Raw genomic sequence first — 72089 nt, 5'->3', positions numbered from 1 at the left:
CCAAACCCAACTTTGCCTGTGATGAGTAGGCTGATACTGCAGTCTGCCCCAGAGTGTGGGGCTAGACAATGACTGGCAGTAGCCAAATACTGAGGCAAAGTAGGGATAGAGGGTGGGGGTTCCCTGAGAGAGAAAGGGAGACCCAGAGAGAAAGGGGTTGCTGCTAGGGGGCAGCACCCCATGTAAAAGGGCACCGGGTCCAGGGAGGGACACGGGGGGCCTAAGAACAGGTGGATCACCAGCCTGCAGAGGGTGCTCCAGGGCTGGACTGAGCTAACTTCACAGAGCAACCAGCAGGAGGCGCCGCAGGGGTGAGTCGACCCGTTTACAGCTCCCTACTCCCGAGAAGGATTTGACTGAGAGGTCCTGTTTATGCCTACAAGCTCTGGTTTGGACTGTGTTCCTGTTATCTAATAAACCTTCTGTTCTACTGCCTGGCTCAGAGTCATGGTAAATCGCGGGAAGCCGGGGGTCACAGGGCCTTGTCTTCCCCACAACTCCATGACACCTTAGACCTACTTATTCTCTCTATGCCTCAGTTATCCCTCTGTAAAATGGGGATAATAGTTCTGTCTTATCTCATAGGGCTGTTCCAAGGGTAAATGCATTAAAAGTTGCAATACTAAGATACCACAATAATGGCTAAGGACAAACGGTAGTTGCATTTTAACAATATTATTTATCCACCAGTATGACTCTTAAATATACAAAATATCCCCTCTTATCTTTCATATTTTGATGAGAACACCTGCAGCCAATCAAGGCAGGCTAATCAAGGCACCTGGGTTTAAAAAGGAGCTCACTCCAGTCAGGCCAGGGGGAGCCAGAGGAGAGGAAGTGCGTCTGAGGAGCTGGGAGCAAGAGGCACAAGGAGCTGAGAGTGAGAGGGTGTGCTGCTGGAGAACTAAGGAGTACAAGCGTTATCCGACACCAGGAGGAAGGTCCTATGGTGAGGATAAAGAAGGTGTTTGGAGGAGGCCATGGGGAAGTATCCCAGGGAGTTGTAGCTGTCATGCAGCTGTTACAGGAGGCACTATAGACCGCTGCAATCCACAGGGCCCTGGGCTGGAACCTGGAGTAGAGGGCAGGCCCGGGTTCCCCCCAAACCTCGCAACTCCTGATCAGACATAGGAGGAGTTGATTCAGACTGTGGGGAAGATCACTGAGGTGAGCAAATCTGCCAATAAGCGCAGGACCCACGAAGGTAGAGGAGGAACTTTGTCACATAGCCGAAACTTAATTTTTGGAAGTGCTTAACCATCTCTGTGATATCATCATATTTAACGTGAGTCTAGGGGCTTTTGAAAATATAAACCCACGTTTGCTTTCCAGTCAGGTTTTCCTCAAATTCCCCTAGCACTAATAAGCTGAATAGGTACAGTATAAGATCACAGATAGAGAAACTAACTGTTAAGTTGACAGCTCATGACAGTGAATATAAGAATAGGGAGAGCTGCTCTGAATGACTGACTAAAAACACCTGCTTTGAGTGAGTGATTCAACAAGGTATGTGATTCAACAAGGTATCCTGTTGACTTCAATGGGACTTGGGCCCTGATTCAGCAGAGCACTTAAATGATCACATCCAGTTACTCCTATAGTTCAGAAATAACTCTGTCTATTGCAGGGCCTTGATGTTCACAGGTAATATGTATCCTCCAAGCGTGGGCTGTTTAGCAGGTGGAACTCTGCATAAATAGGTCCCTGTAGACATATTATTGGATTTAAGTGGAAAGCAAAGCTAGTATTATTTTAATATTAATATGATCAATCCATTTGAGCTGGCAGCATTATCTTGCCACCCGAGGAATAAATTGCATACAAGAACGGACTACAGCATCAGGCACATAATCCAAAAGAAATCCTAATTTATATGCTAATTAGCACAGATGTAAGAATTACAGGGTTAATTAAGCATCATATCCTTCCCACAATTTTATCTGCCATAGACACAGAGAGGAGAAAATCAAGCCATTTCATCAAATTAACCACCATTTGTGCTGCTTCTGCGTTCCCTTTTTCTAAACCACCCCAATAAGTTATTCATGTTCAGTCCAAAGGAACATCAGGGGTGTGGGAAGTTCTGATAAAAAACATTTTTGGGAAGCACGTTAGATTATGTGTTCTAAATAGACTGAACTCTGCATTTAATTTAGATTGAATCAGTTTTAGTTATTGAACATGAAATAACTACCAATTGATTAAGAACTTAGCCACTGATGTTCAAAAGCTATGTCATAAGTGTATCTCTTATGGCATCATTGCGAAACCTCAATATATTTTTAATCTTCAATTTGTATTTAATTAGTGTACAAAATCCTGTCTCATTACATTTAAATTAAATCCTTATTTCAGGCTCAGGGAGTGTGACCACATTTTGGCAAAGTGAGCTTGTTTAAATGGCAACTGCCAAATATTTTTATTTTTTAACCAGGGCTTTTAGGGGCCATGTCCATTGTTTTTAAGACCTTTTTGGAAACTTCAAACTGTTTCTCTGTTTAAAAATGAGTTGGGAAGCTAACTTGACAGTGTTTTGAAGGAAAACTGAAAATGTGAGCCAGATTCTTAGCTTCACAGAGTTTATGCTCCGGGAATCAGGAAGCCCCTGTTAGAGAGCCAGCTATTCCTTCTCAGTTACCTACCTGGCCACTGGCTCAGTAAGAGCAGCCTATGGGCTGCTCTAACTTGTACCAGCTGGCAAAGGTCTCCAAGAGACCACTGCCATATATGACAGGCAGATCATCGCACCCTCCCCACCTCTGAACACCCCCACTACAGGCCAGCTGGAGATTCCATTTTCGGAGAATCCCCTCCTATGGAGAGGTGTCCACTCTATGTGCAGCAACTGAGCTGTACTAAGGCAGTGGAGATGGGCAGAGAGTCTTTCCCCAAGACTATTATAGTCTTCTGTGATTGAGGGCAACATTTATGGAGTGGAATAAGGGAAAACATGAGGGGGAAAGGAGTCCAGGAGAGCTGGCTGTATTTTAAAGAATCCTTATTGAGGTTGCAGGAAAAAAACATCTCGATGTGTAGAAAGAATAGTAAATATAGCAGGCGACCAGCTTGGCTTAACAGTGAAATCCTTGCTGAGCTTAAACACAAAAAAGAAGCTTACAAGAAGTGGAAGCTTGGACAAATGACCAGCGAGGAGTATAAAAATATTGCTCAGGTATGCAGGAGTGAAATCAGGAAGGCCAAATCACACTTGGAGTTTCAGCTAGCAAGGGATGTTAAGAGTAACAAGAAGGGTTTCTTCAGGTACATTAGCAACAAGAGGAAAGTCAAGGAAAGCGTGGGCCCCTTACTGAATGAGGGAGGCAACCTAGTGACAGAGGATGTGGAAAAAGCTAATGTATTCAATGCTTTTTTTGCCTCTGCCTTCACAAACAAGGTCAGCTCCCAGACTACTGCACTGGGCACCACAGTTTGGGGAGGAGGTGACCAGCCCTCTGTGGAGAAAGAAGTGATTCGGGACTATTTAGAAAAACTGGACGAGCACAAGTCCATGGGGCTGGATGCATTGCATCTGAGGGTGCTAAAGGAATTGGCGGATGTGATTGCAGAGCCATTGGCCATTATCTTTGAAAACTCATGGCGATCAGGGGAGGTCCTGGATAATGGGGAAAAAGGCTAATGTAGTGCCCATCTTTAAAAAACGGAAGAAAGAGGATCCAGGGAACTACAGGCCAGTCAGCCTCACCTCAGTCCCTGGAAAAATCATGGAGAAGGTCCTCAAGGAATCAATTCTGAAGCACTTAGAGGAGAGGAAAGTGATCAGGAACAGTCAGCATGGATTCACCAAGGGTAAGTCATGCCTGACTAACCTAATTGCCTTCTATGAGGAGATAACTGGCTCTGTGGATGAGGGGAAAGCAGTGGATGTGCTATTCCTTGACTTTAGCAAAGCTTTTGATACGGTCTCCCACAGTATTCTTGCCAGCAAGTTAAAGAAGTATGGGCTGGATGAATGGACTATAAGGTGGATAGAAAGCTGGCTAGATTGTCGGGCTCAACAGGTAGTGATCAATGGCTCCATGTCTAGTTGGCAGCTGGTATCAAGCGGAGTGCCCCAAGAGTCGGTCCTGGGGCCGGTTTTGTTCAATATCTTCATTAATGATCTGGAGGATGGTGTGGACTGCACTCTCAGCACGTTTGCAGATGACACTAAACTGGGAGGAGTGGTAGATACGCTGGAGGGTAGGGATAGGATACAGAGGGACCTAGACAAATTAGAGGATTGAGCCAAAAAAAACCTGATGAGGTTCAACAAGGACAAGTGCAGAGTCCTGTACTTAGGATGGAAGAATCTCACGCACTGCTACAGACTAGGGCCCGAATGGCTAGGAAGCAGTTCTGCAAAAAAGGACCTAGGGGTTACAGTGGACGAGAAGCTGGATATAAGTCAACAGTGTGCCCTTGTTGCAAAGAAGGATAATGGCATTTTGGGCTGTATAAGTAGGGGGCATTGCCAGCAGATCGAGGGATGTGATCATTCCCCTCTATTCGACATTGGAGAGGCCTCATCTGGAGTACTGTGTCCAGTACAAGAAGGATGTGAAAAAATTGGACAGAGTCCAGTGGATGGCAACACAAATGATTAGGGGGCTGGAGCACATGACTTATGAGGAGAGGCTGAGGGAATTGTGATTGTTTAGTCTGCAGAAGAGAAGGAGGAGGGGGGGATTTGATAGCTGCTTTCAACTACCTGAAAGGGGGTTCCAAAGAGGATGGATCTAGACTGTTCTCAGTGGTACCAGATGACAGAACAAGGAGTAATGGTCTCAAGTTGCAGTGGGGGAGGTTTAGGTTGGATATTAGGAAAAACTTTTTCACTAGGAGGGTGGTGAAGCACTGGAATGGGTTACCTAGGGAGGTGGTGGAATCTCCTTCCTTAGAGGTTTTTAAGGTCAGGCTTGACAAAGCCCTGGCTGGGATGATTTAGTTGGGAATTGGTCCTGCTTTGAGCAGGGGTTTGGACTAGATGACCTGCTGAGGTCCCTTCCAACCCTGATATTCTATAAATCTATGATTCTATGAAAACCATAACTAGAAGGAATAGTTGTACACTCCCCAAAATTTCTTTTGTTTTCAAGGTGATATTCCTGAGTTACAGTTGTGGCAAGAAAAAGTGGGCCAGTTGCCAAAGAGGGATAAGAATACAATAATCAGTGTTAGTAAGCAATGAAGTTCGTTAGTGTTTAGCTTCCCCTAGAAAACACACCCAATGTACTATTACATGTTAAGTGGGAATTGTAGGAGGATTCAAAAATTGCCAATTTTAAGTGATTGTCCCTGAAATTAGACCATTACCACCATATCCCAAGTGATACTGTCCCAAGCTCAGGCTGTGTCATGGGTTAAACCAGGGGTCTCAAACATGTGGCCGCCCGCGGAGGTCTTCCCTGCGGCCCGCGGAGCTCCCCAGGGCCGCCCGGGGGGGGGGGGGGCAAAGGCGTCAATTTGCCCCGGGCTCCGCAGGGGCCCCCAAGAGAAAAGCGGAGGCTCCCGCCTCCGCCCCTCTCCTGGAGCCTCGGCGCATAGAGCGCCGAGTCTCCGTCCGAGCGCCTGAGCCCCGCCCCGATCCCAGCCGCGTGGGGAGGGGGCGGGGCTGGGAGCTCTGGGCTGAGCGCTGCGCTCGGCGTGGAGCTCACAGCCCTGCCCCCTCACCACGCGGCTCTGAGCGGGACGAAGCTCAGGCCTCGCCGGAGACGCGCTCGGGTAAGGGGGTGAAGGGAAGCGGGAGCCGCCAGGGCCGGGGGTGGGGGGGAAGGGAAGCGAGACCCGCCGGGCCGGGATGGGGAAGGAAGCGAGACCCGCCGGGCCGGGGTGGGGAGAAGGGAAGCGAGACCCGTCGGGCCGGGCCGGGGGAAGGGAAGCGAGACCCGCCGGGGCCGGGCCGGGGGGTGGGGGTGGGAAGCGGGACTGGCCGGGGTGGGAAGCAGGACCGGCCGGGGTGGGGAAAAGAGGGACCCGCCGCCGCCGAAGCGCAGCCCGGTCTTCGGCGGTGGGGGGCCCCTTCTGTTCCGGGACCCGCCGCCTAAGTGCCCCGCCGCCAAGCCACCAAACAGCTGTTGGTGGCGCTTAGCACTTTCCAGGAGGGAGGGGGGAGGAGCGGGGAGCCGCGCGCTTAGGGGAGGAGGTGGAGAAGAGACAGGGCGGGGGCGGGGCCTCATGGAAGGGGTGGATTGGGGGTGGGGCCAGGGGCAGCAAGGGGGCGTGTCAGTGATGCGGCCCTCGGGCCAATGCACTAGTCCTCATGCGGCCCTCGGGGTCATTTGAGTTTGAGACCCCTGGGTTAAACTGTTGGGGAGGGAGGAAGTATTTGACCCATTATGCAGTTTGTCACAGGTATCTGAAAAATTATAAGGCACCAAACCTATACAACTCTGTCAGCACAGGAGTGAGCCTCAATAGCAAAGCGGTCAAGGAACTGCTAAAAGGAAATACTCAGAAGAGGTAACACTTAACAGTGTGAAGTGTCTCCTGCAAAAAGGGAAGAATTAGGCCCTCAATTCTGTTTAATACAAGAACCAGGGAAGGATATTTCTGGCCTCCTCCACCTCAGCATTACTGTCCTGCAGGGTTACCAAACGACTGGGTTTTCCTGGGCATGACCTTTTTTTTGGTCCTCTGATCTCCATACAGGCAGATTTTTGAAATATGAAGAAATGTCTGTGATTTTTCCTTACTTGTCCTTTTCCCAACATCGATTCTGGTAGAACTGCAATTCTCAGTGTGCCCTCATAGGAGCGTGCCTGTTCATTGGTTTGCCACCCTTACTTGTGCCCTGCTGGTGGCGGCGGCACTACCTTTAGAGCTGGGTGCTCCGTCAGCAGCTGTTGCTTTCTGGCTGCCCAGCTCTGAAAGCATCATCACCATCAGCAGCAGCACAGAAGTAAGGGTGGCATGGTATTGACTGTTGAGTCGCTGAAAGGGATCAGGCTTGTACAGTACAACTTCAGGCGCACATCTTGCAAAGACTTTCATAGCTACTTGATGAGCAGTCAACCACTGCTGAGAAAGATACACTCTACAGAGAAATATGCATGGGCACAACAGGAAGAAGTGAGGCAGGAAAAGACTGACTGCATGCAAAAAGGTACATTTAAATTTGATTTACATTTATTTTTGAGGCCACTACACTTGCTATTTACAAATGTTAGATATTCAAAGTAGAAAGAAACTTTACAATAGAAACTGCCCCTTTCCCCCCAACAGCTCCCCTTCCCACCCCCTGCAGTGTTCTTTATTTGGGCACTTGAACTATGATAATCCTAGGTATGTGGGAACTGAAAGCCTCCTGGATGAGATGGGAAAATAGAAGTTAGCACTCCTGAGACATTGGGGTGGGGAACTTACATTTCAGAATTCCCTTCTGACCTAGGAAGCACTTTTTCACATTAGTGTGTTTCAAATAAAAACATTCCCTTTTCATCTTTGTTAGTTTGACACATGATTAAGGCTAAGATTTTGTCAAGGATATTTTTAGTAAAAGTCACGGACAGGACACAGGCAAAAAAGAAAAATTCATGGAAGGAATGACCTGTCCGTGACTTTTACTAAAAATACCTGTGAGAAAATGGGGATCTGTGGGACCCCACACTGCCTGAAGCGGGGCAGCTGCACAGGGGCTAGAAGCCACCTGCAACAGCTGCGGGCTGCATGGTACCTCTGATGCCTGCAGCTCTGACTGTCCCCCACTGCCTGTGGGGGCCAGGAGCTGTGGGGTGCCCCCGCCTCCTGTGTCAGCCAAGAGCTGAGGTGTACCCCTGCTGCCCACAGCTCCAGGGGCCCCCAGTGTCCGGGAGCTGGGGGGTTCTCCCAACACCCCTGCCCAGGAGCTTGGAGGTTCACCCATGAGCTTGGGGGTTCCCTGCCACCTGGGGCGGATGGGAGTTCAGGGGTTCCCCTGCCACCCATTCCCGTGAGGTTGGGGGTTCCCCCGCCACCCACGAGGTTGGGAGTTCCACCACCTCCCCTGGCACCCGCAAGCTTGGGAGTTCCCCCGCTGCACATGGCAGCCCATGAGCTTGGAGATCCCCTGCCACCTGCGAGCTTGGGGGTCCCAACCGTTCAGGATCTTGGGGGTTCCTCACCTCCCACAGCAGATGGGAACTTGGGGGTTCTCCTGCTGCCCCCGGCTGCTAGGAGCTGTGGGGGTTTGCCCGCGGCAGCCGGGAGCTGCGCAGGAGATTAGGGATGGGAAGGGTGAGGATGGGCAAATGCCACCACATCTGGTGGCATTTTCTTCTATTTGAATGGGCTGCTGCTGTGTGGCAAAAGGCATCACATTTCTTTTGAATTCCCAGTGCCTAATGCAAAGCCCTGTTAAGTCAATGGGCATCTGTCCACTGACTTCAGTGAGCTTTGGATCAAGCTCCTAGGATGAGAGTAGAGGATTGGAGTTTGTAGGTGTGCCCAGTGCAGAAAGACAGCACATTAGTGCTCCATAATTGCCTGTGGCGGTGACTCGTAGGTCAGGAGATTTCCCCTTCTACAGTAAGCCTCATGAGATGGCCGTTGGTAATTTGAATTCTTCTCACACTTGAATTCCAGTTCATTAGAAACAAAGGTAAATGGGGAATTTGTATTAAATGGAGTGTATTTAAGAAATTTCTGCTTTTTAAAAGTTTTTACAAAATTTCATGTTAATGTACAGTATTTTGGAAATATCTAGTTCTGTAAGTTCTAAATAATTCACAGCACTTACTTTCAACAGCAGAACTAGGATTTCTTCTGCATAACTGCATTGGCAAGTGCTCTATAGTGTTCACACTAACAGGCACGTTTTTAAAAGAACTCAGCACCCAACAGCCCCCATTTAGGCACCTAAATGAAGTGGATACACTTTCAAAAGCATTCAGCGGCCCCTGTTGTTCTCAACGAGATTCTGGAGAGTGTTGAGTGTTTCTGAAAGTCTGGCCACTCCATTTAGCTGCTAAATGTGAGCTCTTCTCTTTAAAGAAGCTCCAGTTGTTGGGTGCTAGCAATCTCAAAAAGCAGTTCTGTATCAGTGTCTCCAGCTGTAGAACAGGGTGGAGCTGAGTTTATATTTTTTTGCGAGCAGAGCTTGAAATTCAGAGGGCAAACAGCAAGGGGAATGAAGGCTCGTGACATTTGAGAATGAGTGGGCTAACTTGACACAATGGAATGAACGTTCAGGATCCAATTATAGCAGGGGTCAGTTGGCTATGGAGAATGTGCCATAGAATAATATTTGTAGTCTTGCTGAAATAGGGTTGTAGGCCTTATATTTAACCAAAATTGAAACACAAATACATCTTAGTTTTTTTTTAAAAATGGGAATAACATAATTGAATGTATTAAAACAATAAGAGATAACAGCATATGGTGATGCTATTGTCATGACCTGGCTTGTCTGTCTGAATACCAGTACCTACTTCAGAAAGGAGTCAGAACTGCTTAGCTGTGTATCATAGGCCCCATAAAGCTAATAGCTGAAGGCGGATCTCCATTAGCAGAAATAGAGGTCTGTACTTTCAGAGCATGCTGAATTAGGTTCTGTACCCACCTCTGACATAAGGTTCTTAGGTGGCCACAGAATTGTTACACTAATAGATTAATCAATTAATAGATTGATCAAGTCACCTCTTAATCTTCTTTTGAATAAACTAAATAGATTCTGTTTCATTAGCCTCTCACTGTAAGGTTGACTTTCCAATCCTCTATTCTAAGGCTGAAATAAGGGTGTAATTTGATTGGCTAACAAAAGTTTCTGATCTTGATGAAAATTCTTGTGCCATTTTATAGTTTGGAACTTAACAAGCACCTTTCCAATTCATAGAGCCCAGCAGGGGTTAAAAGGAGATTCAAATAAGCCTAGGAGTTCCTGTGGATCAGGAAGCTGGGCCACTGTGGAGGGAGCATTTCTTACCTAAACCAGAAAAAGGAGGTGGAAACTCCCCTCTGCTTTTAACAAAGGAAGGGGAGCTGTGCTCCCTGCCCATCTTTAACTCTAGCAAATTGGAAAAAAATGTAGAGAATAAACATGAAGTGGGAATAGCATACAGGTAACTCCGGGGCTCCTACAGAGCTGATAAAGACAGGGTCATTCTACAGAGTGAAATAGGTCACATGATAAGCTGCCTCGCTTGTACATGTGTGTTTTAGTATAGCTAAAAGCAAGGTCATGTCTAGGAACCAAGAAGACAGGGCACCCTTATAGGATTGCAGCATGTATTCTGGAAAGCAGTGAATCAGAAATTAACTTGGGGTCCCTGTGGATAACGAACTAACATGCATCCCCAGAGCCATGTGATGGCTAAGAGCAAATGTAATCCTTGGATGTGTAAGCAGGGGAATATTAAGTAGAAGTAGAGGTGTTATTACCACTGTATATGGCACTAATGAGACCACTACCAATATACTGTGTCCAGTTCTGGTGTTTATACTTTAAAAAGGATGCTGGCAAAATTGAAAGGTTTCAGAAAGGAGCTACAAGAAAGATTAGCGAGCTGGAAAGCCAGCCTTACAGTGAGACTAATGGAACTGAATCTATTTAGTTTATTCAAGAGAAGGTTAAGAGGTGACTCGGTCAGTCTGTAAAGTACTATAAAAATCCCACCCAGAAGTTATTGGCATGATGCAGAAATGACTAGCTGACGTTCTAACCTGGGTCATGTAGCAGATCAGACTAGATGACCATCATGGTCCCTTATGACCTTAAAAATCTATGATCTATGCTATTCTTTTCTCTCCCCCAATACCTAAGTCAGAAATATTGAGGGGGTGGCCATGCTGGCTCCATGCTACTGAATACCCCTCTACGTGGGGAGTAACCCTTCTGTGGGGTGTTAGGGCTGCTTTGCGATGCTGAAGTGGCACAAAATGGCTGCAGTGCAGGACCTGGCCCACTGTGCTCAAGGGTCCTGTTCACAATGAACAAAGAGAAAAGCCGTGGTCAAGGTTATGACATTCAGAACTCCAGTCTCAGTACTTTTTCTAGCAGCAGCGGCTGTGTTTCCCAAAGCAGACACTGGGCTTGATGAGGCTATCTGGCAATGATTAGCCCTTTTAAGGAGAGTTTCATATCAGGAATTAATTTTAATAAGCTATTTCTTCATCAACTTTGACAGCTAGCTAGTGTGGGGAAACACTATATTGATAATAACAACTTTACAATAACTAGCTTGTGTAAATTCACCCACCACAACATAACCAAAACCACCCTAACCAGATAACAGGTACACAGCCTGCGGTTACCATTACCACAAAGAGCAGTTTTGCAATCTTAGGCCTGGTCTACACTGGGCGGTGGTGGTGGTGGGGAATCGATCTAAGATATGCAACTTCAGCTACGAGAATAGCGTAACTGAAGTCGACATATCTTAGATCGACTTACCTCCCGTCCTCACGGCGCGGGATCAATGGCCGCGGCTCCCCCCATCGACTCCGCTTCCACCTCTTGCCCTAGTGGAGTTCCGGAGACGGGGAGCACATTCGGGGCTGTGTCTTCCATGCAAGATCTCTCAGGAGATGCACCTTAGGCTTGACTGCACGGTGCATCTCCTGAGAGATGTTGCATGGAAGACCCAGCCCCGAGGGCAAATGATGACTTTAAGTTACAGCAGCTTTGCCCAGGCTACTTAAAGGGGCAAAGTCTCTGCAGCATTAAGCACTATTGGCCTCTCCACATCCCCTGGTACCATTGCCCTTATGTTGGGCCTGAGGGATGTAGAGTAGGGCTACTGAAATTGACCCTATGCTACTCCTGCACTGAGGAAGTCTCTCCTGGCCCTTAGTGGCTCCTTTTGCACACTGCAGAATCTGAGCCCTTATATTAGCACTGCTAGCAGACCTAGACATCCTGCGGCAAATCCTGGCCCTCCATGCCTGCAAGGGAAACTGTCTGCAGAGTAACTAATGTGGTCCCCTGGAACAGTGGATTGGATGTCTTGACAGCTTGCCAGGGATGTTGTGGGGTGTGGGGCCCATATCCATGGGGTTCTGCATCACCACCAGAGGGAGCAGGTCATGGGAGGATCGTGGGGTGGGCCTGGTGAATCTGCTGTTACATGAATTCAACCACTATTCTCCTTGTGGGGACAGGGGATGGGAGCCGGGGGTCCTGAGGCTGCAAAAGTGGTTGCTCTGTGGACCACTGCCATTCCCTGGCCTGTGAGATGGGGCTGGGGATGGAGGTGGGTGAGCAGAATTCCTTTCCATCCCCTCCCAGAAGAGCTCCCAACATGCAGTGTGGCTACTTGCACACAATTCTTTGTCTCTGCTTGCTCCTTGACTCCTTCCAGGGCTCTAAGCCTTACAGCTTCCACTGACCTGGGCAGGGACACACCCAGTTCATCAATCCACCATGTCTCTCTGTTGTTCTCAGCTAGCATAGCCAACTGACACGAGATTGGGAGTTTTATCCTGAGCTGCCAAAAGGCCCAGAGAAGCAATGAGTGAGAGAAACAATCAGCATTACACATGCTGCTGTACGATGGGACATGATGACCTTGAACATTTAGCTGGTGGTGAAATCCCAGATCAGTGCTGCCCCTGTAGAATAGTCCTAGGGTCTGTCTAATTACAACGCTACAGCAGTACAGCTGTGCCGCTGTAGCACTTCAGTGTAGACACTATCCACAGCAGTGGGGAGGGGTTCTCCCATTGCCAGAGTTAATCCATCTCCCCCAGAGGCGGTAGCTAGGTTGATGGAAGAATTCTTCTATCAACCTAGCACTGCCTCTGCCTGGGGTTAGGTCAAAATAGCTACATCTCTCCCCCGAGAGACGAGGCTATGCCGATGGAAGTTTTCGGTGGACACTAGTCCATATTTGAGAGAGAGAGTTCATTCTGCAGCTTCCAAAGTGACCTGTAGATTACTAAAATATCTTCAGAATCTACTGCTCAAACTCCCATAACTGTCACATGTGACAAATTCACTTTCTTCAAAAGAGTTAATGGCAGGGAGAAAAATACAGAATTGAAAATCCTTAGCCACTGGACAGAAAGGCAGGGTGGAGTAGATAGATAAGAGAATCACACCCTAGGGCAATAGGAGATTCAAGACACAGCAGATTAAATCTCACACAGTCTTTTCCATCAGCACTTTAGAGCTCACAAACATTTATCTACTCATTTTATAGTGTTCACAGTCACTTCTCATCAGAGCCCTCCCTTAATCCAGCCACTTTAATGTTAATCAAATATTGATCTCTGTTGAAGTCAATAAATACATTTATTGACTATGTTTTTTAGTCTACGAATAAACACAATTAGAGGAGTCTTTCATTATAAAAAAGTGGCAGAGTGGAAAGAGACTGGCAGGTAATTGTTTCATTTGGAATTAACATTAATAATAATCATATATCCTCTGGCATACTGTAAATAGCACACGTACTTCCCAGAACAGCCTTCAAAATAGGTGGCCAGTATATAATTTTATATTCAATGAAATTAGGCTTCTCAGGTATTAAAATGGATATAGGGCAAAAAATAGTTCGAAAGAGGCACCAGGTTTTCCTCTCTGTAAATCGTAGTGAACTGATTTTACCCTTTCACTGGCTCCTGCAAAACAACTCGCCATAATCTCTGGTTGTTTATTATTTATACTGCAGCCATGCTGAGGGGTCCCAGCAGCAATCAGGACTCCATCGTGCTAGGTGCTGCATGTACACATAGTGAGAGATGACCCCTGCCTCAAGAAGACAGAGTGTTACTCCATTGTTATAGTTAAGAAACTGAGGTACTAGGATTATGTGATTTCTCCAAGGTCAGACAGGAAGTCTGTGGCAGAACCAGGAAATAAACCCAGCACTGCCTTTATCACAGAGCCACCCTTTTTATGGTGGTCCAGAGAGAGAACAACAAAGAGAGAGCACAAACAAAAACTCCACCACCCTTATATTTGAAAGTATCTTCTTTCCTCATTGGTCCTTCTGGTCAGATGCTAACTAGGTTATTAGAACTACTTAACTCCTTACAGGTAAGGCGATTCAGTACAGCTACCAAGGAGGGATTTTATGCTACCCTTCCCTTTATATTTATGACAGCTTGTTTCCTCGCTAACCATTATTGCTCATCTGTGTAAATGTTAAGCTCTTTGGGAGTGAGAATAGCCTCTCACTCTGGACAGTGTGGCACTATGGAACCCTGATTTTGGTTGAGGCCTCTAGGAGCTACTGTAATATAAATATAAATAATAATTTGTGCCTTCCTTTGGTGGGTTCAACAAGGATGCAGTCACATCCTCATTGGGCCTTGCCATTAGAGTCCGAACCAAGGCTCCCCTCTGGCAGTACTGTATGCCCTACCACACAGCAGTGCACTATCATACTGTTATCATGAGGTTCTAAAATGGTGGTAGATACCAGAAGGCAGCAGGGTAACCTTGTTGTGTCCAGTGATGAAAGGGAAATGGGTAGAGAAGAGGAGGAAAGTCTGGAGATACCAGATGTTCTGGAGCACCAACCCACCAGAACAATCTTCTAATGAAGGCAAATGGATGAGGTTAGCACTTGCCAGCCTGTCATAGAATCATAGACTCATAGAATACCAGGGTTGGAAGGGTCCTCAGGAGGTCATCTAGTCCAACCCCCTGCTCAAAGCAGGACCAATCCCGAACTAAATCATCTCAGCCAGGGCTTTGTCAAGCCTGACCTTAAAAGCCTCTAAGGAAGAAGATTCCACCACCTCCCTAGGTAACCCATTCCAGTGCTTCACCACCCTCCTAGTGAAAAAGTTTTCCCTAATATCCAACTAAACCTCCCCCACTGCAACTTGAGACCATTACTCCTTGTTCTGTCATCTGGTACCACTGAGAACAGTCTAGATCCATCCTCTTTGGAACCCCCTTTCAGGCAGCTGAAAGTAGCTATCAAATCCCCCCTCCTGCTTTTCTTCTGCAGACTAAACAATCCCAGTTCCCTCAGCCTCTCCTCATAAGTCATGTGCTCCAGCCCCCTAATCATTTGTGTTGCCATCCACTGGACTCTTTCCAATTTTTTCACATCCTTCTTGTAGTGTGGGGCCCAAAACTGGACACAGTACTCCAGATGAGGCCTCACCAATGCCAAATAGAGGGGAATGATCACATCCCTCGATCTGCTGGCAATGCTCCTACTTATACAGCCCAAGATGCCATTAGCCTTCTTGGCAACAAGGGCACACTGTTGACTTATATCCAGCTTCTCGTCCACTGTAACCCCTAGGTCCTTTCCTGCAGAACTGCTGCCTAGCCACTCAGTCCCTAGTCTATAGCAGTGCATGGGATTCCTAAGTGCAGGACTTTGCACTTGTCCTTGTTGAACCTCGTCAGATTTCTTTTGGCTCAATCTTCTAATTTGTCTAGGTCCCTCTGTATCCTATCCCTACCCTCCAGCGTTATCTACCACTCCTCCCAGTTTAGTGTCATCTACAAACGTGCTGAGGGTGCAATCCACGCCATCCTCCAGATCATTAATGAAAATATTGAACAAAACTGGCCCCAGGACCGACCTTGGGGCACTCCGCTTGATACCGGCTGCCAACTAGACATGGAGCCATTGATCACTACCCGTTAAGCCTGATGATCTAGCTGACTTTCTATCCACCTTATAGTCCATTCATCCAGCCCATACTTCTTTAACTTGCTGGCAAGAATACTGTGGGAGACCATATCAAAAGCTTTACTAAAGTCAAGGAATAGCACATCCACTGCTTTCCCCTCATCCACAGAGCCAGTTATCTCCTCGTAGAAGGCAATTAGGTTAGTCAGGCATGACTTGCCCTTGGTGAATCCATGGTGACTGTTCCTGATCACTTTGCTCTCCTCTAAGTGCTTCAGAATTGATTCCTTGAGGACCTTCTCCATGATTTTTCCAGGGACTGAGGTGAGGCTGACTGGCTCAAGCCACATGTAACTGATTCCATTAAAGCAGATTCTTGGTTGTCTCCCCCACCCCCTGCCCCACAAAAGAACTTGAAGAAACCTGAGCACTCCAAAACTCAAACAGAATTGCCAAAGATAGTGATAATTCTCTTACAGCCTTTGAACGTTTTAGTCTAATCAGTACCATGTTGTTTGGAACTCATTGATTATCAATCATGCGGGCCACATACACTTCTACAGGAGTTCCATCTCCTTCTATATTTATAGTATCAGCTACACAAAGGGGTCGACTGCTCCCATTGAAGTCAGTGGGAGTTTTGCCATTCGGTTGACTGGCAGCAGGATCAGGCCCTTAGTGTAAATATTAGGTACAGTAATAGAGCAGTTAAAGCATACAGCAATATTTTAGCTAAAGTTTTCTGAGAAACGATACACTGTGCAGTTTAAAGAAAAAAGATTATGAAGTTTAAGGTGCTGATGGGGTGAGTTGAAGGTACGTAAGTAAATGAAATATTTAATTCCATCAGGCACCAACAGTACTGAGACAATGGAGCCACCATTAAGCTGATCCAGAGTACAATTATATGTTAAGTTTTTACTTGTACTTTTACAGTTAAAGTAAGGTCAGTTTTGCATTTCTTTCACACCTAAAACTCTGCATTGGCATTTATGGACGTTTGAGGTGCACAAGGAATTCAGGATCATTTGAGTACAGAGCATTTGAGCATAGCATAATCATTTAAACCTATTTCTTAGCTTATTTGAACCCAGGCTTTTCATAGCTGCTAGCAACTATCTAGTTAATTGTTAAGCTTTCATAGCTACAGGAATCAGGCTTCAAATTTCCTGTAATCTACTAAAATACCCTTTATTGCTACTTAGTTACATATTCACTCAACCCACTCTTACAGCTAGTTGAAACCAAACTTCACTGGTTACTATCCCTCATTTAGTCAAGATCTTCTACAGCTAAGCATGAAGCTTCAAACTTGTGTAACCTACACACCTTCTGGGTGTGGTGTTGTGTCCCATCTAGTGTCACTGAGACCTCTGAGAGAGAGTTAAATGAATCTGCCCTACAGCCTTAGCTACCAGCCAGTTGACTTTTAGCTCACGTGGTAGAATCTCATGCACTAAGTTCCAGAAGTCCCTGGTTCAATCCCGCCCGCTGACGACCAGAGTCTGTCAGCATTACACTTGCCTACACTCAGATTTTGTGAAGCATTACATTTATTTTTTCTAGTACTCAGTTACAGATGTCTACAGATATGGAGTTGCACTGGGTGTAAGTCAAGGCAAAATTTGGCCTGTAGTTATCTGTCTGACTTGTGTTGAGGTCAATGGGAATCTAGCCACTGATTTCTATGGGAGTAGGATCAGGCTCAGGAAACAAGACAAAGTTATCAGCGGTAACATGGTTCCAAGAGACACTATGCTAGGCTGGATTTTACCCGTTTGAACACTTTGCTGAGGAGTCAGGAGACATGGGTTTGATTCCTGGCTCTGCACAGGGTGGGCAAGTCACTTGGTCTTCCCAGTTCTTTGCTCGGAGCGAGTGGATGGAGAAAGTGCAGGAATCTGACACTCCCCAATCCCAACCCAGGCTTTAGTGTAAGAGAAGAAGTGGGTTGTTCTCTTCCCAGGCTGAACAAATAATTTGGTGGCGAGAAGGGGCAAAAGATAGGGTGGAAGGATCAATCACTTATAGGTTGCAGACCCTCTGTGGACACTATTCCAGCAGAAGGACTGGAGTAGCCTCCATTATTCTAGTGGTCTCTATCTCTCCAAACCCACTGAGCCCAATCCCCATACAGCATCATCAGGAGGACCTACCATCACAAGAAGAAAGGGGATGACCCTGTTGAGGTCATTCATCCCCTTCTGTGCCTCAGGTCAGATCCATGAGATCTGGGTCTTCTCCACTAACCCATATTATTTTATAACAGAGAAGAGATAAATCTTAAAAGATCTTCAGAAGTCTCTGCTCATAACCTGAAGCTATATTATGGTAAGTCTGAAAATCCACCCCCCTGAGCAATGTAGAAAGCCAACCTAACCCCTGGTGTAGACAGTGCTAGGTTGACGGAAGATTTCTTCTGTTGACCTGGCTACAACCTCTTGGGGAAGTGAATTACCTTCAGCGATGGAAGAACCCCTCCTGTTAGCATAGAAAGTGTCTACAGTGAAGCGCTACAGCAGTGCAGCTGCAGCTGTGTTGCTGTAGCATTTCTAGTGTAGACAAGCCCTTATAGTCTTCAAAAGCTGACACGCTCACATACGTACTATAGCTATGTACACCTACAAACCTCAGCTTATGAATATGTGTGGGCTGTTTAGGCTGGGTGTGCACAAATGTGTGCTCTGAGGACAGGATGTCTTCCCAAAAGAGGTGCTTTAGTTCAACCACATTAAGCTATTGGGCTTCATGCATGAATCACTAGGTGAGATACTACGGTTTGTGCTATACAGGAGTCCAGACTACGTGAACACAATGGTTCCTTCTGGCTTTAAGATCTACGTATTCCTGGCAGTTTGGCCCTGAATTTCCTGTAACAGTAACAGACTACTTCATCTGGAATGTTGTGATACAAATTGTATTTCACGAAAGTGTTCATTTAACAGGGCTCACTTAAGTTTATATTTTATTTCATGATGGAACAATGACATATAGAAGAATGACATCGGTAGCTTTGTTTTACTGATGCTTTAATATAAAAAGTGATCTTTAGAAATTGCATCAGAATACCACTCGGTCAGAAACCAAGGCACTAGAAATCTTTAATCATCATTATCAAAACCCTCTTTTCCTTGAAGAAAGAAGAGTCCACTTTTCACATCGCAAGTTCCTCTGATAGGGTTTCACATTCATTTTTCTTCAGACAGTGATTAGAATAAGCATTGTCAGTGGTTGGAGAGAACACATTAAGAATGGTTTTACTTGGTTAAGACAAAAAATATAAAATCAATATGCCATTCCTGGCATTTAGAACTCCTCTCAGCTGACCTTTGACTGGCCTCACCTGCCTCTCCTTTCTTCCCAGAAGAAGGCACTTCTCAGAAACATCTGCCTCAGCCCTAAGGCTATTTCCTTATGCTCTTAGACTAAAAAGGCAGAAATATTAATTTTCTGATGCAATATGCTACCCAGAGCTCCATCAGAATTTGCTCCCTTTGGAATAGTCAAGAACACTCAATATTGTTGCAAACAAGCCCCCTGCCCACCCACTTCTTAAACAGCATTTCCTCACTTTTAATGAGTGCTTTAAAACACACAAGGAGCTCTGTTTAAGATAAACTGCAAGGCTATTCAGTATGCTACAGACCCTGAAAAGTGTACAGAAAAGTTACGGTAAGTAAAATGGATTGGAGTTTACAGACTTGAACTTTTGCCCAAATCTCAAAGGGAGACAGCCAGATACTTTATTCTGAAATTAGAAGGAGTTCAGGTAATCCCATCCCTGTGATTTTTTTTGTCCATTTTTGCCTGGGTCTGTATTTCCTGGTTCTATCTTGAGCCAGAGGTGTAAGTACCAAATATGGTGAAGAGGGGTGTGCTCCTGGTATTTCTGGCCTGAAAGGAAGCAGGCTGTACAGGCTATTCCAGGAAAGAACCTGTGAATCCTTTTTGTTATTGATATTATAGTAGTGCCTAAGGACCCAGCTGAATCGTGGCCCAGTTGTGCTGGGCATAGTACAAACGTAGTATAAGAGTTCTAGTGCAAGGAGTTTATAGTGTTGCCCCTTTTTGACCCAACTAGCTCGTCAAAGTTCAGGGCCCCGGGGTTCCAGTTGAAAGTAGAAATTGATGGAGTCTGGTATTTTCTTTGATGCAATCTTGTTTATTTACCAGGAATGTATGAAGTCCCGCTTCTCTGAATGCAGGAGGAGCTAAGAACAAAAGGAACAGTTTTGTAGCTTGCAGTCCCTGAGCCTGTTTCGCCAACACTAGACCCAAAAGCATTCTCTCTAGCTTTTTCCAGGGTCACAGTGCACTCACAGGCTGCTCCATGGCTTTCTTGCTTTTTGCCTCTGTCTCTTCTCTGTTCTGTCTTGCTCAGTTTCTGTGTGTTCTGCCTTCCCTCTCCTCCTCCACTGCCCCCCAAACACTAACAATAGTCAGCAAAACCCTTCTGCCCACTCAGTCCAAACTCCCGGCAGCTTCACAATCCCCTTTGGACTTTAGTAGGGGCTTGTGATTAATTTATCTTTATAGTTATATTAATACTTTACAGAATATTATCCCCATTTTGCAGAGTTAGAAGTTGAACCTAGATCTCCTGCATCCCCATCTGTGCCTTAATCATAAAACAGTCCTTTCTTATATGGCCAAATCTGCACACTCCAGTGGGTCAGACAGTTCCAAGCTTCTGGGTGCTTCTTCCAAACAAGCCTCAGATCCATTTGTGGTTGAATAAAAAGAATCAAGTTGCCAGAACAGGAATCACTATGCTAATAAGATGTGTATGTTTATGGTAATGCTGATGAGCATGCACAGCATAGATTAGAAGCTTCCAGGAGCCTTCATGGAGTCAGACTGAGCTGAGTGCTCATGCAGCTAAGGAAAATGCTGTGCCTTCTCTCCAAACAGCCTGACTTCTCAGTGCTTATTAAACATTTCCGAGTGTACAGGGAATGTTAGATTCCTAAAATGGCCTGGGCAAGTCTCAGAAGTGCCCACCTGTAGCAGGCGATACCTTAGTCTGGGATTTCAGGGGGAGCTGCACGTGTTCAGCACCTCTTAAACTCAGGCCTAAATATGGCTCTAGGTGCCCAGCATCGGTGGGACTCAAGATTTAAAATGTTGGTCAATGCGTCCAGGAGCAAAGCTGAAGCATGGCAGATGATTTGGGCATAGGAAGTTGCCAGCGCATCTCTTTGTTTGCTTTGTTTTGGCTTCAGATACCCATTTGTGATTGAAAAACGAATGTGATTTTGCTAAGAGTGCACAGAATGATTTGCCCTGAATTCTGATCAGTGCCAAGTATTGGCTACTTTCTTGGATTTAAAGCAAGTTCACCCCAATTTAAATGCTCCATCTACCTAAATCTCCAGGCTTGCTGAAAACAGAATTAACCCTCCTTCCTGCCTCTAATCACTTATGAAAAATGATTATTAAACCCTATTAGAGTTGTACTTCCTAATCCTCTTCGGCTGGCACCAGTTCATGTCAATATGTAATAAGTCATCACTGTGGGGGTTTTAGGAATGGGACCAGTCCCCAAGATTAAATTACAGAGTACATATACCATCAGGAAACTGCTTCTCTCTATTTATAAAATCAACACAGTTGATGGAAAGCTGCTTTGGTTTGCAGTATTTGCTATGCGGTCTTGCTGGAGAGACTATTTACTGGTGCTGGGTGAACCTCAAATGGTTCAGCGCTTGAGTTTAGTTCTGGTAAGAACCCAAGTGGCACAGTTGCCAACTTTCATGCGGTAAACAAGCACCCTGACTTTCACAATAAGCCAAAAATCAAGCTAATCCCATTTCAAAACAAGGCCAAAACAAGCCAATCCCTAAGAACCCCAGCACTCTATGGGTACGCCTACACTACAAGACTATTTCGAATCAACTTAATTCGAATTTGTGGAATCGACCTTATGAAGTCGAATTTGTGTATCCACACTAAGGACACTAATTCGACTTTGTGAGTCCACACTAACGGGGCCAGCATCGACTTTGGAAGCGTTGCACTGTGGGAAGCTATCCCACAGTTCCCGCAGTCCCCGCTGCCCATTGGAATGCTGGGTAGAGCCCCCAATGCCTGCTGGGGAGAAAAATGTGTCGAGGGTGGTTTTGGGTAACTGTCGTCATTGAACCGTCAATCACGCCCTCCCTCCCTGAAAGCGCCAGCGGGAAATCTGTTCGCGCCCTTCACTGGTCGGTTACAGCGCGGACGCCACAGCACTGCGAGCATGGAGCCCGCTGCGATCATCGCTGCACTTATGGCCGTTGTCAACTCCTCGCACCTTATCGTCCACCTCTTCCACAGTCAGCTGCTGAGAAATCGGGCGAGGAGGCTCCGTCAGCGCGGTGAGGAGAGTGGCGCAGACCTCTCACAAAGCAGGGTACGCCGCGCAGTGGAGATCATGGTGGCAATGGGTCAAGTTCATGGTGTGGAACGGCGATTCTGGGCCCGGGAAACAAGCACGGACTGGTGGGACCGCATAGTGCTGCAGGTCTGGGATGAATCACAGTGGCTGCGAAACTTCAGGATGCGGAAGGGCACTTTCCTTGAACTCTGTGACTTGCTGGCCCCTGCCCTGAAGCGCCAGGACACCCGGATGCGAGCAGCCCTGACTGTGCAGAAGCGAGTTGGCCATAGCCCTCTGGAAACTTGCAACGCCAGACAGCTACCGGTCAGTAGCGAACCACTTTGGCGTTGGCAAATCTACTGTAGGGCTTGCTGTGATTCAAGTAGCCCACGCAATCGTTGAGCAACTGCTCTCAAAGGTAGTGACTCTAGGAAACGTCGAGGTCGTCAGAGATGGCTTCGCCGCGATGGGATTCCCAAACTGCGGTGGGGCTATAGATGGGACTCACATCCCTATCCTGGGACCAGCCCACCAGGCCAGCCACTACATTAACCGAAAGGGCTACTTTTCTATGGTGCTGCAAGCACTGGTGGACCATAGGGGACGTTTTACCAACATCTACGTCGGGTGGCCGGGCAAGGTTCATGACGCGCGTGTGTTCAGGAACTCTGGTCTGTTTAGACGCCTCCAGGCAGGTAGTTTCTTCCCAGACCACAAAATAACGGTTGGGGATGTGCAGATGCCTACAGTGATCCTCGGGGACCCAGCCTACCCGCTAATGCCCTGGCTCATGAAGCCCTATACAGGCGCCTTGGACAGTGAGAAGGAACTCTTCAACTACCGGCTGAGCAAGTGCAGAATGGTGGTGGAGTGTGCTTTCGGACGTCTCAAGGGGAGATGGCGGAGCTTACTCACTCGCTCGGACCTTAGCGAAAAAAATATCCCCGTTGTTATTGCAGCTTGCTGTGTGCTCCACAATCTCTGTGAGAGCAAGGGGGAGACCTTTATGGCGGGATGGGAGGTTGAGGCAAATCGCCTGGCTGCTGATTACGCTCAGCCAGACAGCTGTGCCGATAGAAGATCCCAGCGGGAAGCGCTGTGCATCCGGGAGGCTTTGAAAGCTAGGTTCCTCGGAGAGCAGGGTAACCTATGACTGTCCACTTGACTTACAGAGAAGCTGAACCTGAGCCTGTTTCAGTGACTGTTGACTTCGATCTGCGGTTACATACCCCGTTCTCCAGGTTTCCCCCCTTCTAACACACGTTTTAAAATAAAGTTAATTGAACACTGATTATTAACAAAGTTTTCTTTAATTATGAATTCCTGTTCTAGGGTTGAAACATGGACGCAGACTGTGGTGGGTACGGTGTGCACTGATGTACAGACCGCTTCTACACTAGAGGAATGACAGGCTCCTGCTCCTACAGTGGTCTCTGGGGGGAGGACGGTTACTGGTGGGTGTGCAGGAAGGGGTGGGTTTGCAGGAAGAGGTGAGGGGTGCCATCTTTGGGACGGAGTTTGGATGCAGGCTCTGGGCTGGGGGTTGGGGCGTAGTAAGGGGTGAGGGGTGTGTGGGAAGGGTGAGTATGTGTCCGTGGATGAGGGCTCTTGCTGGGGCTCAGGGCATCGGAGAGGCTCGTGGCTAGGGTGGAAGGGCATGGTAAGGGCAGCCTGCCTTGCCATTTGTGGATGGCAGGCGCTAGGACCCTGGGGCAGCATACACCTCACAGACTGACCCGGGGCAGCATACACCTCCCAGACTGACCCTGGTGCCTAGTGACTGCAGTCTGTGTGTGTCCTGCTGTTGATCCTGCCCCCAAGTCTGTACCCTGGTAATGGAGGCTGTCCTATGCAATTAAAAAACCCCTCCCCCCCCTTCACACAAAGTCTTCTGACAAGAAAAACAGGACGGAAACAGTGAATAACAACAAACTACTTTTAATACTCAACTACACAGTGGGGGGATGAAACTTGGATTTGGGACTGGGTGATCCAGGAAGGGAAGCACTTCTCAAAGTTTATGGCATCAGAGCTGTGTGGTACATGAGCGCTCTGCTGGGGTGCAGTGACAGTTTTCACGGCCCCTAGCGCCCCTCCTTCTTGTTATTTTGGGTGAGGGGGGGACAGGACTTTGTGGCGGGGGATTGCGGTTGCAGATACAGTGCAGGGGGGCTCTCTCCTCCTGCCTGCGGTCCTGCAGAACATCTACAAGGCGCCGGAGCGTGTCCGTTTGCTCCCTCATTAGCCCAAGCAGCGTTTGAGTCGCCTGCTGGTCTTCCTGCCGCCACCTGTCCTCCCGTTCGATGTGTGAGCGCTGGTGCTGACATAGGGTCTCCCTCCACTGTCTCTGCTCGGCCGCCTCGGCTCTGGAGCAGGCCATCAGTTCTGAGAACATGTCGTCCCTAGTCTTTTTCTTTCGCTGCCTAATCTGCGCCAGCCTCTGTGAGGGGGATGGCGGGGCAGTTTGTGAAAGAGCCGCAGCTGTGTGATGGGGAAAAAGGAAGTGATTTCCTTGAAAAGATACATGTTTGCGAACAGTGAACACAGTCTACTCAGTTTCTGTGAACAAGACCATACAGGGAACCTAGTCTCACGAGCTCTCAGGACAAGTTCGAGATTTCGGAATACGCTTTTAGTGGCTGTGGTCTTGCACCGGAGATCGGACAAGCGGGGCGGTACAGCTGAATCCGTTTATCAGCCAGGCCTGGTAAGCCCTACACTATAGGCTGCTTAACAGTTAATGAGTAGCTGTGCCCTCCCGCAGAAGGCAATCTGGAAAGCATAAAGTCCGACCCTGTTCCAGCCCCTCGTGGCTGTGCCCAGGAAAGATCACTGTATGCTTTTCCTCTGCGGCCTCCAACACGTGCCTGTTGAACAACGGTCTTTGCTATGCAAAGTAAAAGTCAAGCAGTCACAATAGTAACAGTACACTAATTGCCCTACTTAGATGCAGCAGTCGCCGAACGACATTACCCTGAGGCGGGTCACTCGGAGAGAGAGAGAGAGGATGCTGCGGGAATCCCTGCACAGACCAGGACCGTATGCAGCCATGCTGGTGGAGGCAGTGATTCCGCTTTACGTGAGGATGGCCTGGCGCGGAAGAGTGTGCTTCCACGGAGCACCAAATAAGGCACCTCTCCCCAGGAACCTCCTGTGGAGGCTTTTCGAGCACTTCTACGAGAGCTTCGTGGAAGTGTCCGAAGAGGATTTCTCTTCCGTCCCTATATGTGTGGACCTTCTTTTTATATAGTTTTATATGGACAACTTTTTAGCTAGTTTTTATATAGTATATATTCCTGTTTTTTAAGAAATAAATGTTTCCATGTTTATAACACTTACCGACTGATCCTTCCCCTGATTCTGAGTCCATGTTAACGGCCGGGGAGGGTTGGTAGGGGATCTCTGTGAGGGTGATGAAGAGATCCTGGCTGTCGGGGAAAGCGGTATTGTAAGCGCTGTCGCCTGCGTCGTCCTCCACAAACCCTTCCTCATCTTCCCCATCGGCGAACATCGCCGAGGAACTGCCCCTCGACACTATCCCATCCTCAGAGTCCACGGTCACTGGTGGGGCAGTGGTGGCAGACCCACCTAGAATAGCATGCAGTGCCTCGTAGAAGCGGCATGTCTGGGGCTGGGCTCCGGAGCGTCCGTTTGCCGCTCTGACTTTTTGGTAGCCTTGTCTCAGGTCCTTGATTTTCACGCGGCACTGCGTAGTATCCCGGCTGTATCCTCTGAGTGCCATGGCTTTGGAGACCTTCTCGTAGGTCTTTCCATTCCGTTTGTTGGAGCGCAGCTCCGAAAGCACAGACTCATCGCCCCACACAGCGATCAGATCCAGGACTTCCCGGTCTGTCCATGCTGGGGACCTCTTTCTATTCTGGGATTGCATGGACTCCTCTGCTGGAGAGTTCTGCATCGTTGTAGGTGCTGCTGAGCTCACCCTGATGTCCAACCAGGACATCAGATTCAAAGTGCCCAGACAGGAAAAGGAATTCAAATTTTCCCGGGTCGTTTCCTGTGTGGCTGGTCAGAGAATCCAAACTTGGACTGCTGTCCAGAGCGTCAACAGAGTGGTGCACTGTGGGATAGCTCCCGGAGCTACTAAGTTCGATTTGCATCCACACCTAGCCTAATTCGAGATAGCCATGTCGAATTTAGCCGTACTCCCCTCGTCGGGGTGGAGTACCGAATTCGAACTAAAGGGCCCTCTAGGTCGAATTAAATGGCTTCCTGGTGTGGACGGTTGAGCGGTTAATTCGAATTAACGCTGCTAAATTCGATTTAAAGTCCTAGTGTAGACCAGGCCTATGTGAGTAGATCCCTCTGGCGTGCAGTCTGGGACTGTGGTGGGCCCACTGTGCACCCCTGACTTTCCCCTCCTTGCCCCTGCTTGCCCCTTGCCCCTGCTTGCTGGGAGCCGATTTAAAAAAAAAAAAGCAACAAGCTATAAGCCAAACAAACAACGAGCTACAAGCCAAAAACTAGCCAACAAGCAACTCACAAGCCAATTAAGCCAAAACAAGCCCCATTTCTGCGGGTTTTTTTGCGGGTTTGGCATGTCTGCCAAGTGGTTGGTGCTTAGCAGAAGTGTATCCATTATCCAAACCTTGTCTACCTAGGTACCTTCCCTTTACTTGTGTGATAACTGACAGCCTGACAAGAATAAAGGGAGGGACTGGGATTTCACAGTACTGTGGTGTACCATAGTGCATTTTAATATTTAAAGTGGCAGATGACTGGGAGGCACAGCATGTGTTACTTGGCATTAGTGCATTGCTGCAGTGAAATAGCCCACATGTATGCTTAGAGGATGAGATCTGTGTTGTGTGATCAGGATGTCACGAGATTCTCTGAAGAAAACTGATATCAAAGCAGAGTGCAATAGGAGGCCACTGGCTTACATCCTCTAAACAACCCCAAACTCAGTCTGACAAGCAAGGATACAGGTAGGCAAGGGTAACGGTACGAGCCAACCCAGAAGATTACAGTAGGGTTGGCTGATGTAAGTGGCAGGTAGTGATAAAGCATAGAGGCCATATTTTCCTCCCTGGGAGGGAAGCGGAGGGCTGGCATTTCTAAACATCAGAAAGAATTTGATGCAGTTTGAAGAATGGGTGAAGGTTTGGGATCTTACTTTGATTTAACTTATTCCTACTTTTTGCAGGGCAAGTGATGTGATAAAGAGAAATGCCAAGAGCTACAGGTTGACAAACAAGACTATGCTAGAAAAGTGTCAAACTGTTTTTAAAACTACTTCAGCTGCCGATACCATGGCTTTGTCCCAGCTCAGACAGGGCATAGGACTAGACTACAGTTATTGGACAGTTTAGAAAGTGACAGTTAAATAACTGTTTATACCAGCTGATTGTGCAGTGAGGATATTGTTACCCGATAGCCATTCTCAAGACTTTGGTCACTGTTTAGTCATGAGAATGGTTTTCGCTAATTTAACCACACGGTGTGACTCACGTGTGCCAAGAAGAAAGTCATACTAACCGAAACTGCTTTAATGTACATTTTCAAAAACAGTTTCCTAGAATGATCTGTTCTGTATGGGCCTAAAAGGAAAGTGAGCCCTACAATTATCTGTGAAATTAGGGTATTTTAAAGATGCATCACATTTATGCAGTGGCTCGTACCTGGATAGCAGATGCTTTGGAAGATTCCCTTCTGTAGGAGGGAGATCCAAACACTTAAGATGCAGCAAAAACCATCATCCAGGCTCTCATTTCACGTCTTGCCTGTTGCAATTTCCTCCCTACTGGCCTTGGCTCCTGCAACCTTACTCCTCTCAAGTCTATTCAGAATATTGCTGCTACGATCTTACTTGCATGTTGCTCTGACCACAGCCCCTTCTTTCAGCCCCTCCACATAGACAAAACTAGTTTTTAACCTTTCAGCCCTTTCACAATTTAGCCCTACCCTACCTTTATGTTTCAATAACTTCAATAGCAACATCGACCCCCCCATGCTTTGCCAACACTCTCCCAAGCACCAGTCAGCATCACCTTTAAACACCTACAGACTTTCTTCCTAAGCATGTGGGGAAGCCTGGGAAAGTCACACTCCAATCCAGTGTTCATACAGCACCCAGCACAATAGGGCCCACAGCCTATTGGGAGCTATCAGAATGCAAATATTTAGTTGAATGTATACTAACCATTCTCCCTACTGAGCCAATGGATGTGTGCAACTGGACACAGTAAGACTAGGAGATTAGAAAGGCATTTAAAGATCTCTCTTTATTCCACAGGATTTCAGAAATTGACTCTTGGGAGTACAAAAAGAGAGAAGCTTCCCACGGCTGCAAGCATCTTAGCTCTCTGATCTGGAGAAAGAAAAGGAATTCTCCAGGATTATTGCATTGTTATAAGAAACTGACATGATTTCCTCCTAATCTTTGAGCAGTTTGGGCCCATGGACTTTTTGCAGCCTCATGTCCCCATTAACTGTAACACACAGTTACAAACTACAGGACAGAGTTGAGAAGTAATTTGAGACAGAGTTTACATCACTCTTGTAGACAGTTAATTCATGACCTATTTTCTTATAACTAGCCGATGTTGTGCAATGTGCTTCATACTGAGTGTTAATCCCAGGGTGGATAAAAATCAGTGATTTACAACAAAAAATAAAAAGAATTGATTTGATACAGGTTTATATATAAAAATAACCTATTTTAAAGTAAACGTGAAATTATTACAACCTACGTTAAAACCTAAATTGACTGCAATCTATTGAAATAATTTAATTTAAATAAAAATAATATTAAGCAGGACATGTTTGCTGCCAAGTTTTAAAGAGAGTCAAGCTACTGAAGTGGTTTAAATCACTAGCTAAGCCACTGGAACGAGAGTTTGTTGAAGTGCTAAACCAGCTTTTGACAGCACTAGCCTCTTCTGTAAGTGCAGAGAAAATATTTCTTCATTTCAGTTTATTCAGCCAGTTCAATTTAATATCTAGTTCATTCAAAGTTAAGAAACACACAGGGAGTTGAAAAAGAAGGAAACCAATCTATGAATTAAAACTTAGTGTGAGAAGATGACATCTACTAGTTCTAAAATCTTGAAGGACATGGTGATCAGAAACCATCAGTTCAATTCACTAACCACAGATCTTCCTTTGTTTAATAAATCCATTAGTTTTAAATGCAAAACATGGTTTGATATTTTTTTTCCTATGTATCCAGCACACTTAAGGTAGTTGTATTGAATTAATACAAAAACAATTTAAAAATGGTGGGTTTGTTTGTTTTTAATTCAATTTGAATTTCCATCCAAGTAGAGCTTGATACAAATCACAAGTAAAAAATTAATCATCTAATAAATGAGATATCCATCATTCCCCATCTTCTAACAGAATAAAAATGTAAAAATTAAGAATTTGAATAAATGTAAGTTAAGCTATATGATTGTTTAAATAAATGTGTATAGATAAGCGTTAGCAAAAAGAAGCACCAAATTTAGTATTTAGCTGTATTTAACTGCAAATCAACATGTTTTAATGGTTACCAACCATGAGAATCAACTATTATTTAGGAGAATAACTATAAGTACAAATGCAACACAAGATTTAAAATCAGTGATTTACATAATGATTAAAATCAGTAATTTAAATCAATTCACTCTGGTTAATCCAGTAAATGAAGGGATTTCTTTTTTTGAATTTTGTTACAGGATATGTACACATGCAAAGAGGTTATCTATGTAAAATACCTGCAAATACCCAGACAGTGATGTCCAGCCAGCATATGTTGTTACATTAAGGAACTGTTGGATTTGATTTCAAGTTGATAAAGAATGCTTTACAAGCAGTTTCAGCCCCAAGTTTCCCTTCTAATCTGCCCCAAAGTCCCATTGCAGTTTTTGTGCGTTTACCATCATATTCTCCCATTCTTAAAATGTTCTCCCCTGCTGCTGTGTGAAAGCACTATATAAACAGAGACAAATGAACAAAATAGAGCCCCAGTCCTGCAAACACTTAATCACATGCTTATTCAGGATCACAGCCTAAATATATACAAAAGAAACAATGAAAATGACTATACATAAAGCCACATCAAAAGCACAAAATAATCACATAGTAAAGAAATATTTTCTCTCCAGCCTTGGGTGTTACTTGTCACAGTAGATAAACAATGTAGACAGAAACATGATTTTGTAGCTGGTGTCACTAATTAGCCCAGAGGTTGCACTATGCTTGAAAACTTTTGGGAGTTAAGAAACTGGATTTTTTGGAAGTTGGTTAGAGGCCCTTGATTTCTTTCCCACTCCTTGGAATTCCTTTTCTTAGGGAAATATGATTTAGTCTTAAGGAAATCCAAATGGGGTGTATTCTTCAACAACAAAAGACAAATGCCTCCTGAAAGCAAAGAAGTCTTTTCCAGTGAACTTTTATCAAGAAATCTTGGGCTTTCCCCCTACCTGTCTCCATTTCACCTCTGTCAGAACCTCTCAAAAGATGGCAAACACCACACAGACGTGGTCCTTTCTTTCTCATCGTCCATCCATTTCGGAAAACCAAATGGAGGTGTAACCGGGAGATACGTCTATAGAATTTGAATATTTCAGTTATGATCCTAGTATTTATCTGTTTTCTAATTTTAAACAAATAGCTCAAGTGATCCCTTTTGATTAATCATATCTATACAGAATTGCACATGTAGATCATACCATGACATGTATGAACTACAACTGCTTCAATTATGGAATTTTAGAGTCGATGGGCCAATACCAACTCCCAGGGGACAGGACTTTATAATCTATTATATTATAACTGACCCCCGTTTTGGCACTCCCAGTTAAAAGGCCAATGAGTGAACAGGCACTGGGACCTACTTTCTTAGCCCTAGAAGTTAGGACTGAGGCAAACTGAGGGACATAGTCAGGGTCCTGCATCGTCAGACCTGTGAGTTTGTTACGTATTTTGGGTTAAGGACTTCAGTCTGCTGGAATCGTTCACCAGTATGAAATCAACTTAGAAAAAAGAGGGAGGGGTTCTGAAGAGCAGGTAGAGATGAAGTCAGAAAAGTAATCAAGATATTAAAAGAGCACTGGTGTTCAGACTGCTCCTTAGATAGAGACAGGTCACTTAGGGACTTTAATCCCTCAAGACCAAATAAATCCCTAAAGATTTTTTAAGAGTTCTATATCAACTCATTTTCCCAGTAGGAGTCTTCACTATCTTGGCCTTAACCACGATGTCGCTTTCAGTTGCACCTTTAATATTAAATGATAAAAGCAAGTGCCTTAGGGCCCAGTTCTGAGCCTGTGAGCAGAGGAGGACGGATACAAGTCAGGATTTTTTTGAAATCATTTGTAAAAGTTTACATCTCATATTTTTTACATCTTGCTAGTTCTTTACTTTCTTCCCATTTTGTAGTCTTTATTTGCTAAAGTGGATGCTTTGTTCTTGTTTCTTTAACTAGTTTCCTCAATTGTTAGTATAATTTAAGATTTTACATAGAAATTCTTCCTCCTTAGAAGTTTCACACCTAAAGTGATAGCGAGACCTTGGACTTCACCTGTTCTGTGACTATCACAAATCCAAAACACATATGTAAAGAAAATAGCCTGTGTTATATCTGCAATCACCATCACCTTCATATACTGAGTTTCCACAAGTTTAGGAAGCTGAAATGTTGCAGCCAGATTATACTTCACCAGAGTTTGCAGTCTGAAATCAGTGGGATTTGTGCTGCTAAATTGTTTAGGATCCTAACTTTAGATTCTTATTTTTGAAAGTTTCAGCCTGTATGTAAAACAGTTTATTCTAACTTTGTTAATATATTGAAATTCTAAAGAACTTTTCTTTAACACTGAAGCAATTTTGTTTTAAAGTAATAGATTTTATGCCACTAAACACAATTTTAGCTTCTGGTATTACAGACACTTATGCGCATGCTTAATTCTAAACAGAATAGTCCCACAATGGGACTGTTAATGTGTTGAAAGTTATATGTCTGTTTGCAAGATCAGGGCCTTAATTTTTGATATTTTGTTTTTTTTCTATCTGAAATTTACAAAACTGCTATAAAACTGCTCATGCCTGGGGCCCAAATTTGTCCAAACTTTTTATGCCGATGCGGATTTATGCACAGACTGAAAGAACTTCACTCCCTTAAATGAGTGAGTGGCATTGTGACTTGGTACATGGGGTCACAACGCCACCCAGATCTGGCCCACTTGCTCCTCCATCATGGGGTAGCCAGGCCAAATTTGAATGAGTGTCTTTGTGACCTGCTGCACAGGGTCACTCAGTGGCATAGCGACCCAGTGCACCAGCTCACACCACTCACTCGAATGAAGTTTTTTCAGTTCACCCATAAGTCCAGACCAGGATGGACGGAGATAGTCTTCATGCCCAGCTGAGACTTACTTTGCCCTCTGGTCTGATCCAGAGGTGGTGGTGAACAAGACCCAGGCCCAAGATAATGATATGAATTATGACTTCTAAATGAAGATGAGCAAGTGGAAGTCTCAAAATATCAGGTAGGAGCGGCAGCAACAAAGTTGGCCTTTGCGGTACTAGAGCACCACAGTGTTTCAGAGAGTAAAGCAAGTTTTAAGTGCAGACTATAGACCTGCTCTTGCAATAATTCATGTGGAGCTCACTGCAGGATCAAAGCCCACATTTCCAATGTGGTGGCCACCATTAAGAAATCATCATTTTCCTAACCATTACCACACAGCGGTATCTGAACACACCATAATTCCTCTCCCACCCCTTCACGCCCACGTGTAGAATAGGAGATCTATGGTAACATTTGACAACTGTTAACTTTTAATAGGATCTACTGTATATTATTAAAGTCATGAAAATCAGTACTCGTGTACAGCTACAGAAAAGCCAGTTATGAGGAGAGGAAATCTGGTTTATTTCTGCAGGAGTAAAGGATACGCCACATGGTGTTTCTCCTGCTCATTTCTGACTCCCAATCAGAAATAGTGCTCTTCAGTCAACGACAAAACTCCCACTGAGTTCAGTGGGAGCCGAGTCTGGCTCAAAATATACTGGCTGTGTCTTGTGAGTGAGTTGGCATTGCCAGAGCAACTTTAACTTCTGGAATTTCTTGAATCACAATACTTGATCTTACAATCCAAATTGTAAGTATATTTAACTTTGCTTTTTTATGGAATAGTGTTTTTATGGGTAAGCAGTATAGCATCAATATAAAAGCAGTGCTTAATTTCACAGAATATAAATACAGTAGCTCTGTCTAGGGTGATCAGAGGTCCCGATTTTATAGGGACAGTTCTGATATTCGGGGCTTTGTCTTATATAGGTGCCTACTACTCCCCACCCCGTCCCAATTTTTCACACTTGCTGTCTGGTCACCCTAATTCTATCGGAGTGTAATAGTTTTGCCTTTGCCGTCAAAGTGAAGCCAGTACAGCTGTCTAAGTTTTTGGCAGCACTGAAAAGATCTAGTACTGGTGGATTACTTTTAGGTTGGACATTAGGAAAAACTTTTTCACTACTAGGGTGGTGAAGAACTGGAATGGGTTACCTAGGGAGGTGGTGGAATCTCCTTCCTTACAGGTTTTTAAGGTCAGGCTTGACAAAGCCCTGGTTGGGATGATTTAGTTGGGTTTGGTCCTGCTTTGAGCAGGGGGTTGGACTAGATGACCTCCTGAGGTCCCTTCCAACCCTGAGATTCTATGATTCTATGATACTCACTTGGGACCATATTGTCCCATATGCCCTTCACATAGGGGACAAGAAGATAAGGTTTCTCTTATGGTGTTTCTCTTTATATTCTGCAAGGGGTGAGGGGAGGATTTTACCCAGCCAGAAGCAGTGTTCTGCCTCTAAAATCAATAGATCCACTGTGATCTATGTAGAGGATGCAGTCCCAGTCACATGAATGGAAGGATGGTCCAGTGGTTAGGGCTTTAGCCTGGCATATCAGAGGCTCAGTTTCAGTTCCTGACTCCACCATGTGCTTCCTGTGTGACCTTGGGCTCTCTGTGTATGAATCCTATCTGTAAAATGAGGATAATCATGCTTCCTATCTCAGTGGGGTGTTGTGAGGATATATACATTAGAGACTGTGAGGAGCTCAGATACCGTGGTAGTGAGAGCCATGTCACAGGACATACTATCAGCATGTCCTAAAGTTAAGGTTGTTAACACTCCCCATTATGAGACCTTGTTTACAGACTTCATCACTTCGCCAAACTTACACAGTTTAGACTGGCATTTTCTTGACTGTCTCTGCCTCCATGTGAAATGTTTTTGAAGTTTTCCCAAATAATTTTTTTTTATAATAGTCTATTAAGCCTATTTACTTGATAGTACCTAACGAGCAACCCACTAGCAATATGTGGGCCCTCCCTAGCTAGTGGTAGAGTGGATGATGCTCAGGGAAAGAATCAGGGGTCTGTAGTGAATGAGTCTGTTGTCTGCAAGACCCCTTGCCTCATTTGCTGCAGAATTTGGAGGGTGTGTAGTGAACAGGTCAGAGAACTGCGGGAAGAGGCAATGTGGTCTCATGGTTAAGGCAGTTGAATGCTATCTTGGAGAACTGGATTTTAGCTCTTCCACAGAGTTCTTGTGTAATGCTGATGGCCTAGGTGGCCACAAATTGTGTGTTCCTCGTATTATAGGTGCCCACCTTGAGACACCTGGGGCCTGATTTGCAGAAGTGCTGAGCCCCCAGTTACAAGAGAATGGGAGCTGTGTTTTGAACATATTAAGGGCTATAAAAAGGCTAAATATTCTGAACAGTTAGGCCCTTGGCATCTCAAGCTGGGGACCCGAAGTTATTGGGGAATTTTGGCCTTAATCTGTGCCTCAATTCCCCATCTCTAAAATGGGAATAATATCTTGCAGGTGTGTTGTAAATATAACAATTAACGTGTGTTCAGGACTCAGGTACTACACTGATGAGCACCATAGAATAGCCAATAAGAAAATTCTGTATTCACAGCAGGCTCAGAATGATGTGTGCTAAATCAGGCATGGGGTTATACATTGAACTATGAGGGTGAAGCAAAATCTTGAATAGAATGCGCAAGGGGACACCTTTAATACTGGCATTTCCTAGCTTGAGCCCTTAACTCTGCAACCTCAGTGTTTAAATTGCTTTAGTGTAACAAGTACCATGCAGAGGCATCATGCCTCAGAGGCATCATCCCAGATCCTGACCTGCTCCCTCCAGCCCCATCCTTGAAGGACATCTAGGAAGCCCATCATTATGACAAGCGTTCCCCCAATGGCTGCTGGACCTACAGCCCCCCCAAAAGGCCCTTCCCATTGCAGGATAAAGACTCGCGGCTTTGCTAGTGTAATATACACACATTTTCAATTTCCATTTCCTGCTCTTGGCCATGCTGATCCAATCTGCCTTATGAAAAACAAGCTGTCATGTTTTTGTTTTTATACATCATCCCCAACAGCTGCCACATGGCCAGATGTTCATTATTGCTGTGTTTGGTGTGGTTGTTAAACGATTTTGAAGCAGACAGAATCTAAGTAGATTTTCAAAAGTTATGGAGATTGTTTGAGCCTGTAACTACTCTCCGCTAAGCACATACACAGCACGTATGGGGCTTTCATTAGTCTTAGGTCAGAGAGAGTTCCCAAATGCCCTCTGTGCAGAACTGCCCGTGAAAGAGGGGAGTGAAGGATGAAAGATCCTGGAGGAACTTTAATTCAGAACGTTCTTAGAAGTAGGAGTCACCTTTAGCCGGATTGTGTGTCATTCCTCTTAGGAGGAAATAGAATCCCCACTTCACCCCCGTGATTCTGGACCTGAGGGCTGGTGTGGCCCCCTGCATCAGTTTGAACAATCTCGGGCTGCTCTAGCTTATCTATGTCTCTCGTGAAACATCTCTCACTAGTAGTATTCACCCAATGAACATCTTTCATCCAGCAGTGTGCATTCAGCTATAGAAAAGTCATATGAGGGGGGTGTTTTATGACGTTAGATGGATTTTGCTTCCGTAATTTCTAAGTGCTTTTCCCTCACTGTAGGAGTAAATACATTTTTTCACAGAATTGCAGTTCTATATAGTACCTTTCATCTTGAAGCATTTTTACAATCAAGTAAGCCTCACCACTCATATGAGGTGGGTAAATATCTGTTGTAGTTTATTTATTCCCATTTTATAGATGAGTAAGGTGAGGCTTAGAGATGTGTATATTTTCTGATAATGTTTTTGTTCTCATCTCTGCCACTGATTCTTTGAGTGCCCTTTGGCAAGCCACTATGTTTCAGTGTACTCTTCTAAAATGGAAGACAGAACAATAATGGGTGTGATACGTGGCTAGTGTCTTTCATAAGGATAATAGATTCTGACTAACAATCCCATGGCTAGGGGCCTAGCCTACAATTTAGGGAGACCTGAGCTCACTTCCCTTCTCCACAAACTTCCTGGGCAGCTTAGTCTGTGGCTTACGAAAATGGGAGTAATAGTACTTCCCTATCTCGTGGAGTCTTGTGAAAATATATTAATCTTTGTGAAGTGCTCAGATACTCTGGTTATGGGGACATAATTACCTAAGATATAAATAGACAGATAACTGTGTTTCATGATTAAAACAGGTGTTGGTTTGCCCTCTGATTTGCAACACAGTGTGGGTTGCAATGTAACCCCTTCTCATAATGTTAAGTTTCTCTGGCTTATTCTGATTTCTGTTTTAAAGAGTGGAATTCTGAAGCAAAAATGTAGTCTATAATTTTCAGTAATTTTGTCCCTAGCCTATCATCATGTCACCATTTGATATTCATTGGGATGATTGTGAATTTAGGAACTGTTTATGCAATATTTTTTTTCTGTTTTTGCCATTACAAATTTAGAAGGAATAGTTAGAGCCACCTCAGGAGCATTCCATAGACCAGTATCTGAAAGGTCCCCTGCTTCTTTTCATCTATCAGCACTACACATAGAGATTCAAGCCAATAACCAGACACCAGTCTGAATACTTGGTCACCCTCTTGCCCTCCAAACACAACTATTATCCAAATATATCCAGGAAAAATGGGTTTCAGCCTCCACTGCTGCACAGCTTTACTACCAACTAAACTAATGGAACAGATACATTGAGAGCTGAAAGTGAGAATGAATGGGAGTGCAGTTTCCCTTGTTTAAATGGGAGAACTCTTGCTGTAGGGCCAAACTGAGTTACCCTTACGTATATGGAGTAATACCCTACTCAGAAGTAGCCATGTTGACTTAATGCTCATGGTGTAGAGCTATATGTAAGGGTATCTTGGTCTGGCCCATAATTTCAGTCCAAGAACATACTAGTCGTCATCAATAGCATCGTTCTATTTATATGACTTTGGAACAACGACGCTGCATGAGTGGGGTGTGTGAAGGAGGGCATCTTCCCTCCATAGTTCATGTTGTAACCAAGTTTTGGGGTAGAAGCCGTGTTAGTCTGTATCTGCAAAAAGAACAGGAATACTTGTGGCACCTTAGAGACTAACAAATTTATTTGAGCATAAGCCCACAAAAGCTTATGCTCAAATAAATGTGTTAGTCTCTAAGAGCAGCAAAGAGTCTTGTGGCACCTTATAGACTAACAGACATTTTGGAGCATGAGCTTTCGTGGGTGAATGCCCACTTCGTCGGATGCATGTCACCTTAGTCTCTAAGGTGCCACAAGTATGCCTGTTCTTTTTGTTGTAACCAAGGTTCATTCATCAGCTCAGTTCTCACACATACCCATTCATTTTAGAACAGAAAAGATTCAGTTTTGTGGTTACTTATAGGGTGGAGAAGAATTATGCTCCTTGATTTACAAATAATTTCATTGCAATGGTCCTTGTCAGGTATTCTGCCTTTCTGACATCAGGATGCAGTTGTGCTTCAGTCGTCCTACCTTGGTCTTGAGTAATTTGATGTAGCTTAGCTCTCAACCCTAAGCGTAGGGTCCTCCCCTTCCCGGGGGCGATGAGCAATGAAACAGAACAGTCCTTTGCTCTCCTTGGGCCACCAGCCTCTCTGGGGCCACCTGGATCTCAGACTCCTAAAGAAGGAGGTAAGTACATGCCTGGACTTTAGGTTCACAGCACTTCTCTCATCTCAAGCCAGACAGTCTCTCTCTTGCTTTCACTATAGCTCTTACATCTTCATCCCTCATTGCAGGGCTCACAGTATTAACTTACTGCAACATAGCCCTGCCAGGGTCCCCTCCTCTTCCTTAGCACTTTACAGTCCTCTTCCGAAGCCACTCCAGATCTAGCCCCTCCTTCCTCTGCAGAGGGACTCACAGCAAGCCCCACTTCTCCCTGCTGAGATAAGACTGAGGCGTTTCTGGCACTCCTCAGCATGCCTTGCAGCAGCCTGTAATTCCCAGGGTCCCTCTGGGAGTGACACCTCCCAGAATTCCCTTGTTCCAAAGTGAACACAGAATGGGGCCACGGGGCCTGGAATTGCCTTTTTAAAAGACCAGCCTCCAATATACTTCTAAAGTTGCAACTAGTTGAAATTTGACCCTTTCTAGTTTTGAGGAAATAGTCTCCTGTTTTTTATTCCCCTCTCCCTCCCCCCTGCAATGCAGCAAGCCATGGAGTCAAGGGAGTCCTGAGCTGATTTTCAGCTCTTATCTCAAGACTTCATACTCGTTAGTGGAAACTTTCATGTTACTTGTTCTTTGTAATGCAAAAATAATTAGATTAAAAAAATGTTGGGTTTTTATTTTCCTTCCAGTTTGAAGCTTTACAGTTTATATTTTCAAGCTTTTCTTTAAAACCAGGAGGCTAGAAGCTTTCAGTCTTTATTTTTCCCTAAAAAAAAGATTCTCATGTGTTCACCTGACTCCAGAAGCTGGGGCTTTAAGAAAAACAAGTCAGACTCACAATAAAATTGGGACATTTTGCAACGCTGATAAATGTTTTCATCTTAATTTTTGATCCCTTATCCATAAATATGCATCTTTTCATCTTCTTGAAGTTATAGCAATGCTTATAGTTTTTTGATATATGTAAAATACTATAACTGGTAATTAGGATACATTCCTATCAAAAACATATTGCTTGTGCCCATTTAAAGATTGCAGAAACTATACTGACAGAGTGTGGGATGAGGTAAATTTGCCTTTTTGCTTTTCATAAGGCCCTAATCCTACAATGACTTGCACAAGCTTAATGTCATGTCTGATCTGCCCCATTGATTTCAGTGGGACTATTTGTGTCTGAAGTTAAGTTGTTTTTAACTGGGGCTCCAAAACCCTACCTATGAACATAACATAAGAACATAAGAACATAAGAAAGGCCGTACCGGGTCAGACCAAAGGTCCATCTAGCCCAGTATCTGTCTACCGACAGTGGCCAATGCCAGGTGCCCCCGAGGGAGTGAACCTAACAGGCAATGATCAAGTGATCTCTCTCCTGCCATCCATCTCCATCCTCTGACGAACAGAGGCTAGGGACACCATTCTTTCCCATCCTGGCTAATAGCCATTTATGGACTTAGCCACCATGAATTTATCCAGTCCCCTTTTAAACATTGATGACCTATGACCTATGTATGTCTCTTCTGGCAGTATGTAACAGATGCAGTTTTTGTAATCAACCTTCTAGTAGAGTATAATTGTGATAAGAGCCGTACATTCAGTTTTACACTTAATAAGGGAAAGAAAATTCAGCAGTAAGCAAGATGTTTATTAGTAGGAATTTGGGTGTATGCCTTTGGTATGAGGTAAGGAAATAGGGTAATACAGGCGAGGCGGTTCCTTGTTCTTTTCTATTGTCACTGTATGATATGCCTCATTCAAATGTGAGAATTAATGGCAACCCGGTTACATAGATATAATGGCCTAATCATTAATTTCTTTGGTAGTTACTCTAATATTATTAATTCTAATGCACTCATTTGTTATTAATGTGGGTGCGATGAGAGTTTCTATAAAAATTCCGCTTAATTCATGTTAATTGGCTCATTATTTAAAGAGTTACTTACAATATTAGTGGCTGCTGCAGTCACCATTCTAATTCTGGGATGGTGTTTCATAGCATCAGGCAAAGGCTCTCTGCAAGCTATAGCCTCATAACCTGGGTCCTCCTACAGTAAATCAGTTTAAGGTGGTCACCACAGTATGAGAGTAGTGGCTTGTGTTCCTTTCAGAGAAGCTAACCACCCTCAGTCCTTCCCCACCTTGCTTTAGTTTTTAATTGTGTTTGTGAGCTGCTGATGGCTCATTACAAGTGCGGCCCATGTCAGTTTTCCACAAGCTTTTGCTGTTTGTGGCCTCTCCCGAGTTTGTGTCTGGTTTGTTGAAAGAAGCCATGCAAACGGAGTTATGCTGGGCTCAATCCTGCAAGGTGCTTTGCACTCTGGTCCTGAACTAGCATATGCTCTAAAACTCTAATGCATATGCTTAACTCTAAGCATGCAAGTGGTCCCGTTGAAGTCAGTGGATGGATATATGCTTTAGTCCCTTGCTGGATTGAGGCTGGAGTACTCAGCACCTTGTAGTACTGAGCTTTTCTGAGGTCAGTTTTTTAAGTGCTCAGCATCCACAACTACACAAAGTTTTCAAGAGTGATCAGAACCCAGCAGCTCCTCTTGTCACACTTATGCCCAGTTTTTCAAGAGAACTCAGCACCCAATGTAATGACCCCTTTTGAAAATCTGGCCACTTACTTTGGTACTTGACTGGGAGCTGAGATTATCCGAAAATCTGGCTGTCCAATTACTGGAGATTGAGCGATAGCAGCCACACTGAAATAACATTTGAGCTGCTGTGTCCACACTGCTGCTGCACTCCATCATGCCTGGCACTAAGACTTCTGGGGCCATATCTCATGGTTCTCTGCATGAATTCTTTCCCAGTCAATTGTGGGAGAACTTGTCTGTCCTTTCTGAGCACACGGGGAATTGCTGCTAGGCATTGGAGGACTTGAGTGGAGCTAGCCTGCATGTACACTATTGGGGGTGCATTAGCAATTGTCTAATTGCAGTAACTCAAGGATTCATCTATACTCCCTTGATGGGCCAGCCAACTAGACTTAAAAGCATCACCACACTCAAGTTAGGGGTTTGTGTATGTGGACAGGACTTTAGTTAGGGGCGACACTAGAGTAGGGTTGCCAACTTTCTGACTGCAGAAAACCAAACACCCTTGTCCCACCCCTGCCCCATCCCTTCTCCGATGCCCCGTGCTCTGTGCACTCCATCCCCCTCCCGCTGTCACTTGCTCTCCCCCACTCTTACTCACTCGCTCATTTTCACTGGGCTGGGGCAGGGGGTTGGGGTGTGGGACGGGGTGAGGGCTCTGACTGGGGGTGCGGGATCTGGAGTGGGGCTGGAGATGAGGGGTTTTGGGTGTAGGAGGGGGCTCTGGGCTGTGGGTTGGGGTTGAGGGGTTTGAAGTATGGGAGGAGGCTCTGGCTGGGGGTGAGAGATCTGGGATGGGGCCAGAAATTAGGGGCTCAGGGTGCAGGAGGAGTCTCTGGGCTGGGACAGGGGGGTGAGGGCTCTGGCTGGGGGTGCGGGCTCTGGGGTGGGGCCAGGGATCAGGGGTTTGGAGTGCAGGAGGGGGCTCCGGGCTGGGGCCAAGGGGTTCAGAGTGCAGGAGCGGGCTCAGGACTGGGGCACGGGGGTGGAGTGCAGGAGGGGGTGTGGGATTCAGGGTCTGGGAGGGAGTTTGGGGGTAAGAGGGGGTTCTGAGCTGGGGCAGGGGGTTGGGGCACAGGAAGGGGTGTGAGATCCGGGCTCCAAGAGCAAGTTTGGGTGTGGGAGGGAGACCAGGGCTGGGGCAGGGGCTTGGGATGCAGGAGGAGGTTCAGGATGTGGGCTATGGGTGGTGTTTACCTCAGGCACCTCCCGGAAATGGCCGGCATGTCCCTCCGGATCCTAGGCATAGAGGCAGCCAGGGCCAGAGGGCTCTACATGTTACCCTCATCTGTAGTTGACATCCCCACAGCTCCCATTGGTCATGGTTCCCGGCCAATGGGAGCTGCAGAGCCGGTGCTCAGGGTGGCACCTGTGCCATGGGCAGGGGTAGGGCATGGAGGCCCCCCAGTCACCTCTGCACCTAGGAGCTGGAGGGATATGCCGTCCGCTTCTGGGAGCTGTGCGGAGCCAGCCACTGTGGCCAGCTGGACTTTGCTGACCAGAACTGCCAGGGTCCCTTTTTAAGTGGACATTCCAGTCAAAAACCGGACGCTTGGCAACCCTATGCTAGAGTTATAACTCAAGTTAATGCTGCAGTAAAGACAAGCCTCTAGTGACCAATGTTTTCTATATCATCTGCCTCCTGCATTTTGCACAATATATCTCAAAGAAGTCTAAGAAGGAATGTGGAATACAGGCAGAGGGACTGCCCTCCCCTTTTGAACAGCTAAGGTGTGCAAGTAGCTAGAGGTGAGCCAATTAATGAAACATGAATAGCATCATCTATGATGGAGGTCAAGGTATTCAACGCCTCAGTAACTTCCAGTGTTGCCAAATCTTGCAATATAATCACAAGCTTTGTGATATTTGAGTCTTGTAAAGCTTCAGCACCTAGAGTCAAGTGACCAGGTGAGAATTGCTATTTTCATTTTTAAGTTTCTAACCCTTGTGGCTATGGAGAACAGCTAGAAAATGTGACTGAAGCGTACCCTGGCTCTGCACTGGGAGACAGGTCCTTGTGCTTTCCCTGCACACCTGTTTAAGGGCCAGGTAGAATCTCGCCTCTTATAAATTAAAAATACTTGTTTATATATTTAACACCATTATAAATGCTGGCGGCAAAGCGGGGTTTGGGGTGGAGGCTGACAGCTCACGATCCCCCCATGTAATAACCTTGTGACCCCCGAAGTAGTCTCGACCCCCAGTTTGAGAACCTCTGCCCTAAGTGGTGAGTGAAAGAGAAGGATTTCAAGGTAGGGGAAGGGGCTGCAGAAAAAGTTAGTCAAAAATAAGACCACGAAAATCAGGCAACAAGTTCCAGAAGCTCAAGGGTGTTTTCTTCATAGACTGGAGCTGCTCTCATTTTCCATCTGTGAGTGAATGGGATTCAAAATGTTAGTGGAATATTTACTAATAATCATAAATAATTAACAGAGTAACATACGCTTGGCAAGGCCATTTTTAATAAGGAATCCATTAGTATCTAAGTTAATGTTGTCCATGGCATGCTCAATCCCCACATGAGTTTTTGCTGTTTGTTTCAGATGTTTCCAGCACCTGTGAGTCAAGCTATTGCCCTGAAGAGGGAATAGTGTATTAAGAAAGCAACATTAATTAAGTGAAGGCAACTAGATAAAGGAAAAAATGGAGGGAAAATGAGAGAAACTAATGAATTGATAAAGCAAACCTGGGAGGATTAAGGGTCCCAACCCTCAGCTGGTGAAATCAGTGTCTGATTTCAGTATTGATTTACATCAGCTGGAGATCTAAAAGGAACTTAAATATATGGAGATATACCTGTCTCCTAGAATTGGAAGGGACCTTGAAAGGTCATTTAGTCCAGCAGGGGCGGCTCCAGGCACCAGCATGCCAAGCGCGTGCCTGGGGTGGCAAGCCATGGCGGGGGGGCTCTCTGCCGGTTGCCGTGAAGGCGGCAGGCAGGTTGCCTTCGGCGGCATGCCTGCGGAGGGTCTGCTGGTCCCACGGCTTCGGCGGACCTCCCGCAGGCGTGCCGCCAAATCCATGGGACTGGGGACCTCCCACAGGCAAGCCGCCAAAGGCAGCCTGCCTGCTGTGCTTGAAGCAGCAAAATACCTAGAGCTGCCCCTGGAGTCCAGCCCCCTGCCTTCACTAGCAGGACAAAGTACTGATTTTGCCCCAGATCCCTAAGTGGCCCCCTCAAGGACTGAACTTACAATGCTGGACTTTAGCAGGCCAGTGCTCAAACCACTGAACTATCCCTCCCCTCCCAAAAAGGAATTCCAGTTTTCATCAAAAAAAGTCCCAGAAATGATACATTTACAGGTGCTTAATAACAGCATATAACCATATCCAGGAAGGTAGGCAGCCTTCTCCGCATGGGAACGCTCTGCACTGGTGAGGGGGCAGAGGAGATAGTTTGCACTGAGGGGCAGGAGCAGTAAAGGCAATGTCAGCCTCACTTACTCTGGGCATCAGCAACCACCGCTTCAAACAGGTGCAATTATTGATGATGGCTTGAATACATGCATGGATGTAGTGCATGGTGGCCTAGCAACAACGGGGGAATTCTATCCCTCTGCCTTGTGTGCTGGGCAGATTCCTGCAAGTTTGAAGAGGGCTCCCTGTTGCTGGGTTCCCATCCTATACCAGTTGGACAGTAGCAAAGTTAACAATGCAGTTTGATACCATTGTGTTCTAAGTGGATCTAAACCAGAATACTCGCACTGCTTTGCATAATGCTGTATTTTGGTATAATATCTATAAGGGATTGTTATCTCAAGGTTTTGAACATGGGCTGTCTTTCCTTGCTGATCATCTAAGAAAAGGCAAGGTTGTTGCCACTAATGATATACCCTGCACCCCTGTTTAAGGGCCAAGTCAAATTTGGTCTGAAATTTAGATAGCTTTTGCAAAAATCCTTCTAGTCTAAAAAAAAAATCAAAGGTCAATAGTTTCCCCACACTAGTTTAAAATTCAAACAAACAATTCTATTTTAATAAATAAACATTCCTCTACAGTGTTTGCAAGGCAAACATTAGTAGCATCCTGTTAAGCTAGGAGAAACAAAGTGACACTGACTAGTCTGTTTATATTGTGTATTTCACAAAGCTTGGAAAATGAACACTTGGCTTGTGAGCAGTTTGGGGCAGGGCTGTCACTTACTATGGTTGCACAGTGACTTGCTAATTAGTGACCCTACATTGCATGTGTTTCTGAAACATACACTAACATTCCTTTGTTATGCAGGGGATCAGACTATATGATCACAATGGTCCCCCCCGCTTTAAAATCTACGGAAGAAAAGCTAGTCCAAACTTTTGTCCAAAACCTAAACTAATCCCAGACTTTACCTCTAAAAGAGTTTGCCCAGTCTATTCATTCTGCTCTTTATAGTTGCAGCTTTTGGTTCTCCTGCTTGTACCTTTCCATTATGAATCTGCAGATAGCAGTGACGTCTTATAACGACTCTTTCCGTCTGTGGCTGGGCTGAGGAGGGTGTTGAGACCTTTTCTCATGCGGACCTCCCCACTGTTCCCCATGCTCTTGTATTTATCTGTAGCTACCATTTCTGTAATGGGGCAGCTCTAGAGAGCTTCGGAAACATCAACCATTGTGCAGAAAGCAGGCTAGCCTTCACGACGGTGCGTGTGAGTGTATACTCTGGCTACAGTTCAAGGCATTAGTGACATTTAATTTGGGTGACTTTGCTGGCAGAACTTGGTTATCGGCTGGGTGTTCAGTTAAGGACCCCCATCCTTGTAACTTTCCATCTTACGCGGTCTCAGATCCTGAATTTGGAGGGCACAAGATCATGTTGCAAAGATTTTTTTGTTTGATTTGTAGATCTATAATCAGTCTGTCCAGACATCTGGGTGCATGACCAGAAAAAGTCTGGTAAACCAGATAGTTTTGCTAGTTTGGAAGTGGTAATGAGGACATCCATCACTACATAAATTTCATGTTCTTCAGCATTTTTTTCTGCTACTGCTGATCTTCTACTGGCCTGGTAAAAATATATGTTTTGTGTAGTTCCTTATCAAATTTATAATGTCTGTATCTTTGGCATTGTACATTGGATTCCGGGTGATGCATTCATTGGTGATTTATTTTTTTAAAGGTGAATTGCCCATTGACGTCTGTCTTCCGAATGCCAGGTAGTTTTCCAGCTATGCTTTCAGAGCCTTATTGACTAGATTTGGAATGAGTTTTGCCTCAGTTCATCAGCCTCATATGCCTCTGTAGATTGTTTTTTTCAATGTGGAATGAGCATGGACTTTTCAGAGTCACTCCCATGCTAGCATTACATCATCTCCTTTAACTAGCTACTCCCTATGATGATCCTAACGGTATGTCTACACTACGGGATTATTCCGATTTTACATAAACCGTTTTTTTAAAACAGATTGTATAAAGTCGAGTGCACGCGGCCACATTAAGCACATTATTTCAGCCGTGTGCGTCCATGTACCGAGGCTAGCGTCGATTTCCGGAGCGTTGCTCTGTGGGTAGCTATCCCGTAGCCAGTGATGAGCTGCCAAAATCTTAACAACGGGTTCCCTATAAAAAGTTCTGATTTAAGGGATGTGCGACAGCATGTATTTTTTGTACCAATAGGGTTACCATACGTCCATATTTTCCCAGGAGGTGATTAAGAACCGAAAAGCCTGACATGTCCAGGAAAATACAGATGTATTTTAACCCTACCTAAAGTTCTTTTTTAAAAAGATGGGGCTGAACTAGAAATGAGCTCCGTTTCACATGTGTGGGTGGTGATCAGGGACAGTCTCAATTTTTGGGTCTTTTTCTTATATAGGCTCCTATTACCCCTCACCCCCATCCCGATTTTTCACACTTGCTGTCTGGTCACTCTAGGGTGTGCACATGTGTGGGTCCCAGCTGCTCCCTGCCCCCCCCTCATTGAAGCAGGTGTGCAGGGTTACTGCCCTGGGAACTGCAGGGCACCAGTGGATTTGGGGCTGGCTGCAGATAGGGGCGTGGGGCAGGGCTAGCTGGAGGCAGGGAGTGACACGGGCTGGCTGTGGGCAGGTGATGCAGTCGGGCTGGCTGCGGGTGGCTGTGGGCAGGGGGTGGCTGCGGGCAGGGGGTGGCTGCAGGCAGGGGGTGGCTGTGGCAGGGGCTGCAGGCAGAGGCTGGCTGCAGGCAGAGGGTGGCTGTGGCAAGGGCTGGCTGCGGCTGTGGGCAGGGGCTGGCTGCGGGTGGCTGTGGGCAGGGGGTGGGGCAGAGGGCAGCTGTGGGCAGGGGCTGGCTGCGGGTGGCTGGGGGCAGGGTCTGGCTGTGGGCAGAGGGCGGCTGTGGGCAGGGGCTGGCTGCGGGTGGCTGGGGGCAGGGGGCGGCTGTGGGCAGGGGCTGGCTGCAGGCAGGGGGCTGGCTGTGGGTGGCTGGGGGCAGGGGCTGGCTGCGGGCAGAGGGCGGCTGTGGGCAGAGGGCTGTCTGCGGGTGGCTGTGGGCAGGGGGTGGGGCAGGGGGTGGCTGCGGGCAGGGGTGGCTGCGGGCAGGGGGTGGCTGGGGCTGGCAGGGGGCAGGGCTGGTGGCTGCGGGCAGGGGGGGGCTGGGGGAGGGGCTGGCTGGGGTGGCTGGGGCAGGGGCTGCTGGCTGGGGGCAGGGGTGGGGCAGGGGCGGCTGGGGGCAGGGGCTGCTGGCGGGGGGGAGGGGTGGGGCAGGGGCGGCTGTGGGCAGGGGCTGGCTGCGGCTGGCTGCGGGCAGGGGCTGGCTGCGGGCAGGGGCTGGCTGCGGGTGGCTGGGGGCAGGGGCTGGCTGCGGGCGGCTGCGGGCAGGGGCTGGCTGCGGGTGGCTGTGGGCAGGGGGTGGCTGCGGGTGGCTGGGGGCAGGGGCAGGCAGGGGCCCACTGTGGCAGGGAAGGCGGGGGAGGGGCGCAGACACTCACACGGGGGGGGCGGGGACTGGGAGCAGCAGGACGCAGCCAGGGACTCACCAGGCAGCAGCAGGAGTCCCAGGGCCAGAGGTCCAAAGAGCAGGAGCAGCAACAGGGCCAGGAGGCAGCTCACATGGCTCTCGCAGCACAGCGCAGCGCCCCCCGGCGGCCGGGAGGAGGAATTACAGGCTTCCCAGGCAGAGCCCATCAAAGCTTCCCTCGCAGGGAAGCTAGTTAACAAGCGGTTCTAAAACCGCTTCTAAATTTAACAACGGGTTCGCGCGAACCGGTGCGAACCGGCTCCAGCTCACCCCTGCCCGTAGCTATCCCAAAGTTCCCGCAGTCTCCCTCGCCCATTGGAATTCTGGGTTGAGATCCCAATGCAAAAACAGTGTCGCGGGTGACTCTGGGTAAATGTCAAGTATCAGAGGGGTAGCCGTGTTAGTCTGGATCTGTAAAATGGATCTGGGTAAATGTCGTCACTCCATCCTTCCTCTGTGAAAGCAATGACAGACAATCATTTTGTGCCTTTTTTCCCTGGATTGCCCTGGCAGATGCCAGAGCATGGCAACCATGCAGCCCATTTAGCCTTTTGTCACTGTCAACGTATGTGTACTGGATGCTGCTGACAGACGCGATACTGCAGTGCTACACAGCAGCATTCATTTGCCTTTGCAAGGTTAAAGAGACGGTTACCAGCTATAGCACCATCTGCAATTGGAAATTGGTGATGATGTTTATCAGTCATTTTGCACCGTTTGCAATTGGAAATGGGCAATGACGGTTATCAGTCCTTTTGTACCGTCTGCTGCTGTCATGGGTGCTCCTGGCTGGCTTCACTGAGGTCGGCTGGGGGCGCATGGACAAAAATGGGAATGACTCCCCAGGTCATTCCCTTCTTTATGTTTTGCCTAAAAATAGAGTCAGGCCTGCCTAGAATATGGGGCAAGTGTACTAGAGAACCAGAGAGCACAGCCGCTCCAGGTCAGATTCCCAGATATCCCGCAGAAATGATGAGCTGCATGCCATTCTAGGGGGTGCCCCTGCAACAACCCCACCCGTTCCTTCCCTCCTCCCCCAACCCTCCTGGGCTACCGTGGCAGTTATCCCCCCATTTGTGTGATGAAGTAATAAAGAATGCAGGAATAAGAAACACTGACTTTTTAGTGAGATAAAATGAGGGGGAGGCAGCCTCCCGCTGCTATGATAGTCCATGTAGTACAGAATCTTCATTAGACATGAAGGGGTGGGGGCTGATGGAGCTCAGCCCCCAGTTGCTATGATGAGGATGGTTTTCAATCCTTTGGCATCATCTGCCGGGAATGACCAGGAGTCATTCCCATTGTTGCCCAGCCGACCTCACCGAGGCCAGCCAGGAGCACTCACGGGATGATGAAGATGGTTTTCCACCATTTTGTACCATCTGCCATCAGGAAAGGAAGGGGAGGGGATGCTGCTGTTCAGCGCCGCAGCACCGCGTCTACCAGCAGCATGCAGTAGACATATGGTGACATTGAAAAAAGGCCAGAAACGATTTTTTTCCCTTTTCTTTCACGGGGGGGGGAGGGGGTAAATTGATGACATATACCCTGAATCACCCGGGACAATGTTTTTAACTCTTCAGGTATTGAGAGCTCAGCCAAGAATGCAAATGCTTTTCGGAGACTGCGGGGACTGTGGGATAGCTGGAGTCCGCAGTCCCCACTCCCTCCCTCCATGACCATCCATTTGATTCTTTGGCTTTCCGTTACGCTTGTCACGCAGCACTGTGTTGAGTCCCTGCTGTGGCCTCTGTCTGGAGATTTTTTCAAATGCTTTGGTATTTCATCTTCTGGAACAGAGCTCTGATAGAACAGATTTGTCTTCCCACAAAGTGATCCGATCCAGTATCTCCCGTACAGTCCGTGCTGATCAGAGCTTCACGCTGGGCAAGCAGGAAATGAAATTCAAAAGTTCGCGGGGCTTTTCCTGTCTACCTGGCCAGTGCATCCGACTCCAGATTGCTGTCCAGAGCGGTCACAATGGTGCACTGTGGGATAGCTCCCGGAGACCAATACAGTCGAATTGTGGCCACACTAACCCTATTCCGAAATGGCAATACCGATTTGAGCGCTACTCCCCTCGTCGGGGAGGAGTACAGATATCGATATTAAGAGCCCTTTATATTGATATAAAGGGCTTCGTTGTGTGGACGGGTGCAGGGTTAATTCGGTTTAACGCTGCTAAATTCTATATAAACCCGTAGTGTAGACCAGGCCTTAGAATCTAGGGGCCAGCTCAAAAAGCACAGTGGCTTCCAGTTGGTTTCTAGGTGATGATTTTACATCAAACACAACTACTTAGAGTCCAAATTGGTTTGAGACCTGGCTATTTTAGAGGCTGATTCTCTTCCCTTCAGATGCTACAGCAGTTGCAACCAGTTTGGGTGTATGAGCTGTCAGCCACTTGTGTTAATTCGGAGGGAGTTGGTGACGGAGTTGGTGGAGAGTCCTCAACTCTCCAACTCTCTCCACCTTTAGTCCATCTGGATTTACGAGTCTTCAGGGCACACCCAGCAAAGCCTGTTTTTTCTCTTCGACTGTTTCTGATGGTTGTAGGTGTTGTAGTTATTTGTGTTATGATGCTGACTCAGCTAAAATTGTGGCCCAATGTACTGATCCTTGTACAACACAGAGGCTGTCCTGTCCCAAAGACCTTACAATCAAGATAGTACTCCTGAGGGAATTCTGCACCAAAAAATTAAATATTCTGCACACAATATTTTAAAATTCTGCATATTTTGTCAAAATAACACAGTATAACCACACAATTTTAAATTATTTTCTGACAAATATTTTGAAATAAATTACCAAAATAATTGAAAATGGTGTGATTATATTGTTATTGTATTTCTGGGTTATTTTAACAATTAAAAGATGTAGAACTTTGCAGAATTTTAATTTTTTAAAAATTTTTGGTCAAAATTCCCTCAAGAGTACCAGTGTTCTGTGTGTGGGTGCGGGCAGCTCGGTGTGAGTTCTGGGTGCAGGGGGAGTGGGACTCTGCAGGGGAGTCCAAGTGAAGGTGGTTAGGGCTCAGGGTTGTGGTGGGGCTGGGGGAATGGGGCTTGGTGGGGTAGGGGGTCAGGATGCAGCTGGTTGGGGCTTAGTGGGGTAGGGGTATGGGTGTGGGGGACTCCTGATTCAGGGGGTAAGACTCAATGGGGTGGAGGTTTCAGGGCTTGGTGGGGTGGGGTTCTTTGTGCAGGGGGCTCCTGATGCGGAGGGGACTTGGTGGGGGCAGGGTTCTGGGAGCATGGGTGGAGGGAGAGGTCAATGTACAGGGAGCTGCTCCCCCTGTCTGCCCAACCCCCATTCATCCAGACCCTCCCCGCACCTAACCCCCCTCACAATCCTAACCACCCCACCCCAGTGCAGAGCTTCCTGCAGCCAGGGGAAGTTTCTGGGACTTGATCTGATCCAGCCCCAGCTGCTCTGTGCAGGGAAGGGGGAGGGGGAACTCAATCTCCATCCTTCTTCCCCCCTGCCCCAACCCAGCTGAGACTAACATACCTGGGTGGCCAGGGCATCCACAGACCCCACTCCCCCCGGTGATTTGCGTCTCTCCCTGGCAGCACAAACAGATGTGTCTGAGCTGCCCAGCTGCCGGGAAGGGGTGAGTGAGCACTGCTGCAGCTTCTCTCCCCCGCATACCTCCAGAAACCATTTTCTGCAAGGAAGCAAAGGGAATCTGTGGAGGGGAGGGGCATTTTTCTGCTGCACTGCAGTTGCGCAGAATTTCTCCAGGAGTAAAATAGACAAGACAAAGAGTGGGAGGGGAAAGAGGTAAAGAGACGTGAAGCGACTTGCCCAAGATCCATGGCAGAGTCTGGAGTGGAACCCAGGTCTCCCGATTGTCCGCTGCCTTAGCCACTATACCATGCTGCCTACCCACTTGTAACTGGAGCATGAGTGGGCTGAGAATGGTTGAAATTGATAGTGGTTTGGGAATTTAGTGGATTTTGATCTGTTTGCATTTTATATATTTAAAAAGAAAAATTAGCATCTCATGTACAAGTGCCTAACCTATGGGATAAGCACTTTTAATACAATAGAGAACCTAAATACCGCAAAAAGGCTGTTCCATTGCCATTCTGGGGCCAGCTCAAATCAGAAAGTATTGGACAGTTTGCAAAACCAGAACTCAAGGTTTTAGGACAAAATAGGTTCAGATAAGTTTGGAGAAACTTCAAATCTGAACCAAACCTCTGAGTTTGTCCATCTCCATACCTGTTTTTTCCATTTCCTTTAGGCATATGTTCATTTGAAGGAGTTCCATATGCCAAGTCTGACCCAGTTCCCATAAGTATTAAGAAGGCATGACTGGAACTACTGTACCTGTTCACTCAGCTACAAGAAGAGCTTGAGTATTTTACTTGTGCCAGCTGCAAAACTGCATCATCTGTCTCAAGTCACAGAAGCAATGGCTTTTACCAAGAGCAAAAGAGCTGGTTAGGACACTAATTAAAAACAATTGTTGGAGTTGCAGGAAAAGAAACAGGAGCTGTGCAGCAAATGGGGAAGTTTGGACACTGTCAAGGAAGAAAGAGCAATATTGCTATACATAGAAAGACCTTGAGACTTGTGAACCAAGTCACATGATAATAAAAATATTCCTCCCAGAATATGTGATCCTTGGTGTGGCTATCAATATTGGCAGCATCTGACATTGGCGCATAGTCTGTGTGTGATGGAGAATTGTTGAAACATCTTTGGGACAGAGCACAGGGAGTGAATAGGCGAGTCTGCACACTGACCACTTAGAGGCCAATAATGATCTAATCAGGCTGATGGGCTGGGTGAAGTAAAAGTTCAGTTGGCCCCATCAGCCCAGGGCTGATAAAAAGAGGCACAGGGAGGAATTGCAGAGAGATGGGGAGAGAGGGGAACAGAGCTAGCTGGGGCTAATCACACAGAGGGCTCAGAGTAGGGAGACCTCTGCTCCCCTCAGGCCCTGGTGAGAGGGCCAAAAGCTCAGTTAACCTTGTAAACAGACTGCTGCCTGGGGACTGTGGCGATATTGGTGGAGGGGACTAGAAAGAAAAAGTCACGGAGTGCACACCTGGTGGAGCTTGTGTAATTTCTGCAGGGAAAAAGACAGGGTGTGGAGCAGGCCCCTGTTACAATCTTGCACAAGAAAAACTGATTTACCTGCTTGTTCATCTGCCCTTGAAGGCAAAATAAGGATCCAACCCATTTGACAGAGAGCTATGTTCATCTTGCTCTGAATTGTGCTTATTGTGCGCTATGCATGTTAAAAACTAATGCTGTCAGCAGACCCAGCCAGCCATTAACCTTAGCACTTCCTATTTAAATGTAGCACCTACAGTCACTTCATCCAATTGTATAAGATAGAGTCCTTAGGTCACTTGCTGATGATGGCAAAGAGATCGGACATTGAAAGGGCATGTCACCCATACCCCCCGGCTCTCTTAGGAAGAAGTACATCTGCCTATTTGTGGAGTCTAACTACTTTGGTCAGTAACTAACTACTTGTTCTTGGAGTTGAAGTGTTATTTTCCATGATAGCAGCTTTCTTGCACAATGCAGAAAGGAAGAATGGTCTTGTGAGTAAGGCGCTGCAGTAGGACATGGTGGTTATGGATTAGATTTCTGGCTTCATCACAGATTTTCTGTCCTTCCTTGGGCAAACTCTCTACCTCAGTTACCCAGCTGTAAAATGGGGACAATACTTTTATTCTCCACTCGCCACATTCCTCTTTTTTTCTTGCCTGTTTAGAATGTAAGTGCTTTGGGACAGGGATTGTCTGAATGACTGTGCAGTGTTTAGCACCATGGGCCCCTGATATCAGGGCTCTCTAGCTGCTACTGAAATAAAAATTGTAACAGGACAAATAGATTGACATGTACTATACCTCTCCAGACAGCATTTACATAGCCAAGTTAAACATGAAGTTTGTGGGTGTCACCAGAAATAATGCTGTTTATGGTACTGGAAGTAGAAGGATTGGTGGATGCTCTGTCTTATGGTGTTTTCAGTGAGGATACTACTGGGAAAGCATAAAAACCATGTCAGCACCTATGGCTTTGAATACCTTCAGGTAGATCAGATATTTATATGTACTGCTCAGCAGTTGGAGGCAACTCTGGTCCATCTCTGAACATTCCTTTGAGTTTCCATCCCCTCTCCCTCCCCCAGGGATCTATATGCCAGTGGTGGATTTAAGTAATTCCCTGTACCGGGAGTTTCACCTTGGAATTTGAGCCAGGTCAGAAGGGATCAGGAGTTCTCATCCAACTGGTGAGGGTATTGTCTTTAAATTGCAAACACTATTAGCTCCCAGGTGGTCATTAGGTATTCTGTCCCATAGTGACCCACAGTGAAACTGAGCCTTTAAGATACCAAGCTGAAACGTGAATAGTGCACTTTGACTACATTTGTGTTTGACAGAGTTACTCATTACCCAGCAAAGTAACCATGTGTTTGCTTTTGGTGCTGGCTTGGCATCCTGCCTGGGAGAAGTGTGAGGTCAAGGGCCCAGTCTTACAAACCCTTGGATTGGCCCAATCTTGTTCTCCTGAGTAGCGCCACTGAAATCCCTGCCACCTCCCTCATCTAATTAAAATTCCTCTGAAAAATTCACCTGGGTCATCTTGCCTATATAAGAGAGGGAGAAAAGGCAATAAAAAGTGACAAATCTATTTTTTTTCAGTTCATATGGAGCACCCAAGGGTGCTTAGAGCTCAGCTTAATACAACCGTGTTAATACCCAAATGTAACTGAAGTGCAACAATTCAGTATAACCCACAACCAGCAAGCCAGGTGACTCAAAAGCTCAGAACTCCTTCCCTCACTTCATAATTACCCAGCTCCCCTCCCCCTTTACAAGTGCCTAGGAAACCAGATGAGTTTGCCGCTTGTGACTTCTTATATCATGTCAACTTCCCATGTTGGGGCAGGAACTGTATTTTCCCTATTTTTGACAGGTATTTTGTGTGCTCTAAAAATAATACTAACTATTTTATAAGGGTTTGCAGGCTTTACCCTGGCCTTTGGGATCTGGGGCATTAAGTCAAAAAGATGGAGGTTACCGGGGAATGATACTCCAAGCAACCACAGGAGTCCTCTGTTGCCAGGCATCATCGCCTGATGCTAGTGGCCAGTGTCAAACCATGGTTAGCCTTGGAAGGGAGTCTGTGCTGTCTTGGGTAAGATTTTTCAGAAGCACCCAGGTGACTTAGGCACTTTTGAAAGTTCCACCCCTTGAGTACTTTGCTGTTAATCCCCCTTCCTCTTTGACAGTACTGCACCAGAGAGGAATGGCAGCCTGAAACCAGGAGGAGGTGAATTGCTCAAATCTCCATTCAGAGTTGCCATGATCCTAAAGCCTTGAAAATGGGAGAAACCTCTCTGGCTCTTCCTCTGGGCCTGGTCGTAATGGGTGAGGGCAGCAGTCGAGCAGTGCCGGGGTGCTCCAGGACGCCGTCCCATCACTTTTTCTAGGAGCCCAAACAAGTGGCTCTTTCCACTCCCTGGCTGCAGATTGTCCCACGAGGTGGCAGGTGCTGGTGCCAGGCCCTGATGGGGGCTGCTCAGCAGTGGAAGCATGGAAGGAACAAGGGATGCTGCAGCCGGGACTGGGCAGGAGAGCATGGGGGCTGGAGCTGTGGGGAGCCCAGGGCAGAGCTGGAGCTAGGCAATGTCAGGAGCAGGAGCCAGCCACAGGTGGAGGGAGGTGGGGATGAGCTCTGCAGGGAATCACTCCCTGTTCCCCTGGGTCTTCCCTAGCTCCCCCACTGCCTCCTTTCCTCTCAGCCCCCCAAAGACTCCTAGCTCCCTTCCACGGCCTTCCACTTCCCTGCGTTCCATCACTTTTCTTTTAGGACTCCAGCACTGGTGAGGGAGAGCCCAGATCAACTTCTGGACACTCTCCATCTTCTCCTGTGGGAATCCCCAGCAGGTGGGAATCTGGAGGGTGAAGAACTGTCTGGCTCCCCATGGGGAATTTTCTGCTGTCAGGAAGGATTGGGGTATAGAATGGCCAATGGTTCCCCCCTCAAACCGACTGCTCCCCTAAAGAGCCATGTAGATCCCAGGGGTACTGTAGGATGCCAGATCCATCCCCGTGGATTGCTTGTCTCTCCATGAAGGTGCTCATGCCTCCTGCTCCCCACTTCTGGCCCCCTGAAAGCTCAGTTCTGTCAGCTCCATGGTGCCAGAGCTTCCCCTAGCTGCTGCTGCTTCAGTACAACTCCCAAAAGGGAGTGTGGTGGTGTAACAGCTAATACAGTCTCTGTAGGAGATGATCCAGGTTTCCCTTAGGCCCACGCAGCTATTAACCCACAATGCTGTGGAAGGCTAACCAGGGAGTCTTATGCAGGACAGGTGACACCTTTGCCCTTCTAATGCTGGTGATGTTACTGTGAGTCATGTGTGCTCAGCACCACAGACATCAGGCCACTGAGTATAGGTGTCTAAACGTGGATTTAACTGCCCAACACTAAAATTGTTGGTGGTTCCAATGAAGTCCTGATGTTTATACTGGCTTGTCTCTGTCGTTCCACTCAGAATTTCTTACATTAACTTCACTCATGGTGTGGACTCTGACCAGATGCTTAGAAGTCCTTGCAGAATTGTTATTGGCTGATGTAAACACTTCCAGCCAGAAAATGTCGAAGGGTTTACATTTGTCAAAGTCAATCCACCCCGCTCTCTTTTCCTGGCTGGATCAGTGCCAGAGCAGTGTTTGCACTAGAAGGAATGAACAGCCAGTTTTGGGGAACTTGTAATTTATTGGTTATACTCAAATATGTTCATTTCCTCCTTTGCTGAAAATGGGCTCCTGTGAGTTATTTACACACACTACTACTGTTGGTACCTAGAGGGGTTCAATCTATTCCTGCAATTTTCTTTTGGTGTTACAGGCAAGATCCTCAGCTGGTGTGGACTGGCAAACATTGACCTCAGAGGAGCTCTACTGATTTACATTAGCTGAGGATCTGGCTCTAGAAGAGTCTATACACGTATGTCAGTTTGTGGAGGAAAAAAGATAAGGTATCCTGAGACAGCTGATCACATTACACAAATTAGAATTGTATTGTATGCTATAAAACAAGTTCGTGACCAGGAAGAGAACAGTTTAAAAGGAAAATGCTTGTTAATATCAAAGGAAAGGGGTAAAAAGAGGTTGCTAACACAGCAATCATGTATGTGAAATTCCAAGGAATGTTTGAAAAAGAAACCTACGAATGAAGCTGAGTCTAAACTTGCCCGAGAACATGCATGTAGGCAAATTAATTGCACCTGATCCTTAGCTGGTGAAAAGAATTATAATTTTTAGAGGTCAATGAGGACCCATTATTTTCGTACCTCTAGCAATGTGCCTGTTAGTGTAACATTGGCATTTAGCAAATAATCACATGCTAGAGCAGGTCTGATTCTCTTTTGCCTTCTAGTGGCTGCTCCACAAAGATCTATTTCCTGCAGGGTCCACTCACATGACTTGGAAGCAAAATGACTGCATGTTTCATTAACGGTTTTTCTTCAGTACGCTAAACCTTCATTCTCTCCTTTTTCTCCACTTCAGCCTCCGCCTTGCCTTTTGAAGTCTTCACTGAAAGATATATCTGGTGTCCTCTTTCCCTTTGCGGGAATTCAATCAGCCTCTCTTTAATTGGTAGTGAGACAGCTAGTTTTCATGATCTGACTTATAGTTCAGTAATTTGACACCAGAATCTCCAGTTAACCTGTCATGAAAGCTATAGAAGTGGTATGTGATCATCTAACATACCACAGCCTTAGAGTCACATGCAAATAGCAGAAGACCCCTTGCCACTGTGTCTTTAAGGGTAGATTCTCTCCTTAGGTACTTATCAGAATGTGAAAAGCACGTGAATATAGAATTCTAGCAATGCATGGCTGTGTTAGTGCCTGACCCACCCCAGTTCCACTCTCAATAACATGGGTGCAGCCCCAGTGGCTTTAGTAAGGTTCTTTTATTTTAGAGTTTTCTGTGCTGCTCACCATAGTATCTGAGCCCCTCACAAAGAGCAGACAATGCCCCATGAGGCAGAGAAGTATCCCCATTCTACATGTGGGAAGCCAAGCCACACCTGCCCACTCGCACAGGAAGTCTGTGCCAAAGTTGGGCATTGAACACAGATCTTTTGAGTCCCAGTTCAGGGAATTAGCCACATGACTCTGCCTTCTCTCACTTGAGTAAGTGAGAGCAGAATTTGACCCCCAATGACAGGATTTTCAAAGTAGCACAGCACGTTGGGCACTGAGTTTTCTTGAGACTCTCACCCTTTGTGTGTGCAGAAGCTGATGGGAAACATGAGGAAAGTTATATTTACTCTGGTTCTATTACTTACCAGAGGCCTGGGAAATAGTCACATTTATTTAGCTTTTCCTATGCTTTTGTGGAAAAAAACTGTTATTGGCTGTGATAAGTTACTATCTTACATGAATAAAGTAAGCTTTTCCTCTGGTGCTAATGGCAACTGTTTTCAAGAGAACGCAGCTAGCCCATGAGTCGAAATGAGAGAAATGCCACTAGCAGACGCTATCTTCTCTGGCATAAATAATTATCTACCACTACCTTCTTTTCAGAAAAAACAGCATTTATCATCTTCCCACCAGGGGCGGCACAATGCAGCTCATGCATCGTGCCAAGTCACCTAGTGTAACCTCCTGTTCCACAATGCAAAGAATGCTACTGCCGTAGACTGCTTCTAGTTTAAGAATGTTTTTGTCACTAGGCATTGCTATATTGTGAGTAGCAAAATACACTGATTTTATACAGGCCAGATATTTGTATCTGGGAGGAGTATAGGTTGGTAACTCTGTAGTCAATAAAAGAATAAAGTGATCCTGAATAATTGATACTGTAAAATCTGGGCAGTGCAATAGCTAGCATGTATATATCCCCAAAAGGACACAAATATATTTCACTTGACCTTTGAAGTGCAGCAGTCTGTTGATGGGCGCAGTAGCTGCTTAGCTTTGCACAGCGACACAGAACAGTTTAGCATAGGCTGTAGTAAAGGCATAATCCTAGGCAGGGCCGGTGCAACCCATTAGGTGACCTAGCCGGTCGCCTAGGACACTAGCATTTGGGGGGCGGCCTTTTGGGTCCTTCGGTGGCAACCACGGCGGCCGGATCTTCGGCCGCCCTGGTTGTCGTCGTCATTTAGGTGGAGGGAGCTGGGGCAGGGGGACATGGGGAGGGATTCCTGCAGCAAGTAAGGGGGGGTGCGGCACGCAGGGGAACCGCTCCTCGCCCCAGCTCACCTCTGCTCCGCCTCCTCCCCTGAGCACGCTGCCCCGCTCTGCTTCTCTCCCTCCCAGGCTTGCAGTGCCAAACAGCTGATTGGCGCCGCAAGCCTGGGAGGTGGGAGAAGTGGAGCGGCGACAGTGTGCTTGGGGAGAAGGCAGAGCAGAGGTGAGCTGGGGCGGGGAGGTGCTGCATGGCTCCCTGGGCCAGGGGGACCTACCCTGGGGGGGGGCGCCTCAGGGTAGTGGGGGGGAGCTGTTGCAGGGGGGGGCGCCTCAGGGCGGGGGGGTGGAGAGCTGCCACAGGGCTCGGGGAGGGTGGGGTGCGCAAGATGGAAGTTTTGCCTAGGGCGCGAAACATCCTTGCACCTGCCCTGATCCCAGGCTTTGCAAATTAATCCTAAATTATTTGTCTTTGTCAGTGTCCAGGACTTTGGACAGCAGGAGGTGGCTGTGCCCAGAGCATAGGAATGCTCCTCCTGGATGCTGTAAGGAAACAACTCTTGTTCCCAGCCACCTGTCCCCATGCACCTGCCCCCATGCACCTGCCCATGACTGCTAGAGAACTCACAGCACCATTCTGTTTCCCCTGCATCCTTATTAGAAGGGAGGAAGCCAGTGACAGGGTCTCTTTCTGTACCTTTCTGCATCTGTGGAGGGAAACGGCAGAGGGAGAGATCTTGTACAAGGGAGGCTGGCTTCAGCAATACTTCTTTCATCAGATACCAGTGCTGTTCCACAGAGACCTGTGAAAGCCCCATACAAGCAGCAGCTGTTCCTGCTGCTCCCACTTCAGAATCATTGGGTGCTGAGTTCTCATCAGCCTGCATAGAGGGAGGGCTTAGCTCACCCAAGCCCAAGAAAGGCTGAGGAGGGGAAGTCCTTCCCTTATTTTAATCCCTGATTGTCTTTTTATCTCTTTTCCAGCTCTCAAGGCCAGTAGTATAAACCTCCTGGCATATGTAAACTTGTACAGTGGGGATTGTATCTCTGCAGCCCTCTCCATGCAGAACTTCTCATTAGACTCCATAGAATCAGTGAGGTATGCCACTACTCCCCTTCCTGTGCAGCTCCCCCTATCCCATTGATTTGTCATTCCACCTTATTTCAGAAATGTCTCTTCTATGTCTAGGTTCCTCTTCCGTTGCCAGCAGTTTTAATTCACCTGCATTTGCCTTTAAGTTCTGCACATTGTGATTCACAATATAACTCCTTTATCCTGTCAGTGCTATTTTTCTGGATAATACCTCTGATCTTATCCTGTCATTCTATTTCAGCAGTGATTTCGATCCTATCCTTCAATACTTGTTTCAGACTAACTATGACATCTGTTAATGAAGTTAGCAATGCAATGTTTGACTTGGGCACTCCTCAGAACCTGTTGCTTTCCTCCAACTCCTAATTTAAATAATCTCCTAAACCATGTTAATTTTCTGTGCCAGCAATCTGGCTTCATCCCTTCCTCCAAAAAATTTCCATTGTATAAATGTAAATCTGTGCTTTTTGCATCATCCTCAATATATCATACGTTGGGACTCCCATCATGAGTATAGGGTCCCACTCTGAAGTAGACCTGCTCCTCATTGCCTCTATATACGGTTTCCATAATGCCATCTCTGGTCTTCCCGTTCAGCAACTCTGGACTCAAGATGCTGTATTTGGCACTGAAAGCCATGAGTTGCTTGTACCTGATGCAAACAGGCGCCACTTTGCCTGAAGGCAATTATTAATTCCTTGTTATTAGCCTTGTGACAGTGTTCAGGTGCCCCAGTCAGGATCAAAACCACATTGTGCTTTGCAGAATGACACAGAAGTCAATCTGTGAAGTAGCTTTAAATTCTGTGCTTTGTGTAGTATATTGGGTAGCCCTCCTGCTGTCTCCTAGCTCTTGCTGTTCGTCTATACCTTCACTGATTGGCTTGTTTAGCCTAACCAAAAGAAGGCAGAGGGGAGATATGATTGCTCTCTACAAATATATCAGAGGAATAAATACCAGGGAGGGATCGGAATTATTTAAGCTCAGTACCAATGTGGACACAAGAACAAATGGATATAAAATGGCCAGCAGGAAGTTTAGACTTGAAATTAGACAAAGGTTTCTAACCATCAGAGGAGTGAAGTACTGGAACAACCTTCCAAGGGGAGTAGTCGGGGCAAAAGACATATCTGGCTTCAAGACTAAGCTCGATAAGTTTATGGAGGGGATGGTATAATGGGATAGCCTAATTTTGGCAATTAATTGGTCCTTGACTATTAGCGGTAAATATGCCCAATGGCTTGTGATGGGATGTTAGATGGGGTGGGATCTGAGTTACCACAGAGAATTCTTTCCTGGGTGTCTGGCTGGTAAGTCTTGCCCACGTGCTCAGGGTTTAACTGATCGCCATATTTGGGGTTGGGAAGGAATTTTCTTCCAGGGCAGATTGACAGAGGTCCTGAGAGGTTTTCATCCTTCTCTGCAGCATGGGGCACGGGTCACTTGCTGGAAGATTCTCTGCATCTTGAAGTCTTTAAACCATGATTTGAGGACTTCAATGGCTCTGACACAGGTTTTGATGCAGGAGTGTGTGGGTGAGATTCTGTGGCCTGCATTGTGCAGGAGGTCAGACTAGATGATCATAATGGTCCCTTCTGACCTTAAACTCTATGATTCTATGATTTCATTTGGGATTTTACTGTGACTGGATAATACATTGACCTACATTTACAGATAGTCCACTGAGTATTAAGGTCAAGACCCAAAGCTCATTGAAATTGGTGGAAGGATTCCAATTGACTTCAGATCAGGCCCTTTATCGTATAGCCTTTATCACCCGGTGCCAAACTTCTTCTTTCTGGCTGGGGATGGGGAGACTATGATGCTGCCTGACCATGGGACCCTGAGTGGTTGCCCACCCATAAGGCCAGCCTTGCCCCGCCCCCCCCCCAAAGTGATGATCGCTGCATATCCTACAATCCTCACTTCTGCGCTGCTGCTGGCAGTGATTCTAGCTTTAGAGCTGGGTGCCTGGCCAGTAGCTGCTGCTTCTGGCTGCCCAGCTCTTTAGACAGCGCCCCCACTAGCAGCAGTGCAGAAGTGAGGGTGGCAATCCCATGACCTCCCCCCATCCCCTTCTGGGTCTGGACCCCCATGGTTACAACACTGTGAAATTTCAGATGTAAACATGGGAAACCAAGACACCCACTATTTAAAAAATCTTATGACTGTGAAATTGACCAGTTTTGTCAATTTGGTAGGGCCCTATTTATGGCCTTTTAAAGTTGTAAACAATATTAAGAAAATAGTTTTTTCAGCTTGTTCAATGTAAATCCTCTTTGCAAGTTAGTATCTCCATTAAGGTTTCCCCCTCTACTGCTATTTATTCCAGTTAGAGCAACAAAGACACAAATTACATTTACACCTGTGGTGCACTTGGCAGCTGGAGGAGCAAAGCTTGAATTATGTTTCAATAAGTATATCTATGGTTCAGTATTAGATTATAGCTTTACCTGACAAAGTACTGTAAGCCTGAGTGTGACAAATTGGGAAGCAGTGTTTTTTAAGGTGTGATTTTGTTATTAGCCAAAATTAAAGTGAGCTACTCAGGAGAAGGACTCTTTTTTTTTTTCTGTTTGGAAAGCAGCCATCACACTGGGGCTACTACCAGATGTAAATAGCATAGTAATAATAACATAAAGCAATAACATGCTTCCCATGCAAAAGAACCAGCAGATTAACTGTACACCAATGCAGAAGTGATACAGAAAAGTCTGTGCATGCAACATTGCTAGATTCCATATATGTAGAAGGTAAGTGCACTGTATCAAAGAGTTGTGGTAGGGATACAATTATACAGAACAATGGAAGTGACAGCCGGGAAGGAAAGTTTAGCTTTCTGTTCATGTTCAGGGCCCCGCTCTGGCATGTTTATATGGCAACAACTGGTAATCTGAAGGCCACCAGTGACACACTGACTTTCAGACGAATAGCAAAGAATGTAATTATGATAAGATAGAGCACTAAGGGTTTCAGATGGAAAAACAAGGATTAGTTGTCCAGTTTCCTACCCGAGACCAGCTCTAGTTGAAGGAGACCTAGACCAACTAATTTGAGCAGACCATGCCCTGGTATTGGTGACAATCGGATTAAATAGGCGGGGAATGCAAAAGAGGTGGAAAATAAATACTGGCCTTACGAAAGTTGAAATTTATCTTCAACTCCCTTGAAGGAGATGATTAAGAAATGTTTTGAGAACAATATGATGGGGAAGCCACAAATATGTGGGAAGCTTATAAAGCTATAATGAGGATGATTATTAAAATGACCTCAGGGATTAAAAAACAAAGATGCCAAGAAAGAGACTCCAGGCATGCATTCAGAAATTGCTAAAACAACATTAATAACAGACTTCATCCTACCTTCTTTTGCCCCAAACAACTTGCAACTATCTGAGGCCAATTAAATGTGATTTTTATCATGAAAATGGAAAGAGTCCTCCACTGGCTTAAACTACAGTTTCACAAGAGAGAAAATGAGGCCCTTGAATTATTGACAGACTCACAATAAAAGACAGAGAAGCCGCTCTGGCAAGCAGGGAGAGAAGAGGCATGGTTTAATTCCAAACAAAAGAAGTTTACAAAACAGATGAAGACTTTTATGCCCATCTTTACAGTATCTTCTTCTCCTTCTCCACCTTATCTCTGGGTAAACTCAGCCACGAACACATTCAACTACCATCTCTTTGCAGCAATGTAGATCTGTCACTCTACTCCAGACCTTTTGTGCAAACTAATGTCTCAGCCTGTCTCTGACAGCTCCTTGTGGATGTATAGCCACCAGCTCAAGCTGAACACGGCTAAAACAGAGCTCCTAATCTTTCCCCATCAAGCCCTCTCCTCTGTCTCCCTTCTTGATTGCTGTGGACAACACCACCATCCTATCTGTCACTCAATCCAATAACCTGGGCATCATTTTCAATTTGGACCTCTCTCAGCAGGGCCACCTGGAGGATTTAGGGGGCTTGGGGCAAAGCGGGGGAGCGGACATAAAAAAAGGCGCCACCTGCTGCGGTGCTTGTACTCACCAGGCGGCGCGCCGAGACTTCAGCAGTGGCGGCAGATCCTTCACTCACTCCACGTCTTCAGCAGCACTGCAGGACCTGCCGCCGAAGTGCCGCCGAAGACCTGGAGTGAGTGAAGGGCCTGCCACCGAAGTGCTGCCAAAGACCAGGACTGCCGCTGGCTGAGTAAAAATTAAAAAGGCGCCTCTAGCCATGGAAGGGATTCTCGGCCAGGGCTCGCGAGGCCCCTGCGGGGCCCGGGGCAAATTGCCCCACTTGTTCCCCCCTCTGGGCGGCCCTGTCTCTCAGTCCTCACATCCAGGTTATGACTAAATCGTGACCATTCATTCTGCATATTATCCCTCAGATACGGCCTTTCCTCTTCATCTGCACAACTAAAACTCTTATCCAGGCTCATCATCTCAGATCTTCATTACTGCATCCTTCTGTCAGGCCTCAACCAATGCAATCTTGCCCTACACATATCGATTCTGAATGCAGCTGCAAATATCATTTTATAACCAGTCGCTCTGACCATGTCACTCTCTCTTTTTATCCCACTGTTCTTCTTCGAGTGATTGCTCCTATGCATTCCATGTAGGTGTGCGCGCTGCGCGTGCACGGCTCTCCGGAACTTTTTTACCCCAGTAACTCCGGCGGGCCGGCTGGCGCCCCCTGGAGTGGCGCCGCTATGGCGTCTGTCATATACCCCAGCTGGCCCGTCCGCTCCTCAGTTCCTTCTTCCCGCCCGTGACGGCCAGTTGGAACTGTGGAGTGCTCCCTTAGTCCTCCACACCCCTAGCGTTTTCTCCAAATTTCTGTATATAGTTAGTCAGTTTGTACATAGTTTAGACAGTTAGTTAGTGTTTAAGGAATTAAGGGGGTTTCACCCTCCTTTTTTCCTCACCCGGTGTGGGCTCATGCCCCACACACCGGGATTCAAGCTGTGCTCGGCTTGTCAGCGGCTGATGCCCGTTGGGGACGCTCACGACTCCTGCCTTCGCTGCCTCGGGGAGTCCCATCGCCCGGATAAGTGCCCCATTTGTGCAGCGTTTAAGCCGCGGACTCGGGAGGAGCGGGACTCCAGATTGAAGCAGCTCCTCATGGAGTCGGCGCTTCGCCCAGCGGCACTGACCCCAGCGGCACTGAAACCGTCCTTGGTCCGCAGCGCACCGGCAGCACCGAGTCGGCCCGGCACGGACGCGTCCCGTCCTCCAAAACCGGCACCAGCGTCCCGGCACCGCTCCACTTCTCCGGCGCGAAGAAAGAAAGCTGCGCCGGCGGCTGCGAAGATTCCGACCCTGGGACTGGTAACCCAGCCTCTGCCAACACCTCCGGCACTGGCTGTGGATGTGCACGCGCAGTGCACGGGCCCGGCAGCTCCGGCACCTGAAGAGCCGTTGAGCCCGGCGCCCCCCTGCTCCCCGGCACCGTCCGAGGTTGAGCTCGGTCTCCCGACTACTCCCGAGACGTACTCGCAGGCGAGGGAGCTCATCTCCATGACAGAGGCGCTGAGCCTCCGGCCCCCGGCACCGCCGGTGCAGACTGTGCCCTCCGTGGGGAAGCCAGCCATGATGAGGCACCCCGGTGCCGACGATCGGCGTCAAAGGGAATTCAGGTCTCGGTCCCATTCCCGCAGCCGGTCACCGTCCCGCCAAGCCAGGTACCGACGTAGATTGACACCTCGGGACCGTTCACCATCTCGGCGCCGGTCTCCCTCATGGTACCACTCACCATCGCGGTACCGATCCCGAAGCCCAAGTCAGCGGTACCGAAGGAGGTCCACCTCTAGGGACTGTTCACAACACCGCGGCGACCGCAGCCTCTCTCGGCACCGCGACCGTAGCTCCTCTCGGCACCGTGACCGCAGCCCTTCCCGGCACCGAAACCACAGTCGCTCGCCTTCCCAGCACCGATGCGACCGATGGTCCCGGTCGTGCTCCCGATACCACGACGACTGGCACCGTCCCACGGCGCCGCCAGCGGACAAGCAAGGGCCTTCCACAAGGCACTCATTCAGCGCCCCAGTGGTCGCGCCAGCCCTCCGTCGCTTCGCAAGTCTGCAGTGGCACGGATCTCAGGGCTGAACCCCAGGGACAAAACTATGGTCCACAACAGTGGGGTTTCTGGGTTCCGTGGGCACAGTACGAGGGTCAGGGCCTGCCCTTGCCCCCACGGCCGCTGGGTTCCGAACGTCCGGTGCCGGAGGCAACCATCAGTAGGCCTCCCCCGTCGCCACCAGCCGAGGCCTCTCTACCGGTCCCTGCGGAGCAACCGGATACTGACGCGGCTGCTCACCCGATGGACGAGCCACCACCGGAGCCAGCGGTCCCAGGTCTCTCTTCGTCGTTGTCACCAGACGAGGCTGTGGCGGGGTCGTCTACGGCAGACCCCCCGCCGATCGACTTGAGGGCTCATCAGGACCTGCTCCGTCGGATCGCGCAGGCGATAGACCTCCCGGTAGCAGAAGTCGTGGAAAACGATGACCCGGTTACCAATGTGATCGGGTCAGAGGCCCCCGTGCGAGTGGCCCTTCCGTTTATACGCATGATCCAACGTAACGCCACTACCATCTGGCAAACGCCGGCATCCATCCCGCCCACAGCCCACTGCGTAGAGCGCAAGTACTCGGTTCCCCCGACGGGATACGAGTACTTGTATACTCATCCGGCTCCGGACTCCCTAGTCGTGCAGTCGGTAAACGACTGGGAGCGGCATGGCCAACCTGCGGCGGCGCCCAAGTCCAAGGACGCACGGCGCATGGACCTCTTGGGCCGCAAGGTCTATTCGGCGGGGGGCCTGCAACTCCGCATTGCCAATCAAATGGCTCTGCTAGCCCGGTACACTTATGAGATGCTGCTCTCTCTATCTAAATTTGCCGAACTCGTCCCATCAGCCTCCCGCCAGGAGTTCAACGCCCTCCTCGAGGACGGTAAGAAGTCCGCGCGCTCCTCCATCCAGGCCGCTTTGGACTCGGCTGACTCTGGAGCCCGGACTCTGGCCTCCGGGGTGACCATGCGACGTATCTCATGGCTGCAGTCGTCCACCTTGTCCCCGGAGGTGCAGTACACCCTCCAAGATCTGCCATTCGACACGATTGGTCTGTTTTCCGAGAAGACTGACTCGCGGATACAGACCCTCAAGGACGGTCGTGTTGCTATCCGCACCCTTGGAATGCACACGCCAGCGACCCAGAGGCAGTTGTTCCGGAGGCAGCCGTTCCGGCCGTTTACCCAGGCCAGGTCTCGGCCCTATAATACTCGCTGGAACAACCTGACTCGCCGCCAACCATCAGGCAGCAGGCACAACCAGTCCCAGGCGCCTTCTAAGGCCCCTCAAGTGCCTAAGCAGTCCTTTTGATGGGATGCCCGAGGACGGCTCTCCAGTCTCTCCACCGGATCCTTCCCCGTTGTTTTCCGACTGCCTCTCCCATTTCCTCCCGGCATGGTCCCGCATAACGTCGGACAGCTGGGTCCTGCGTACGGTCCAATCCGGGTACCGCCTTCAGTTTGTTTCGCCCCCTCCCTCCCATCCACACTCTCTGTCCCTCTTCAGGGACCCCTCTCACGAGCAATTCCTCCTACAAGAGGTCGAGACTCTGTTGAGTTTGGGTGCCATAGAGGAGGTACCGCCCGACCGGCGGGGCAGGGGTTTTTATTCCCGATATTTCCTCATCCCCAAGGCAAAGGGAGGTCTTCGTCCGATCCTAGACCTCTGGGAGCTCAACCGGTACCTGCTAAAACTCAAGTTCCGCATGGTAACCCTGGGGACCATCATTCCCTCCTTGGATCCAGGAGACTGGTTTGCCGCCCTCGACATGAAGGACGCATATTTCCATGTCGCGATCTATCCTCCCCATCTACGGTATCTCCGCTTCATGGTCAACAGCATGCACTACCAGTTTGCGGTGCTTCCCTTCGGCCTCTCCACCGCCCCGAGGGTCTTCACCAAATGCATGGCAGTAGTTGCCGCAGCCTTCCGTCGTCGTCGTGTGCACGTTTATCCGTACCTCGACGACTGGTTGATTCGCGGCCCATCACGTCAGCTGGTAGCAGACCAAGTGACCGATATCTTGGCCCTATTTCGAGAACTGGGCCTTCTCGTGAACATCGAGAAGTCCATTTTAACTCCGGCTCAAAGGGTGGAGTTCATCGGAGCAGTCCTGGATTCTCAATTGGCCAGGGCCTGCCTCCCACACACTCGACACCAGGCGCTGGTGGCCTGTATCCGGGATCTCCAATCCTTTCCCACGACGACGGCGCGGTCCTGCCTTCGGCTCCTGGGCCACATGGCGTCTTGCACTTTCATGACCGCTTACGCCAGGTTACACCTTCGCCCGTTCCAGACTTGGCTGGCCTCCGTGTACCGCCCGCATCGCGACCCCATGGACTTGATCGTCACTGTCCCGAGGCCTACCCTCGATACACTCAGTTGGTGGCTAGCCCCTCAGGTCGTGTGTGCAGGAGTCCCATTTCGCCCGCCGTGCCCCTCCGTCACCTTGACCACGGATGCCTCGGACATGGGATGGGGGGCACACCTTGGCGACCTTCACACCCAAGGCCTCTGGTCGCCTCCAGAGCTCTCCCTGCACATCAACGTCCGGGAGCTCCGGGTGATACGGTTGGCGTGCCAAGCTTTTCAGGCCCACCTCCGCGGGCGCTGTGTCACAGTGCTAACGGACAATACGACGGCGATGTTCTACGTCAACAAGCAGGGCGGGGCCCGCTCCTCCCTGCTTTGCACGGAAGCGCTACGCCTGTGGGACTTTTGTGTAGCCCACTCAATTCACCTGGCAGCGTCGTTTCTTCCGGGCGTACAGAACACGCTAGCCGATCGCCTCAGCAGGTCCTTCCTTACCCACGAGTGGTCCCTTCACCCAGACGTGGTGCATACGATCTTCCGGAGGTGGGGATTTCCCCAACTAGACCTATTTGCCTCCGAGGACAACAGGAAGTGCCACCGGTTCTGCTCCTACCAGGGGCGCTCCCGCGGCTCCCTGTCGGACGCGTTCCTCTGCTCCTGGACGGATCACCTCCTCTACGCCTTCCCTCCGTTCCCGCTCGTTCATCGGGTGCTTCTCAAGCTTCGGAGGGACAAGGCCCGCCTCATCCTGATCGCTCCGGCCTGGCCGAGACAGCACTGGTACACCCTGTTGCTCGAGCTCTCCGTCCGAGAACCCATTCCTCTTCCGTTGTGGCCGGATCTTATCACGCAGGACTTCGGCCGCCTTCGCCACCCAGACCTCCGCTCCCTACATCTTACAGCCTGGTACCTGACTGGTTGACCCACGCGGAGCGTGAATGTTCGCAGGCGGTGCAGCGAGTCCTAACTGAAAGCAGGAAGCCTTCAACACGCTCCACCTACCTCGCGAAATGGAAGCGTTTCGCTATCTGGTGCGACCAGAAAGGCCTTAATCCCTTTCTCGTCCCTATTCCGATTATCCTGGACTACCACTGGTCCCTTAAGGAGCAAGGCCTCGCAGTCTCCTCCTTGAGGGTGCACCTGGCAGCCGTATCTGCGTTTCGTCCACCGGTTGAAGGCCGCTCCATCTTCTCCGCCCAGATGGTCTCTTGCTTCCTCAAGGGCCTGGACCGGTTGTACCCACCAATACGGCGCCCTACACCGGTCTGGGATTTGAACCTGGTTCTGGCCAGGCTTATGGGACCGCCGTTTGAGCCTCTGGCAACTTGCTCCTTGCTCTACCTCTCGTGGAAGACGGCCTTCCTCGTCGCTATAACATCTGCGAGACGAGTATCCGAACTCAGTGCCTTAACCGTTGGCCCCCCGTATACCGTCTTCCACGCAGACAAGGTACAGCTTCGACCGCACCCGGCCTTCCTCCCTAAGGTCGTATCGGCCTTCCATATTAACCAGGACATCTTCCTCCCGGTCTTCTACCCAAGGCCGCACGCCTCACTTTGGGAGCAGCAGCTTCACACCCTGGACATCCGCAGGGCCCTCGCCTTTTATATAGAGCGCATGAAGCCCTTTCGGCGTTCGACCCAGCTCTTCGTCGCGATTGCGGATCGTATGAGGGGCGAGCTGGTCTCCTCGCAAAGGATATCCTCTTGGGTGACGGCATGTATTCGAACATGCTATGAGCTTGCTCGTGTACCACCTAGTCGCCTGACGGCCACTCTACAAGAGCGCAAGTCTCGTCTGCCGCCTTCCTGGCCCATGTTCCCATCCAGGACATCTGTAGAGCGGCCACCTGGTCCTCTGTCCACACCTTCGCTTCCCACTACGCGTTGGTGCAGCAATCAAGAGAAGATGCAGCCTTCGGCTCCGCAGTCTTACACTCTGCCACGTCTCACTCCGACCCCACCGCCTAGGTAAGGCTTGGGAATCACCTACATGGAATGCATAGGAGCAATCACTCGAAGAAGAAAAGACGGTTACTCACCGTAGTAACTGGTGTTCTTCGAGATGTGTTGCTCCTATCCATTCCAGACCCGCCCTCCTTCCCCACTGTCGGAGTAGCCGGCAAGAAGGAACTGAGGAGCGGACGGGCCGGCTGGGGTATATGACAGACGCCATAGCGGTGCCACTCCAGGGGGCGCCAGCCGGCCCGCTGGAGTTGCTGGGGTAAAAAAGTTCCGGAGAGCCGTGCACGCGCGGCGCGCACACCTACATGGAATGGATAGGAGCAACACATCTCGAAGAACACCTGTTACTACGGTGAGTAACCGTCTTTTGGCTCCCTCTTTATTGTATCAAACATAAGCTACTTGTCTTCACTTTCTAGAAAAACGTAATCGACAAAAAACTAATCATAGAACTGGAAGGGACCTCGAGAGGTTCTAGTCCAATCCCCTATATTCAAGGCAGGTCTAAGTATTATCTAGACCATCCCTGACAGGTGTGAGTCCAACCTGCTCTTAAAAATCCTCAGTGATGGAGAATCCACAACCTCCCTAGGCAATTTATTCCAGTGCTTAAAAACTGTGACAGTTAGGAAGTTTATCCTATCCTCAGAGGTTAAGAAGAACAATTTTTCTCCCTCCTCCTTGTAACAACTTTTTATTTACTTGAAAATTGTTATGTCCCCTCTCAGTCTTTTCTTCTCCATACTAAACAAACTCAGTTTTTTCAATCTTCCCTCATAGATCATGTTTTCTAGACCTTTAATAATTTTTGTTGCTCTTCTCTGGAATTTTTCCAATTTGTCCACATCTTTCCTGAAATGTGACACCCAGAATTGAACACAATACTCCAGTTGAGGCCTAATCAGCACGGAGTAGAGCATAAGAATTACTTCTCATGTCTTGCTTACAATATTCCTGCTAATGCATCCCTGAATGATATTTGCTTTTTTGCAATAGCGTTACACTGTTGACTCAAATTTAGCTTTTGATACACTATGACCCCCAGATCCCTTTCCACAGTACTCCTTCCTAGGCAGTCATTTCCCATTTTGTATGTTTGCAACTGGTTGTTCCTTCCTAAGTGAAGTACTTTGCATTTGTCCTTATTGAATTTCATCCTATTTGCTTCAGACCATTTCACCAGTTTGTCCAGATTATTTTGAATATTAATCTTATTCTCCAAAGCATTTGCGACCCCTCCCAGCTTGGCATTGTCTGCAAACTTTATAAGTATACTCTCTATGCCATTATCTAAATAATTGATGAAGATATTGAATGGAACCAGACCCAGCACCGATCCCTGTGGGACCCTACTCGTTATTCCCTTCCAGCATGACTGTGAACCACTGATAACTACTCTCTGGGAATGATTTTCCAACCAGTTATGCACCCATCTTATAGTAGCTCCATCTAGGTTGTATTTCCCTAGTTTGTTTATGAGAAGGTCCTGCGAGACAGTATCAAAAGCCTTACTAAAGTCAAGATATACCACATCTACCGCTTCCCCCCATCTACAAGGCTTGTTACCCTGTCAAAGAAAGCTATCAGATGGGTTTGACATGATTTGTTCTTGACAAATCCATGCTGATGGTTATTTATCACCTTATTATCTTCTAGGTGTTTGCAAATTGATTGCTTAATTATTTGCTCCATTATCTTTCCGGGTACAGAAGTTAAGCTGACTGGTCTGTAATTCCCCAGGTTGTCCTTATTTCCCTTTTTATAGATGGACACTATATTTGCTCTTTTCCAGTCTTCTGAAATGTCTCCCGTCTTCCATGACTTTTCAAAGATAATTGCTAATGGCTCAGATATCTCCTCAGTCAGCTCCTTGAGTATTCTAGGATGCATTTCATCAGGCCCTGGTGATATGAAGACATCTAACTTGTCTAGGTAATTTTTGACTTGTTCTTTCCCTATTTTAGATTCTGATCCTATCTCATTTTCAATGGCATTCACTATGTTAGATGTCCAATTGCCACCAACCTTCTTGGTGAAAACCGAAACAAAGAAGTCATTAAGCATGTCTGACATTTCCACATTTTCTGTTATTGTCTTTCCCCCCACATTGAGTATGGGCCTACTCTGTCCTTGGTCT

General features: G+C 47.5%; 1 long non-coding RNA gene across 1 annotated transcript; it reads left to right on the top strand.

The window, feature by feature from the left end:
* Positions 1 to 32172: 32172 nt before the first annotated feature.
* Positions 32173 to 51973, top strand: LOC120371700. The gene is made up of 2 exons (XR_005584529.1): positions 32173 to 32360; positions 51604 to 51973. It is a non-coding gene; the product is annotated as an uncharacterized LOC120371700 (long non-coding RNA).
* The last annotated feature ends 20116 nt before the right edge of the window (positions 51974 to 72089 follow it).

This window comes from Mauremys reevesii, linkage group 9 (genome assembly GCF_016161935.1).
Source record: "Mauremys reevesii isolate NIE-2019 linkage group 9, ASM1616193v1, whole genome shotgun sequence".
NCBI lineage: Eukaryota > Metazoa > Chordata > Testudines > Geoemydidae > Mauremys > Mauremys reevesii.
This window is presented reverse-complemented; position numbering and strand designations above follow the sequence as displayed.